General features: G+C 42.3%; 1 protein-coding gene across 1 annotated transcript; it reads left to right on the top strand.

Annotated features, from left to right (window-relative positions):
- Positions 1–42,871: 42,871 nt before the first annotated feature.
- On the top strand, positions 42,872–53,008 carry LOC126195304 (uncharacterized). The gene is made up of 2 exons (XM_049933864.1): positions 42,872–42,975; positions 52,488–53,008. The coding sequence occupies exons 1-2, from the start codon at positions 42,879–42,881 to the stop codon at positions 52,691–52,693; spliced, it is 303 nt and encodes a 100-aa protein (XP_049789821.1). The 5' UTR covers positions 42,872–42,878; the 3' UTR covers positions 52,694–53,008.
- The last annotated feature ends 19,081 nt before the right edge of the window (positions 53,009–72,089 follow it).

The raw sequence follows: 72,089 nt of genomic DNA, 5'->3' as shown, positions 1-72,089 counted from the left end.
GTAAAAGGCGGACAGAGCAATTGCCCTTACACCCTTCTCTCCCTAGTGCCACGATGAAGAAAAGCTGTACTCTCCCTGTAGTCAGGCCAATAGCCCAGTCATAGTCTTAAGCCATGAACCTTACCTTTACCTACAGCAGCGCTCCTAATCAATAAGTAAACTGCCCAAGAGGTGCCGAAAGCACTTTAAGGCTAAGCACAAATTGAGACGTGTATAGCACCTGTGACGTGACACGACACTACAGCGCAATTCGCACGTTCTGTACGTGTCGCGTGGTTCCAACGCATATTGAGACGCGTACACATACTTTGCACGCGTCGGTTGGCGACGCTCTGCGCTTGTGGTGAACAAAAATACGGAAACATCAAAAACACATTACATTACCATGCCTAATTCGCTGTAGGAGAAGCGTTGGCATTCTAAACAGCGTCCAGTCGTTTAGGAGTGGATGAACAAAGGTTCTGTATGCTTCTCAAGAAATCTGATATCATTCTTCCTGCAGGTGCAAGTAACGATGACGGACGTGGGTAGTAATCACGTAGCCTTCTCTACAAAGCAGACCACAGAGGCTGATTAATATTGAGGTCTGGCGTCTGTGGCGGCCTGGTGCTCACAAAAAGTGGTCCTGGACGATGCGAATTGTGTGGAGAGCCACCCTGTCGTCTTCGAGCACAGCATCACCATTGCAAAGCGATTTAGAAAAGATTGCTGTATGGTGTGGCAGGTGGCAGTTGACGCTAAATAACGAAAAGTGTGAGGTGGTCCACATGAGTTCCAAAAGAAATCCGTTGGAATTCGATTACTCGATAAATAGTACAATCCTCAAGGCTGTCAATTCAACTAAATACCTGGGTGTAAAAATTACGAACAACTTCAGTTGGAAAGACCACATAGATAAAATTGTGGGGAAGGCGAGCAAAAGGTTGCGTTTCATTGGCAGGACACTTACAAGATGCAACAAGTCCACTAAAGAGACAGCTTACACTACACTCGTTCGTCCTCTGTTAGAATATTGCTGCGCGGTGTGGGATCCTTACCAGGTGGAATTGACGGAGGACATCGAAAGGGTGCAAAAAAGGGCAGCTCGTTTTGTATTATCACGTAATAGGGGAGAGAGTGTGGCAGATATAATATGCGAGTTGGGATGGAAGTCATTAAAGCAAAGACGTTTTTCGTCGCGGCGAGATCTACTTACGAAATTTCAGTCACCGACTTTCTCTTCTGAATGCGAAAATATTTTGTTGAGCCCAACCTACATAGGTAGGAATGATCATCAAAATAAAATAAGAGAAATCAGAGCTCGAACAGAAAGGTTTAGGTGTTCGTTTTTCCCGCGCGCTGTTCGGGAGTGGAATGGTAGGGAGATAGTATGATTGTGGTTCGATGAACCATCTGCCAAGCACCTAAATGTGAATTGCAGAGTAATCATGTAGATGTAGATGTAGACGTGGAGTTAGCACTGTATCATGTGATGGTCATTTAGTACTTGGCTGTAATGTGACATTGCAGAGTAACTACGGGTCCCATGGAATGCCACGGCATGGCTGCCTATATCATCGCCGAATCCTCGCCATGTTTCGCTCTTGGTTCGTAAACTCGGCCTGAAGTTGAAAACAGCGTGAAACAATGCTCATCCAACCAAATGACTTTCTTCCATTGCTCCATGCTGTAGGCTTTACGACTTTGGCACCACGTTTAATACTCACGGGCTTTTTTATCACTGATGAATGGTTTTGGAATTCCCTGTTTACGGAGCTCTGTTCGTGTTGTTTCGTTGCTGACAGGATTCGTGAGTCCTCAGCGACTTTTGAGACTGACGTCTTCTTTTTTTTCGTCACAATCGTTCCCAATGACCATCTGTCACGATAACTCAACACACGTATTTTTCCACGTTGTGACTTAGGGGAAGATGTTTTTGCGTTCCATCCTCCCCCCCCCTCCCCCCGTATACGGCTTCAATATACGATACGGTGCCTCTTGAAACTCCAAGCGATTCGCCTACCTTGGTTACGGAAGCACACATCAAATGAACACCAACCATTTGCGAAGTTCGAGTTCCGTTTTCTCCGGCATGATGCACTCACAACTGCAAAGAACGCTATTATGACCACGATTGACAGTTGGAACGTTTGCAGAACACTGCTCATGTGCTTTTCGCGATCAAGTACAACAGCGCAATCTGCAGAGTTGGCTATCATCTGCATTTGCGTTCAACCGTACATTCTCGCTGTGTAATGTTTGTTCAACCTCTGTATCTGCAGGTTTTTGCGCAACGTCGCTCAAAAATTTAATACTGCTTGTTACTTGGCGTCCCGCATTTATGCCGCTCGGCTTTGTCAGTAGGAAGAAGATGAGGGAGAGAGCTCACACAGAGAAAGAGGATTGGCAGTTTGTGATTACTTTGTTACTTGTCATCTTCTTTCTGGATTTTTCAGGTTCCAATTTTCGCATAAATAGAAAACAAAACAAAACGAAACCCATACAAATTCCTAATCCCAAATGTCCGCACGCACTTTTAACTCCTGCTCCCTTTACGATCTACTTACAGCTTCCCTTTCCACAGTCACATCCCCAAATACGAGGGTGACTCAATAAATAAGTCGCAAACGCCACAATACGGCATACCAATTATATGAACGCGTAAAATCTGTTCTTTCGGACGTGCCCAAAAGAACAGGCACCACGGATTCATATAACTGGTTTTCCTAGTTGAGCAATGGCTCTACAAGTACATCCGATATCCTGTGAAAATCTCAGAGTAGCGAGTATCGAGGAAACGGCCAGGGCCTGCGGACAGGTGGCGCTCGGTGGGAGTGTGGGTCGGAAGTGGGGTGTCCCGAAATTGTCCTCTATGGTGTGATAACACTGTCTCGCGGATGGCGCAGTGGTTAACGCACCTTCCTAGCAAGCAGCAGATCCCAAGTTCGACTCCCATGCCTACTCCGTATCTCAACTTGTTCGGTCGGACGGTTAGCTGTCCTGTATTAAAAAGAAAAAAACTGAGTGAGTGGATCAACGTTGAACTTGAAGGGTGATTTGGGACGTCCGCCCCGAACAAATGCAACGAACAGTAACGAACGAAATGAGATTAAAGAAATCCTGGTCCGGTACACATTTTCACTCGTCTTCGCTGATTCTGCGTAATGTCCAGATGTAGCTGACATCAATAATCCCTTCCCTTTCCTTTCCTTTCTCCCCCCATCCACCTTCAATTTACATGTGTAGCATATCGTTTTGAATTACGAGTCTTTACGTATCTGGAAGGTGGCAGCACATGTCCCGTGGAAGGTAGCCGAAACACAGTATTCCCCCACCGCAAACGATCAACGATCTGCAGTCAGACCAACATGGCAGATGTGCTTTGAGTGTGTACCGGGCTAGAATAACGGGGTTTTTGTGAGCCGAGGCACTGTTCGCAAAGCACCTCCATAGTGAAATTCGCCCATGTATGATTAGAACTGTATTTCATGGAAATTGTTGTTCAAATGCACACGCGGATACAACAAAGGTCAAAAAGATCACAAACGAGGGACGACCTGACCACCCTGGTCATCCAGTGATGGTACATTGTCTCCCCATTTGATGGTATTTCGCCACCACCAGGACACATTGGTCCTGTGCGATGCAGCAACTTAAGTAACTTAGTAAACGTGTTATATTTCGAGGGATCACTCTTTAGATGCGAACGCTGCCACAAGAATTCTATGCTGCAGCCCTTTAACGCTTTTCGAGCGATGGGATAAAGAAAAGTAAGTTAAAAGGAAACTAAATTTCTGGCTGGTACATGCGGCTCTAATGTCACTATCCCAGTTTGGTACTTACTGTTAGCTCAGCGTCATATGTTGTTCCGATCTCTCGACTGGCAGGAGGTAGGAATTATGAAGGACGCTTACAATCTGACATTTTTTATAATAACCATAAAAGTAGCATTGCCTAATATTGCGCAGAGAACGAAAGGAACGTGGCAGATAACGAGCAACAGTTCTCGTCTCTCACATTATGGTTGCAGTGCAGCTGAAGTCGTTCGTGTACAACCTCACTGCCTTAGACAATACTATCAAAAGTTTCCTGACCTCCTACAGCTAATACCATGCGCTCTAGGGTTCCCACAGCGTGCACAGTTTACAGTGAACTCGCAAGCGTTCACACGACTAGATACCTGTCACCGTCCTTGGCTAGGCCGGCAGTGTTTTGTGGTGGACCATGTGGACTTTCACACGGTCTGCCAACATAATCAGATGGGTCTGTGGCTGGTAAAGGTAAAGCAGGTTCATCAGTGTCCCAGAATTACGACCCGTATCCCATCTTGCAGCTAAAGAACCATCTAGAGCTCAGAATTGTCGTTCCGGAATTGTTTGAGACAGAACTACTGCCTCAAGTCATGATGGTCTCCAATGTAGTTCCTCTGGCAGTGAGGTTTATACACCACCAGAGTAACACAAAACATTTGACATCTCATTAGCGGTCGCAGCACCACCTCACGATGAGCTGGTCATCTGGATTTCAACACATCTCCTCTCATTACTGACAGTCCCTCCATAGACCAGGATGTTGTGATTAAATAGTCTATATGATCTTTCACCACAGAGGGCCATCTCGGGGACCAGGGAAGTATCTTTACGCCAGCGGAGGGTTTACTGCCGAGGGCTCAGACATTTAAGGTCGAAAATTTGCTTCTGTGAACATGCGTCTCCAGTTGATGTTTGTGGACAAACAAATGTGTACACTTAGTACGCCAGCGTTACCGTGTATTACTTCCATTTGTGAGGAACGTTAACAGGCTTGGATGTGTCTCGTTCCATCTTTCAATCTCAACTAAAAGTTCCCGAAGATGCCCTAGTTGTCGAAACGGTCCTATTCTGCCATCGAATCACTACTGTACCGCTGACGATCAGTAGCGGCAATCTTTTTCCATGCTTCGAGCACAGCAGTTGTCCAGGTATGCATTGGTGAATTATCTGCTGCACTAAGGAGCCTGTCAACCGCATATTGTTTAGTATGTTGATTTCACCCGATCACACTACATAGGTGAATCCTGAAAGTCAGTGTGTGTGTAAAAAATTGCGGCTGGTTTTGATAAGCTCCCCATGAATAAAATTCGCTCAAATTTTGTGCTATGTTCTTTTTGTGTCGGGTGATTAACAGGAAATTCGATGATGTCACTGATAAGTGACACACAACACCGTGGAAATAGACAAATTTGTAGAAGAACTATGCAATATCACAATTACCAATAGCTCATTCGTATATTCAAGACGTCGTAGGTAACGTGAAAGCCCTCAGAATTTCCTAGTTGACAGGGTGGACAAAAATACATCAGAAGTTACCGCCCGTTGACTCATGGGTTTCTCTTACATCGCGAGGAGCCACCTGTGTGTTAACGCTGTGGAACACAGGAGCCGATACAACATAATATTGTAATTCAGTGTGTTTTATGTGACGACCTGAGAGCAGATCTCCGCCCTCTGTTTTAAGTGGTAATGAGGTGAGTGTGCTTCATGTTTCATGGTTCTGTGTGATGTCAGGACTCCATCCCAAAATATAGAGAGTGAGATTTTAATATGTCGCAGAGTGCCTTGGTAACCCCTTATTTGTAAGTAGTCACCCACAGCAATAATATGGGCCATTTTCAATGTATCTGTACTGTTATCTTATCGTTGATCTTATTTAATTATTGCACTGTGTTTTATCAATAATTTTATGTTTGGTATTTTACGGATCTCAGTATTTTAGTCTTGTATTTAGAATTCTTTTCATGGCTTTAAAACTTTTAATAGATTTTCACTACCCCGTGTCTATTTATTTCACGCAAGGCGATTGACCTCGCCGTTTAGCGCCCAAAACCCTGATCATTATCATCATCATCTGAAATTACCTTAGATCTGACATATTTCTCGGCAGGTAATGAGAAAAGTATCACTGCCCACTGCCGTTAAGAAACTAGATCGTTCTATATAAAAACCATGCTTGCCTCAATATATCGGCAGGTAAAAATATTACGAATACTAACAATGAAAACACATTGTCTTTTGCATCCTACACACTGATTATGACCATCGACCCTCCTATTATCGATATACACCCGTCCAGACGATAGCAGCATGACCTGGTGACGAATGACTGCTGGTCACACACACGCGCTGTGCAGGTAGGAGCAGTGAGCGCGCTGTCCCATTTTTAGAATGGGGAAGGTGCGCGATGTATCTGAGTTTGACCAAAGGCAGATTATGATGGCCTGGAGACACGGCACGAGCATTTAGGGACGGCACGACTTGTCGGATGTTCAAGGAGTTCTGTGATAAGCGTCTTCAACGCGTTGCGAAACCGAAGTGAAATCACGTCCAGACGTCATGGTGTAGAGCGGGCACCCTCACTGCAGATGCCGGACGTCGTAGGCTGGGCAGACTGGTAAAACAGGACAGGCGACGAACTGTGGCAGAAATATCATCGTACTTCAATGCTTGGCAAAGTACAAGTAAGTCTCAACTCACAGTGCACCGAACATTCCTAACGACGAGCCTCTACAGCCCACGACCCATGCATGTGTTAGTGTTAATACCCCGACGTTGGTGAGCCGTGTGCAGCTAGCGTTCTTGCTGTTCATAACTTGAGGTCTTGTAATAGCGGTAGTGGTGTCAAAAAAAATGGTTCAAATGGCTCTGAGCACTATGGGACTTAACATCTATGGTCATAAGTCCCCTAGAATTTAGAACTACTTAAACCTAACTAACCTAAGGACAGCACACAACACCCAGTCATCACGAGGCAGAGAAAATCCCTGACCCCGCCGGGAATCGAACCCGGGAACCCGGGCGTGGGAAGCGAGAACGCTACCGCACGACCACGAGCTGCGGACGTAGTGGTGTCTTGTTTCCTTCTTATGTTAGTGGCACCTCTGACTTTGCTAGTATTGTTGGTCCGCGAGTGGCAGCAGCAGCGGTTATAGATAGTCAGTACTGTGGTACTATCTTTGGTGCCACGACTAGTATTTCCGGGTCGTTGTGTGTGTCAGGCAGCTCGGCTTCTGACAGAGCAACGAGGAGGTCCGCAGCGAGGGGGCAGGCCGTGACTGCTGGCGGCTTGCAGGCACTGCCGCACCGAGGAGCTGTAGCCGACGACCGAACCCACGATGTTTGAAGTTGATTGAACCTTATCCAGTAGTAAACCCTTCACTATAGTGAGATCTCGCCCTTTGTTGGTGTGTTGCTGCTCGCAGCGAATGGAGTGTTGTTTTTCCTGCTTGATTTGTCGCTGGGTTGGTGTTGTTCTATGATGCTACTCCCAGCGCTGCCGAGAGTAAGTGCAACGAGTGGTGCGTTGTTTGACTATTTGATTTGTCGGTCAGTTGGTGTTGTTCTATGTTGGTCGTAGTGTTTCCTTGTTGCTTCTGGTCGTTCTAAATTCCGTTGTAAGAGTGTTGGTTGGTGTTTAAGCTGTCCCTAGTTGAGTTGCCAACCTGTTATGTGAGCATGCTGCCTGTCTCACAGCTTACACAGCTGTAGTCATCTTCCTCAGGTCGAACCAGGGAGCACTGTCTCTGGATCGCTCCGTCTTATTTGGACAAGTTGTCATAATTGTTTAAAATTTACCATAATGTTTTAACATGTTATTGCCTTCCCCACTTGTAATTCCAGCCTTCAGCCGTTAATTGTTTGTAACACTGCTTGTGGCCTTCAGCCGACAAATTATTTTGAATTTTCTCTTAATAAGGCCTGCAGCCGTCACTATAGCCTGTTATAGTTCGTTAAGATTGTTTTAGAAAGGTTTTAGTATTTTAACATGCAACTGCCTTCCTTACTTGTAATTCAGGCCTTCAGCCGTTGAGTATTCTGAAAATTGCTTGTGATCTTAAGCCCGCAAATAATTTTCAGCCTTCTTAATCAGGCCTTCAGCCGTTGATTGTGTTTAACATTGTTTGTGGCCTTCAGCTGTTCACTAATTTGCATTTTTTTCTTAATAAGGCCTCCAGCTGTTATTATAGCTTGTTACTGTTTTAATTGTTAAGAAGAAAATATCTTAGTATTTGTATTCCTTACTTGTAATTCAGGCCTTCAGCCGTTGTGTATTCTGAAATTGCTGCTGGCCTTCAGCCGTTAATTGTTTGTAACATTGGCTGTAGCATTCAGCCGACAAATAGTTTCAGTTCTATCTTGATAAGGCCTCCAGCCGTCACTATAACTTGTTACAGTTATTAAGATTGTTAAAAGGGTTTTTGGTAGTTTTAACGTCTAATTGTCCACCATTTCCAGGCCTTCATACGTTGTGTATTTCGAAATTGCTTCTGACCTTCAGCCGACGAATAATTTCGAAACTTTTTAATCAGGCCTTCAGCCATTGATTGTGTGTAACATTGCTTGTGGCGTTCAGCCGACAATAACTTGCAATTCTTCTAATAAGGCTGTCAGCCGCCAGTGTAGCAAAATATTTTAATAATGATTGTTGAGAGTTTTGTTTTTTAAAAATAAAGTGTACGTGTTTTCTGTGCAACCAACGGTAACTGATTAGGCCCAATCCACACCTTTTCTGTTTTCCCTAAGGCCGGCGTCTCAATCGGCAACTACGACTGAAATGGGCAGAGCACCATCGGCATTGGACGTTGGCGCAGTGGGAGAACGTTGCATGGCCTGATGAGTCCCAATACTCTTTTCATCATACCGATGGGGGGGGGGGGGGGAGTGGGGGGGTGCGAATCCGTGATCTTCAAGGGGCACAGTTCCTTGACACCTGTACTGCGAGACGGATCCAAGCTGGCGGCGGCTCCACTATGCTCTGTAGAGTATTCATTGCTGTATCCATGGGTCCATAGGAGCTCGTTCAAGGCACCATGGCGGCCGAGGAATATCGTTCACTGCTTGCTGACCACGTATACCCCTTCATGACGATCATGTTTCCCGACGGAGTGACTTTTTTGAACAAGATAGTGCGCCATGTCACAAGGCCAGGAGTGTGATGGAGAAGTTCGAGGAACACAGTGGTGAGTTCCAGTTGATGTGCTGGCCCACCAACTCGCCAGTCAGAACCGTACAGACCTGGGACGTGACTGAACGTGGCGTCAGAGCTCTTCGTCCCCTCTCCGGAATTTACGGGAATCAGGTGACCTGTGTGGGCAGATGAGGTGCCAGCTCCCTCCAGCGACCTGCCAAGGCCCCATTGCTCCCATGCCACGACGAGTCGCCTCTGTTATGTGTGCCAAAGGTGGACATAACGGCTGTTAGGTACGTGGTCATAATGTTATGGCCGTTATGGCTGTCTAGATATCTCGAGCCGTTATTGAGTGATTAGAGCTGTTCAACCTCATGATCTATTTATTTTAGTAGTTTCTCTGTCTGCCCATAACAGCTTAAACTCTTTCCAATAACAGGGCGTTTGAGATTTTTTAACGACAGGTGGTGCGTCGCATAAGAATAACTAAAGTTTTAGTTTGACAATGAAAGAAGAAGAAAATATCCGTTAAATATTTGACAATAGCTGGAGATTAAAGTTTCGTCAACTTCGCTAGGACTTACTGCTTCTGTTGCAGTTAGATTCTGGTGGAATTCGTCATGCACAGATATTAGTGGCAAAAGCTTTTTGTGTATTATGTAGGAGTATTTTATTGTTTTCAGCTGTTTTAGAAGTTTTCATGATACATGGTAAAATTAAATTAAGCACATTTACGCTTACTAGTGATTAAATACGTTTATTCGAATGAAGTAACATTTGACATGAGACAAGAGTGCGCTCCTCTGTGAAATGATTTGTACTTTATCACTGGCAAAGGCATCTTTTATTTAAAATGTTTTACTTGTGAGACATTGCGTGTTTGAAGCCGGGTTCTACGCAAGATCGTGACACACTGCAGGACACGCAGATTGCATGACATGCAAATTCAACTTCAAGGAAATGTCATATTTTAAGGAGAAAAAAAGGACACAAGCGACATGTCAGCCCCAGCAATCGGAAAAATTTGGGCCATTCGCAGTTCTGACCTCAATGTACATACAGCTTTTTGAACGTTCCCGCGCACCAGTTGTCACTGCCCCCTCCTCCCCGTCACCATCACCATCACCACGACCACTACAGCCGCCTAATGCCCGAGCGCGAAGTACAGTACAGCGGAATCAGCAAGAGCTTCGTGATGGTAAAGTAGTTGCACGAATAAGCGATAGTGCTTTGCTCATTCTGTCAAAGTGTGCGGTTTCTTACCGTAGCTTGTGCCAAAGATCTCTTTCTTTTAATCACTTTTATGCTGCGGTTCACAAATGTAGTGTATGTCAATGAAATGAGTGAGTGTGTTGTTAAAAAATAGCGTAGCACTATTTAATTATCAACATCGTAGTTGTGCGTTATTTTCTTTGGATTGGAAAGCTGATACTTTAAAAGTGAAGTACACTTGCAATAGTTGTGCTATTCTTGAACGTGATTGTCGTGATTAAACTGTAAAATCATATACTTGATTTCATAGTAATTCTTCGCTTGCTGAAGTTTATTTATACTGAGTTTGAGGGCTGTATAATGAGTGTCTCAAATCTCTTGATCACATTGAGGCAGGGAACCAGTTATCGGAAATGCATACTTATTGTGTTATTGAGATACGAAGCTTGCACCACATAACAACAACATAGGTCATATTGTCCACGGACGAGGCCTCATTCACCCGTGATGGTGCTTTCAACAGCAGCAACAGCTGTGTCTGGAGTGAGGACAATGACGACGCCACCCACGTCAGTGGCCACCAGCAACGCTTCTCTGTCAACGTATGGGCGGGCGTTGTCCAAGATACCTAACACGACATTATTAACTACCTCCCTGTTTGACTGGTCCACGTTACCATGTTCCTGTGAGATGTGCTGTCACAGTTCTTTATGCCCCTAGTTGTCCGCCAAAGGATGCGGTTTCAACATGACAATGCACCAGCCCACTTCGATGTTAATGCCCGCGAACAGCTGAACAACACGTACACTCATCGTTGGATTCGAAGGGGAGGTCCGGCCCCAAGGCCAGCGCGATCGCTGGATCTGACACCTCTGGGGTTATGTCAAGACGTTGGCGTACGAAACCCCGTAGAAGCGGATTAAGAGCTGCTTGCTAAGGCCCAAGCTGTCTGTCTCCAGGTACGGCAGATGCCAGGGATCTTTGAGAGAGAGCGGCAGAACTTCATTCGCCGTTGCTATGCATGCGTTGAGACTGATGGTCGTGACTTTGAACAATTAATATGAGCTGTCTTGTTGCTATGCAGGGTACGCTGCGTATGTGCATAACACAATAAATATGCATTTCCTGCCATTGTTTTCCTAGATGTAGTCGGTTGTGGGCGCACTATCACCTGTTTCAATTTGAGCTAAAAGATTTGAGACACCTTGTATATAATACTGAACATTCATGCACGTACTCCTTTCGTGTAAAGCAACGTGTTCTCGAACAAACAAAACATGTTCGGCAGATTTGATCCGTGCCCCCTCCTCTTGCCACGCTAGTGACGAATAACAGGTGCGCGCTAAGTTTAAAAGCTGTACATTCAGAAGGTCATTACTATCAGAATTATGGCCCAAATGGCGCAGAATGCATTGCTGGAGCGTTTTTCTCTCTAAAATATGATGTTTCATTGTTAGAAGGATTTCCATTGTTTTAAGTGAAGTAAACTCAGATATTGCAGAAGGGACTAGTTATGAAGTAAATCGACTCAGAAAGAGACAGTGTGATACATTATTTGATGTATGTGACGAAGTTCAGTACAGTAGTGGGATTAGAGAACTGGTGACACATATATGTGGAGACGAGACGTGACCAGCATGTGCTGTGTTGCGTGCGCTGCTCTCCCTCTTCAGCCGCTGCAGGGCGTGGCCAGCACGGTGTCAGGTGTTGCCTGCCTCGGCGTCAGCCATAGCAGATGCAGCTGCGGCCCTGGCAGCGGAAGAAGCCCGGCACCGGCCCCTGGCCGCCAGAGGCGCACACCAGCGCGCAGCCGGGGTCGTAGGCCCACGAGTAGCGCTCCGTGTGCGGACTGCACACCTCCACGGCCGGCGGGTCGCAGCAGCTGCCATCGCGACCTGTCAACAGGCACAACAACCGGCTCTAGCATCGGTGGACATGGCAAAACAGTTCGGTCAGACTGGGGCTGTTCCGTGCAGTACCCTACTAATTTTGTCTGACCAACACTGCAGAAACTACGGTTCCCAACAGAGTATAATCCTTTCTGTCCGACTTCATCATTCAGTCACCCTCTCTTTCCAGAGATACGCACACCCAGTGCTCATTTTTATCACGATAATGGCACACTCTTACAAGGGGTTTCCGCTAAAGGTCTCTTATACAGTCGAAACTTGGCATGGTAGAAGAAGGGTGAAAGTAAAGGGATACAAATTTCGACTTAGGTGCCAAAACTCAATAGTTTTCGAGAAAATCATGGTAAAACTTTAGACGTGTCCACTCGCGCACCGTATAACGGAGTGAGTTGGTGGCGTAGTGGTATAAAGCGCAAGTTCGAAATTTCGCTCCCGGTATTCAAATCCAATCTTATGTTTTGTTTTTCTTCTGTTGTCGGGAAATATGTCACACCAAAATTTTTACGACTTGGTGAAATACAAGGGAATCTGGCAAAACAATAAAGATTTCAAAGCTCATTAAAACTGATTGTATCATCACAAATCTTATAACATCTTGTGTAATTTCCAGAATGAAATTTTCACTCTGCAGCTGAGTGTGCGCTGGTATGAAACTCCCTGGATGATTAAAACTGCCGGACCGAGATTCGAATTCGGGACCTTTGTCTTTCGCGGGCAATACTCTAATCTGGAAGGTAAGAGACGATGCACTGGCGGAAGTAAGGCTGTGAGGACGGGGAGGGAGTCGTACTTAGGTAGCTCAGTCACTCCAGACGAAGAACGCGCCGGGGCGGTAGCTCAGCGTCTCGGTCAGAGGGTTAGCAGCCCTTTGTAATAAAAAAACTAAGTTAATGGGTAAACAACGAACTGAAACGGATGTCTTGCGACATCCGCCCCGAGCAGATGCGACGAACTATAACGAACAAAATGAGATATGAGATTATTAAAAAAAAGCGTGTTCGGTCAGAGGATTACTTACCCTCTGTAATGAAAAAACTGTGTGAACATATCAGCGATGAACCCGAACGCGTGTTATCAGGCATCCGTCACGAACGCATTCAACGAACAATATAGAACAAAATGAGATAAAAGAAAAGTCGGTAGAGCACTTGTCCGCGAAAGGCAAAGGTCCCGAGTTCGAGTCTCGGTCCAGCACACAGTTTTAATCTGACAGAAAGTTTCATCTTGTGTAATTAACAGTGATTCATAATCACAAAATTAAAAATCATACTACTTCAATTTTTGCTTTGTATTTTACTTTTATGTTTCAACAGAACCAGTGTGCTCATAAAAAAAAAACATTCGAGGCTTAAAAATTCGGAGCACCGCTTGTAACGTTCGTAAGGACATGCATCACAGTCACATTTTTTTTGTTGCAATATCGTTAGGAAATCAACTATGCGATCTGGCGATAATTTCGAGGTAAACCACGACTATCGAAGCATTTTATCGAAAACTGGAGCTTGAAATTGATTATGGGTCAAGATGGTATTTTAATTACAGCGCTTCTACTTGTGATTTACCTTTCGTCTACGACGAGAGTAGGGCACTTCTGTAGACGGCAAATGTTATTCTTCACCTTTCAATGAAAGTATATATCACAGGGTTTACATAAGGCATAAACGTTGTCGAAACTATTTTCAGTGAGCATGTCGATACTTCGATTTCATCGACAAAGAGCCCATCGTATAAGGAGGGATCTTTTTGCCTACCTCATGCACCAATAGTGTATAGAAACACAAGGCCCCAGAAATTTGTCCAGAAACTGATGACAGATTTTGTGGCTTTTGAGTGACTTTCTGATGTCGTTTCATTAACTGGTTTACGTTTTGATGGACTCGAGGGTTTTGTCATTATCGTCTTGGAGACAAACGAAAACTGTTGGTAGTAGTTTCCTCGAAGGTGTTAATTCGTGCCAGATGGGAGGACAAAATCTGTTTTTAATAAGATTTGAAATCTGTATTTATTCTGTGATTAATTCCATTCCGTTTCGAAACCATAAAAAATAATGTTACTTAATTTTCATTCTACTATCACCCTGCCAAGTTCCGACTATATCACAGAGTGAAATATGGTCGGTTCCCTTTCTTACATGTAACGAAAGCTGCGTTACTGATATGCGCTTCTCAAGCGTTTTCTAGGAACAGATGTGCAAATTTTACGATACTCCTGACCACACGAGAGTGCTGCTTGTCGTATAACAGATCAAAACTATCTGGACACCACTATGTAATCCAGAATTGACCACTGTACTTCATGAGAGGCGGACCTGGCAGTATAAAATGTAGCGGCAACAATTGTATTGCCAGTAGAAAAGCAGTAACAGCAGAGCGAGTCAGTCAATAGAGTTCAGTGACTTCCAACGTGAAGTAGTAATTGGATATCACCTGAGGAACACATCAGAGACATTCCATCCCTTCTGAAGCTGCCCTAATCCACTGTTCGTGATTGCGGTTGTGCCACGTAAATGCGAAGAACAACTGCATCAAACCAAGAGCAGGCACACCTCATGTATTGAAGGACAGGGACCAGCAAACTTTCCAGAGGGTGGTTGAAAAACGCGCATCAAATCGGAAGAAGGAATCACTCGTGAGTTCCAAAGAGCTACCAGCAGACCAGCTAGCACAGTGACTGAACGCAAGGAGATAAAGAGAATGAGCTAAAATGGTGGAGCAGCTCCTCGTATACATAACGTAAACAACTGCAACATGCATAACGGTAGACAAAAATGTTCTTCGCTTTTTCCGACTTAACTGATTTGCACACATATTCCGACAACTGGTTAATGCGCTTAGTACGGGTTATGACCACCTCTGGCAACACTAAAGGCCTGACAAAAGACAGGGCGTGCTGTGAACGATGTCATCAATCTCATGTCAAAGCAGTAACCCCCATTCCTCCTGCAACGCTGCTCACAGGTCTTGGAGAGTGGTTGGTGGATGTTGACGTGATGCAACCCGTGTCGCTTGTGCATCCCAGATGTGCTCTTTGCGATTCAAAACGTGAGAGCGACCAGACCACGTCCTGGGTGCAATATCTACCGTTTCCAAGAAAATATCAACGACAGGGCTGTATGAGGTCGACCATTATCGTCCAGCAGTACCAAGTCTGGACCCACAGCAGCTCGTAACAAACGCTCATAGCGTCCGAAGGTCTTGTCACGATACCTGTCAGCAGTACAATCTTTCAGATTCTATCGTACAGTTTGATAAAGAGGTGTGCGTGTGGTCAACATAATGCCTGCCCATACCACTGCGGATCATCCTCGCCATGTTTCTTTCCACAACGGTTGGGCGTCAAATTCGTGTTCCACGTTCCCTCCAGTTTCGAATCCGTTGAGAATCACTGTCCAGACTAAATCGGGACTCAGCTGTGACAAGAACATTGGCCTACTGTTCGACCGTCTAGGCGGCATGTTGACGGCTCCACTTTAGACGTTCCCTTCTGTGAAGAAGCGTCAGAGGTACACTTACAGCAGGTTTCCGACAATAGACGCCACTCTGCCGCAGCCTTCTATACACCGTTTGTCTCGCTACAACACGTCCAATGGAATGCTGCGAGGTCAAATACCAGTTACCGTGCAGTGCTAAGGTGGCGAAGTCGTGCCCTTACAGCCAAATAACGGTTCTCTGTTTCTGATGTTACACATAGTCTTGGCGATACAGTTTCGATCTCCATAAACTGTCGCCACATCCGAAAAACAGCAAAACGATTCACATTAAGCAATCAGGCCACATCAGTTTGCGACCGTCCTGCTTCAATTCTTCTCATAGCCCTCCACCGCAGAGAACATGGTAGAGTGAATGTGTACACAGCGAATGTGGCTGTGGGACTACCCGGCAAACACTATCCCGTGTGATGGGTGCCCTAGCGTCACCGTTGGCGTGGCTGTCCGTTGACCAAAATGTCATCTTCTGTGCAGACACGACCAGGCGGACATCTGTTGACAGTCTGTACGATTATGTCGTGAATTAGATACAGGACGGGTAAATAGTGGTTTGCTGCTTTAATTTTGGACACCAGCGTATGTAATCAATGCTGAGCGACGGATGAGGTGGTGTTAAGTTTGACGCCACAGATCAGTGGATGGGCCGAAACGAGTGACGTGGACTGAAGAATCACCCTCTACCCCGTGCCAACACGATGCAAGGGTTTGGGATTGGCGAATTCCTGGAGAACGTTACCTATCATCACTTGTAGTGTTAACAGTGAAGTGCAGAGAAGGTGTTGCTTCGATGCAGGAGAATTTTTCGTCGTTAGGTTTGTCTCCTCTTATTGCGCTTAAGGCAACGATAAGTGCGGAAGAGGATATAAACACATTTTATTGAATTGTACACTACCTACAGTACAGGAACAGTTAAGAGACAATGATTACATCAGCATGATACTGCAAGCTATCATGAAGCAGCATCTGTGAAGCAATGGTTTGTGGACAATAACACTCTTAAAATGGACTGACCTGCCCACAGTCCTGATCTGAACTCAATGGAACACCTTTCAGATGATTTATAATTTCGACCTATCTCCACATATAACGCTATAGCTTTCCCTGTTTCCGGCTCTTGACGAAGAAACGGCTTCATTCGCCCGCAGACATTAAAATACCTCATTTAAATCATCCCGAGCAGGCTGCCCCATTAATGTCTAGCAATAGGTGACCGGATACCATTGATCTGGTAATATATTTATGCCTCTTGATTCTTTAAGCACACATAAGAAAAAAACAAACAAAACAGTATTTTAACAAACAAGTTGTGTGTCTTACGAAAGGATAATCTTTTATTTGCTAAACTTCAGTATAAGTACAAGTACGGGCATACTTAAGAGAAATTTGGGAGAATACGTTATACTGTAAGAACTATCCTAACGTATCGCTTCAATGATTTCTGCAGAGGAAGAGAAAAAATAACTCCAGGCAGTGTGACCACGAAGATCTGTTCAACTTCAGTGTTTCAACAGCTGAGGTAAAGAAAACTATATTTTTATACATCTGTTTATTTTCCGCTATCGATGAAACATCGTTAGGTACTTCTTTGATTAGCATGAAGAGTAATATATGCTATTCACCACTATTATGTGTTCACGTTCCAGTTGATTTTTAAACGCTGATCGTGAAGCTCTTCGTGAAGAGTAACCTTGGTTTCGGAAAAGTTTTGGGAAACTTTCAACCAAACTTTAGCATTCTGCTATACAAGAACCATCACAACTAGTTTCGTGATGCCCGATTATTCGCTGCTTGTGATTTGTCTTAAAAAACAAACCCCAAATTATTCTTTCATGAGAGAAAATTACAAATGATGAAATTGAAGCAGAAGATTCAATTTATGTAATAAGTTATAGTTCTCTTGGAGTATCCCACCCCAAGAAGAAGCCTTTATGGCACCTAAATTGCTCAGGGGTTTATTCTCGAAGCACTACAATCACATAGAAAAAGACAATAAGACATTTTCCTTATTTTATTTCAGAAATCAAATTGTCATAGAGACCAGGTTCTGGAACCAATTCAAAACCTAATATGGCATTGATTGTTTTTGTACCACTCTCCCTCCCCCCTCCCACCTACCCCAAGAACTGTGAACTTTGCCAAGATGGGGTGGCTTGAGTGCGTCAGTTATATAGACAGCCAACACACAGGGGCAGTTTCAATGGAGGAGTATCGTGGAGAGGCCAGAGTGATTCGTTCATGATACAAAATCAAACTCTGGAATCGGTCTAATAATGAATAAGAGAATAGTAGTGTGGGTAAGCTTCTTTACGGACAGCGTACTGGACGCACCATTGTAGCCAAGATAGACACTAAGCCAACGCCTATCAAAATAGTACAAGTTTATATGTCAACTAGGTACGCAGATGATGAACACATTGAAAGAATGTGTGATGAAATAAAGGAAATTATTCAGATAGTTAAGGGAGACGAAAATCTAATTGTTAAGTGGGGCTGGAGTTCGATAGAGGGAAAAGGAAGAGGAGGAAAAAAAAGTAGGAGAACATGGGCTGGGGAAAGGAATGAAGGAGGGAGCCGCCTGATGGAATTTTGCACAAAATATAATTTAATCATCCATAAGACTTGGTTTAAAAACCATGGGATAAATTTGTGTATGTGGAAGAGACGTCGACACTCACATAGATTAGTCGATAAGACAGAAATTCCGAAACCAGATTTCAAACTGCAAAATATTTCCAGTGACAAATGTAGACTCTGATCATAATTTGTTGGTGAACTGCAAATTTTAAATGAATAAATTCCACGTTGATGAGAAACTGATAAGATGGTACCTGCATATATGAAAGAACTAGAGGTTACTGAGAGTTGAAAAAGGAGCATTAGGCAACGATTGACTGAAACAGTTGGAAGGAATACAACAGAAGACAAAGGGGAAGCGTTGAAAGATAAAGAAGTGAAGGCAGCAGAGGATTAAATAGACAGGAAGAAAAGCCAAGTATAAATCCTTGTATTACGCACGAGGTATTGAATCTAACTGAAGAGAGAAAAAAATGACAAATTTCAGCAAATGAAGAGGGCAACAGGGTATACGGGTGTCTAAAAATTGGTATTGACAGAAAATGCAAAATACCAAAGCATGAATGACTAGAGGACAAATTCAAGGTGTATAAGCATGTATAATTAAGGGAAAGATAGATGACGCCTAAACGAAGATTAAAGAGACCATTGGAGAAAGGAGAAGCAGATGTTTGAGTATCAAGAGTTCAGATGGCAAGCCAGTACTAACAAATAAAGGAAAAACTGAAAGCTGAAAGAAATATACAGAAGTGTTATACGAGGGAAATTAACTGCAGTGTAATATTAGTGAAAAGAAAGAGGAAGTAGATGAAGATGAGATTGGAGACATGATACTGCGAGAAGAATTTGTCAGAGCACAGAAATTTCCAACTCGAAACAAGGCTGTGGAGCAGACGACGTCCCTCAGATTTATTGAGATCCTTGGGATAGCCATTCACGACAAAGCTAGCTACTTCACCTGGTATGCAGTGTATATGAGACAGACGAAATACCCTCAGTTTAAATTAATGGCTCTGAGCACTATGCGACTTAACTTCTGAGGTCATGAGTCACCTAGAACTGAGAACTAATTAAACCTAACTAACCTAAGGACATCACACACATCCATGCTCGAGGCAGGATTCGAACCTGCGACCGTAGCAGTCGCTCGGCTCCAGACTGTAGCGCCCAGAACCGCACGGCCACTCCGGCCGGCTCAGTTTAAATTAAGAATGTCATAGTTCCAATTTCAAAGAGGGCAAGTGGTGACAGGTGTGAATGCTACCGCACTATCAGTTTACTAGCAACAATTATTTACCAAGGATTGGAACATTTAGTAGAAGGGAGGAGGAAGATCGGTTTTCGTTCCAGAGATATGAAGGAACACGCGAGGCAATAAAGATGTTCAAATGTGTGTGAGTTTCTAATGGACCAAACTGCTTAGGTCATCGATCGATAGACTGACACCGTACTTAAACTAACTGAAACTAAACTATGCTAAGAACAACAGACACACACTCATGCCCGAGGGAGGACTCAAACCTCTGGCGGGAGGGGCCGCGCAGTCCATGACATGACGGTGAGGCAATACTGACCACAGGACTTCTCTTAGAAGATAGGTTAAGTAAAGGCAAATACGTTCATAGTGCTTGCAGATTTCGAAAAAGCCTTTGTCAGTGTTGACTAGAACACACTCTTTGAAATTATGAAGGTATCAGGAATAAGATACAGGAAGCAAAAGGATAAGCTCAACGGAAAAAAAAAAATTAGTCACCCCAGTGGCCACGAACAGGTGAATCGTTTAGCCTTTACAGATGGGGCAGCGATCGAGCCACGTGCTCAACCGAATACGCACTGCCTCTACGTGAGCGTAAGACAGTAGCAATCAGTGAGACATTCATCTTTCAAGCGGACATAGAACTTAAGCAGGGGTAGATGTAAAGAAGTGACAGAGCGGTAAAAAGGGGGAATCGTGTTTAGCTGCACCTACAGCCATATGGTCAGTGTGAAGTTGCTGTATTTGTTGGTGTTTCGCGGTGGACTGTTTAGCCTGTCTGCAAATGGATCAAATGGCTCTGAGCACTATGGGACTTAACTTCTGAGGTCATCAAACCCCTAGAACTTAGAATTACTTAAACCTAACTAACCTAAGGACATCACACACATCCATGCCCGAGGCAGGATTCGAACCTGCGACCGTAGCGGTCGGGCGGTTCCAGACTGTAGCGCCTAGAACCACTCGGACACCCAGGCTGGCGCCTGTCTACAAGCAGTGATGTAACACACGTGGCCCAAAACACGACGTCAGAATTGTGGTCGGAAAAAGATAATGACTGAGAGGGACTGAAGACACGTTTCACGGGTTATGAATCAAAATCGCTTCAAAACCCGACAGGAATTGCTGCAAGCAGTGATTGAAACTCCATTCCAACCTGTTAGCGAGAGAAAGTTGTGACTGGAACTGAATGCAATGAACATTTGGAGTCTATCACCTCGCAAGAGGCCATATCGTATACAGGCACATAAAGACGACAACAGCAAAGTTCATCGGGTTGGAAAAATATATTACTGGTTTTCCGAACACTCCCCCACCCTAATATATTTCGACTGGCCTGAAAAATCACCTGACTTGAACTTCATAGAAAGTTTGTGGAACATGTTGTAACAAGAGGTAAAATCAGCATCCCTGCAAATTTGCGGATTTGCACGCTCAAATCTTCAGCGAATGGCTTAACCTGGTTGCGACGTACCTGCACTGCCTTGTGGAATACAGATAATTATGATGCGGGATGAACGGTATTAAGCGGTGCTTGTAATGATTTATCTAGGTATGACTAATTTTTTCTCCGGCGAGCTTATTTACAACTTGTACAATAACCGAACTTCAGTTGCAAGAGTCGAAGAACTTGAAACGGTAGCAGTGGTTACGATGGAGGGAGACAGTGTTGTAGCTTATCCCAAATGTTATTCAGTGTCTGGAATGAGCAAGCAGTAAAGGAAATCAAGGAGAAATTTGGGAAGTGAATCAAATAAAAAGTGAGGCTCGCTGATGACATTACATTTCTGTCGGAGACGGCAAAGGACTTGCAAGAGCAGTAGACTGAAAGGATAGGTATTTTTAAAAAGTTACATGGCGAATACCAACAAAAGCAAAACAAGGGTAATGGAATGTATCCGAATCTTATCAGATGACTAGTTGGTTTGGTAACAGAGGGAAGACCAGGAAGGGATGACTGCCTTAAGCAGATGCAAATGGATGTAGGCTGAAATAGTTACTGGGAGACGAAGAGGCTTGCATAGGGTAGAGTAGCATGGAGAAATGCATCAAAAAAATAACCAATCTTCAGGTTGAAGTCCACAGCAACAACTAAACAACAAGAACAACAACATCGTATTATAGGTACAAGCGAAACATCTTTCTCAGTGACCTTATTTTAAGACAACGCTTTTAACTGCACAATGACTCAAAACAGATTCACAAGGAATAGGTACTCACCACTCTCTGGGTACGGGTTGTTGATCCATTGGGCGCCGTTGGACTCGAACACCTCACCAGCCGTTGCCGCTCCAATTAGGACTGCGGCAACAAGGGACAGAAGAACAGCGATTGCCTTCGTCATAGTTGACTGACCCTGTGCTTAACTGCTTGTTGTATGAGCCAATGAACTGCTTTTATACCTTGCAAGTAGCCAACTTGTCGGCACTTCTAGATTAGATTAGAGCGGCCCGGAAATGTTAACGAAGTCCGAGGTAGGGGTGCAGACTGAGTGGGCGGGATAAATCGGTCAGAGTAAAAAATAGCGACAAGACTTTCACTACCTCCGCTTATACAAGCCATTTCTAAGCTGGTTTAGTTCACTTGGCACGCGATGTACTAATGTCTGGCTGTAGATGTAGAGGATGAACATAGTGTCAGAGATGTATTGTCTCGATAACATCCTTTTCTTGTAACAGAATAAGCATATAAGATCTTCAGGCGGTAGTAATTTCTTGGCAGATTAAAAAAAATGTTCGTGGGACTAGAACTTGAATTTAATCTCCGTGGGCAGTGTTGTTTCGACTGAGTCGTTCAAACATGCTTCAGAGGTCTATTCACAGTTTTCAGTCCGTTAACAATCCCTAAGTTAAGGATATTCCAGCACTTTCTCAATATCCTCTGTCCCAGCAGCGTTAGCTCTGTGGGGAAGTAGTCTGAGAGCTGCTGTGGACTTCGTTGTCGAAAGAGAAAGGCACTGGCAGGTTGGGGTAGGTCCGTGAGCTGGGAACGGGTGTGCAATGCAGTCAACGCCGCCCGACACCGTTCCCACATACAATTCTAGTCTGTTGGGAATATTTATTACGGCGACTGGTTCATCTGGATTTCAGAGTAAAAACTATTCTGACGGATTTTTCCACCTCTCCATGTTAGGACGACTTCATATTTAAATGGTGAAAATCATGAAATAGCGACTGCTCTATTCTTAAATAATGAAAGAAGTGGGCATGTTTCGAAAAATAAAGAAGCCTCAACTATATTCATAGGTATTGAGAAATAAGCGATTATATTTTTAAGATATGCACGAAGAAATATGTAATGACCAGGAGAATAAAGCCAGCAACGCGACCTTAGTCGAAATGGTGCATAAAATAATCACAAAACTCACATTTTCATAAATTCACCGTAACAGAAAGCCTGCGCAGTAAGACATTGCATGTAATAGGTAATGTAAATGTCGTGTGACGAGGGCCTCCCGTCGGGTAGACCGTTCGCCAGGTGCAACTGTTTCGATTTGACGCCACTTCGGCGACTTACGCGTCGATGGGGATAAAACGATGATGGTTAGGACAACACAACACCCAGTCTCTGAGCGGAGAAAATCTCCGACCCAGCGGAGACTCAAACACGGGCCCTTAGGATTGACATTATGTCGCGCTGACCACTTTTCTTTCTTTTTTAAATATCGTTTTGTTAGTTTTCGCTCGTTATGTCTGCTCGGGGCGGACGTTGCAAGACACTCGTTTCAGTTCGTCGTCGGCGATTCATTAACTCAGTTTTTTTATTACATAGGGCAGCTAACCCTCTGACCGAACACGCTGAATTACCATGCCGGCTAATCACTCAGCTATCGGGGGTGGACATGTAATAGGTGAATGAATTACTAAGTATATGATACTGAGTACCTTGAACAAGTGTTAGGCTTCGGCTTGTAGTGTTCAGCTGTGGAACACGGCCGTCTCCCCAGTTTTGTAGATATAAGTACGAAGTGCATAAACTTGATAATTAGCAGAATGATCATTTCACAAAACCCTAACTTCTTGTAGTGCAATTTCTTTATTTAATCTGATCTAATCAATGCCATCAGCCCCTCTCTTACATGAGACAAGGGGTTTACACATACTGTACCTTTCTTATGTCATAGTTGCCCGAGAGATAACTAAAACCACAAATAGTATGAAAACTGTCTGAGTGCCGGTAGTGGCAATGTGAGTAAACAATACTGACTAAGAACTTATTGTAATAGGTCAGTGAAACTAATGAGAGCGAGATCTCATAGACTATATTAAAATAGGTATCGCATTCACAGAAAAACATGAAATACATTGAAAGGACATGAAAGTGCTGAGAAAGAGTCACCTTTCAGTACCTTATAACGAACTATAAAGATGCTAGTACGCAAGTGAAGTGAGAAATGAAAACTAAGGAAGTTAAAAATACGAAGAATGTTTGATCATGATACTAAACAGTGAACTGCGTAGTGAGAATTTTTATTAGCTAGCGTTACGTGCCAAATTACTCAGCGATTAAGCTGCGCCTACTAATTACTGACTACTGATTTACTTACTGTGATGTAACGCAAAGTATATAGAAAATGTAGATGGTAAGAGAGGACGGCAAGGGGGAAGAGTTGCAGAGACCCAGCTGGGTACCATACAGAAACAAAATTTCAGTTCAGAACCGTGGAAGAAATTCTGCATGGATAACAGAAATTATAGCTTGCAGAACGCACAAAAATAACATTACCATATAAATATGCCTACGTAACAGTGTAGAATGATAAGTTGCCAAGGTGAACTGAAAAAAACATATATAAAAAATGCTTGAAAATAAAGTATAGTTGGATTGAACACAACATTGCAATCCAAGGAGCGGATGTTACAGTAGTGAACTCGTATGCGTATTAACAGGGAATAAACAGATAAAAATAACAATGCTAACAGTATGTACGGGTAAAAATTATAGCATATAGACTGCACTAAGTAGATTGTACGTTCACCAAGGTACTTTGAATGAAATATATGAAAACCATATTAAACTAAACAGAATGCACGTAACCCACTTACAGTGAACGAGTCCACTCACCGTGTTAATACACGGACAGTAGATTGCAGAACATACACCCATGTGCCCTGCGTCAAGCACAAACTTCTAATTAGCTTAAATTTTATCACCAGATAGTTATGAGTAACATATATGTTACACAAATATACGGTCAAGCGGTATGTTGCATTATAAGGAAAACGTGCATCATAGTATGAAGATTACATTTTCACTTCGTTGATTATTCCGAATGAAGAGGAGTAACGTAAGTTATCAGTTAGCTGCTCTTCACTGCTTTTGAGACACATTCTGCCTACCGTCTATCTTTTTCTGTATATGGAAGGCTACTTTCATATTTTCATTGCATCTGACCTGCTGGTAATTAGTGCAGACACCGGAAGATGGCTGATTAAATTATTGTCCATTGGGATTTAAATTTTCGATCGGTACTTGCAGAAGAATTAGAAGAGGTTTCTTAAAAGATGATTGTAGGAGTAGATCCATGAATGTTTTGTGTGTGACTTGACATTTCTTGATGTGAATGGCACACGCGTTTGAGAAACATGTTGCTTGAACTTCATTGGCTGCTTTCCATAGGCTCTGATAGCCCACACTGAGTCTGCGTAAGACACAATTGTAGAGTCGTGTCTCCAATTGAACAGTACTATAAATATTATCGAGGTCGTGTGAAACACATTTGACATCATTCATTGTATCGTTTGAGGCAGAGAAAGCTGATGATGATGCGCTGTAGCTGAGTTTCATTTCACTGATAATGAACAAGTGGTAGAAGTCTAATCTGTATGGAACTTTTCAGTAACAGTTGCAATTTTTACGCGGAGGCCTTTGTGTGTGTCTTAATACAGAGTGACCCAAAAGTCTGTTATCATTTGAAAATTTAATACTTCACGGGATAAAATAGCTAGAAAGCTAAAAATTGAAACACATGCTTGAAAAGGTATGGGGACAAAAAGAAAAACTCAGAAAACGACCAACAGTTAGAGCTTCACAAGATACAAGTTCAGTAATTAGCATAACAACTGATTTATAGCAAAGACGATGTTCTTCAAAATACATGCTCAACATGTTGGCGGCCATTAATCAACAATACCTGTAGTCGAGAGACAATGTTGTGAACAGGACTGTACAGCATATCAGTAGGTACAGTGAGAAATTGCTGTCGGGTGTTGTCGCTTAGCATCACTGAGGTTCAACGGTCGTGGTACACATGCGACTTCAGCTAAATCCGAAAACCAGTAATCTCACGGACTGGGACCTGGGAGGCCAACCATGACGGATGTGGCTGCTCAGCCCGCTATCTTTATCAAAAGATGTGCGGAAGAGATCTTTCACACGTGTAGCAATATGAGGTGCAGCGCCATCCAGCATAAAAGTCGTACCTTCCAGCAGGTGTTTATCAGCCAGGTTAGGGAATGATCTGACTCCCTGTCTCATTACAGCTCATTTTATACACGATTTTCATGCCTAATCACTGATGTGTTGCTGTCCAGCACCGTCTGTTGGCCAGTTTTTGCATTCGGTTTTGATTTCAGGCATCTGGTCAATTTTTACCTCTATTATTCCGTGAGTTAGTACTATCTCAGATATTAACGGACTTTCGGGTCGCTCTGCAGAACAGACTCAGGAGTCACACTATTAGGCCTGAGTGCTAAAATGAGGCTTGCAAACGAATAAATCACTGAATATTATAATAAGTTGGCAGCGATAGATGTCACGTTTTCCGTCTTATAACTGGTGACGCAGCCGAAATGAACAGAAATATCAGACAAGGAGTAAGAAAATAGAATGATGCAATGTCTGATAACACCTAATACCTAGTAATTAAAATAGAAGTCACTTCCAGTAGTCCGATTTGCTTTCGGCAGGTTTCTTTCTTTCGAAATATTTAATTACTGATTAATGTGTGAAAAACCTCTTACGCTTCAGCATGTCATGTCACTCATAATGTTTGATATAAAGTATATGTTAAAGGTGTATCGAAAGGCTACGTTCTCTGAAGGAAGAGTCAGTTACATTATGAACCCGTAATTGCACTGTAGACAATATATCGTTCTTTCTTTACGTTAGAAGAGCAGTTGACAAATTATAGATGATTTAAAGTAATATTATTGAAAACTGAACATTACTGAAAATTATTTACGTTTTGAATGGACGATTGAAAGTCAGAAACTCTACTGCTAATTGCTGCTATGAAATTAGATGCGCTGCCGACATTTACTTTAAATTGGGAACAGTTTAAAGTCAATTGAGAACAATTTAACTAGAGGCACATCCCTAGTAGCGCTCAGCTTATCTATTAAACTTTTGTACAACCGTGACGCAGAAGGCTGGAAGAACATTTGATTAAATCGAAGAATTATTTGAGTGTGATTCGCAACGCGTTTTTTGCGCATATGCCCTTTTGTATCGTGATATGCAGTTGTCAGTAATTAGACTTGACCGAAGACATAACGCTATTATTCGGTGGACAAAAAATATATGTGCTTGTTCGGGAGTCATCCTGTCCAAGCAGCAGTGAAGAATGTCAGATTTAACAGTTGTCTGATTAAATCTGGTGATTACAGTCAACACAAAAGGACGTCTTCTGCTCTGTCGGCCAAATATTAGTTTTTACGTCTATGTTGTCGCAGCTGCTATATTTTAACGATAACTAGGTTTTCCTTTAATCAAATTTTTATGCGTTGCCTTTTAAACTTTTCACGCTAATGAAGGCCATAGCAGCATGACTTTTTCCCAATGTAGTTCTGATCAAAAAGCGATCCTGGTAGCTGGAGTCTGATACTTTTATGAATCATGCCTTTTGTTTTCTTGATATTTCCATAGTAGCTTTCATCCTCTAACATATATTTCTTTATAATTAACCTGCAAGTGAAATACCAATTTTCATAGATTTAGGTTCAAAAATTCTCGCATTACGAAGTATTTTCATAAAGACTTTTATCCATTATTTCACTCCCATAGGGGTTGAATTTCAAAAAACAGTGTGTTGTGAATTGGCAGGAGCCAATTCACGGGGTTTGGAGGAAGCCGAAATGCACGCGTTTAAGCTCACGCAGACTGGCGTGAGGTCTGGAACAAGGTAAAGTAATTATAGTAGCCAAAAATAGTACATAGCTTCTGGAACACTTAACTTTAATCCATAATTGGAGAACATCGCTCTTGATGATACATAATTACAATCTCAATATGAACTGGTAATGGCGCCTTGCTAGGTCGTAGCAAATGACGTAGCTGAAGGCTATGCTAACTATCGTCTCGGCAAATGAGAGCGTATTTGTCATCGCTAGCAAAGTCTGCTGTACAACTGGGCGAGTGCTAGGACGTCTCTCTAGACCTACCGTGTGGCGGCGCTCGGTCTGCAATCACTGACAGTGGCGACACGCGGGTCCGACGTATACTAATGGACCGCGGCCGATTTAAAGGCTACCACCTAGCAAGTGTGGTGTCTGGCGGTGACACCACACAGTGAACCACGCATTTTTCAATTTCTAACACAGAAGCTAAAGTCTCATTTTCATCCCCCTCCTCATGTCCTCACCATCTTAGTCTCTTAATTTTCACACTCTCTACGACGTCAGGCAGTGAGTATAATTCTCTGAATTCTCTGTTTTTCCTTATTCTCCACTCTTCATTTTCTTACAATGGTCCATATATTTTTCTCAGTACTTTATTTTCAATAGTGATGAGTTTTTTCTGTTTTCTTTGTCGGGATCCATGTCTCAGTTGCATAGCACACTGTTGGCTTGATGATGGTCTGATTGATATATTCTTATTTTTGCCTGCCTACATAGTAACTTCGATCTTATCATGTTGTGCATAGCTCCTGGACATCTTCCCCTAGCCTGAATTCTTGATACTGTCTATTGTTCTATAAGGTTTTTTTTGTTGATATTGACTCCGAGGTACGTGAATGTGTCTGTTTCCTGTGTTTTTAGATTTCCGATTCTTAGATGATTTGGGCCTAAATGAGGTCTTCTTCCTACTATCATGAACTTTGTTATACTTTCATTTATACTTAGACCTACTTTCTTAGCTTCTTCCATTAGCACAGTCCCCATTTTCTCAAGGTCTTCCACGTTCTTTCCCATCAGCACAATGTCACCCGCAAAAGCCAGGACATTTATCTTTTTTCCTATTATGACTCCTCAGGGTGTTGTTGAGGGCCAAATTGAACAAGGTTGGTGATATAATATATCCCTATCTCACTTCTCTTTTTACTTCAAATGCTTCTGAGAACTCCCCCTATACTTTCCTCGCAGATACTGAACTTAAAAGTTATGCAGGACCAATAATACCAGGACTGAAGGTCATAAAGATAAACTGTTCTCTCTGCAAGCACGTTAATTGTAATTTGTGACGACATATGGATCTTTTTCGTAGTATTCGTTGACAACACCACAGGTGTTCCAAATTACTCGAATTAGTTGGTACTCAACTGATAATTATCTCCAGACTGCGACTTAAGGACCACAGCCACAGTAGCATATTTAAATAGCAACTTCGAAACTGATAAATAGGTAGAGCGCTGTAGGAACGGAAACATTTGGGACACACAAAGGGTAATGATAATGAATGTTACTGCATAACAGTGTGACATATTTTGTTAGCATGACCGTCATACTTCGAGACGTTCTACTTGTGCGAAGATCGTTGTTTGGGTTGCCAAACCACATCGCAGGCAATAGCTGGCCAAGAAGAAAAGTGTCAGGATCGAGATTCAGAATCAAATCACTAAAAAATGCTGGCACCCTTATATAGGAATATTCGGAGAATAACTGTCACGAAATCAGAAGGATCATTAAAATTATCAGTACACTGAAATCAAGATATGTTTTCTGGAGGCTCCATCGAAAAGGCTGAGTAGATGGCCCAGTTTCAGATGACGTACAATTGTACACCAAGGAGTTTCATTGCGACTAGTGTCGAGGAATTTGAAGATCGCAGCTGGCGTCATATCAAAGGAAACTTTGGGCATAACAAAGTAAAACATGTATATACTTGTAGAACGAAAATGATAATATATTTAAATTTATAAATTATTTATGCAAAAGCAACTTTTAATTGTGAAAGAGATACGTGCCACTTAGCAGGAATGTCGGGAACTAACAGTGTAAGCAGAGAATAAATCTTAAGGATATACTGCATTCAGTGCTGTGTAAAACATTTCTGTAAGTCATTTACCCTTTTCACAATTAAAGGTTACTTTTGTATAATAATTAATAAACATCCAGTATGCTCAATTGTGGTAAAGCGAGAGGCAGGGAGAGGGAGGGGTTCGTTGGAATCTGCACAAAACAAATGGTGCACAAGCGATGTGAATCATTTTGGACTAATGGGAAAAATGACTGCGTCAACAGTTGGCGACATTGGTGATTATAAATTTCACTCAGGGAGAAGTGACACAGAAAAAAAAATTAATAATAAATCGGACGAAAAATTCTACTAACAGAATTCCAGATATAGGTATTAGAAGTGCCGATTATCTAAAAATATGAGAACTAGTGATGACAACTTCAGCCGTGCGTTTGAACCTCTTTATTCAGATATTTCCGGTTTCGGTGACACACTGCAACTTTATCTAGTTCCTCTATTGGAAAAAGCTGAACCTATAACCAACTTTTCACACTGCCGTAACTGGGGAAATAAATCAAACTCCGCGGCCGCAGAACTGCTGATGCATGAAACGCCAGTTACACACGTCAACAAGTTCATTATTCGTAATTCCCGAAGTGGCAGTGAAGGTATTAGTGCCTACTCACTTCGAATTCAAGTGTGGTGATGCTTTTCATGGACGTCTATCGGACATACTGGAATACTAAATTACTAAGGATATTGAATTACTAAATAACTAAAAATGCACGATAACGGCATACCCAGAGAGTAGTAGTGGGAAAAAAAATCATCTTCTCACATTTAATTCGCATCCTCTCTTCTATCAAACAGACGTAAGTATTATTTCAAATTGGCTTCAAGCACGCTAGAACGTCCCATCGACATTAACTGGCTATACCCAAAACCAGCTGGTCATCAGATCTAAATGCTGTTTAGTTATTCATCGCGAAACCACCACGAATTTCCCAAAGACTGCGTCTGAGCCCAACATTATGCTCAATATAACTGGGAAATGGTAACATTTTATAAAAATTTCCTTTGCATCTCTGCATATGTATCACATATTCGCTGGCAGACGTTAATTTTGCTTTTCATACCTTTGTACTCTTCATATCATATGTCGCAGCGGAGGTCTGGAAATGTGAAACTTTTAACATCGATGCAGAATTTTTATTTCACTGGTTTCTTCCCTCGGGAAGCCTGAATCTTAATTTCAGTTGCTGAAATACTTAAATTGTGTACAGAGTTTATGGCATGTATGTATGTTATATACTGTTTTTGCAGTTTGTTGAATAATTACTTGATCGTCTTTATAGAGCAAGGTGTTCATATGTTGTTTTATTTATTTAACGTGATTTGATTAGGCCGTTAGCCTGTCTCTTACAACGTACCAGGTTTCACAAATGCAATACTTTTTTTACATCATAGCTCCCTATGAAATAATTTCAGTATGACAGGTAGTTTTAAAATTATTTTAGTGTCTATATTGACAATCTGAGTAAATAACTATGAACTGATTGAGAGTCGGGTTCCTGCCACTGAGAGGGACTTCAAGAAAGTGACTAAACATATCTTTGGATTCTTAATTAGATTTCCAAAGAAGCAGTGTTCTCTCTCCACGTTATAAACAGTTCATCTATGTTCAGTGTATGTTAAACAGCGACGGGAACTTACTACATTCGCGGTTACCACCTGGTTTATTTATCACTGGCGATAACTGCGTTTCAGTGTCTGCGACGTTAACTGTTATTGCATGATGACTCTTAATCACTTAGATCCAGTGTCTCAGATAGCCTCTTTTCTATATTGTCTTCTAAGGATTCTTTCTGTCGACAAAGTATTTCAGATTCCATGAAAGTTAGGTGTGTACCCAAGCTGAATCCACACTTGTTTTATCTATTTTACCATCGAAACCTTGTCACTGCGGGAGCACCGTTATCAGAAAATTATATCTTCTTCAATCAAAATAGGAATATAGGGAAATGATAAATATACTGTATTTTGTACTTAAATATTTGCGTTCAGTTACTTTTTTTATGTTAGTGGATCCTTCTGCCACTCTTTTTTGAGACAACTTCATATTAAAAATCGCGAAGGAAGCAAATTGTGTTTTGTTCCATTTATACTTATTTTATTACGGATCAGAATATTATGTCAATATCGATAACAATTGACTAGTGTCGACAAAAGACACCCTGGTGTACAAGAAACTAAACTTTGAAAACGAAAGATACTACCAATGTACAGAATTCCTGCATTATGCACGAAGTTATATTTACACCGCATAACATGTCCGTAAGTGTGGTTGAGTTTCGTCACTGTGAAAAATAGCTTAGAATTATGGGAGCCACAGAGATTATTGTCTCTATCCTACCAACCACTTATTCATCGTCTCTTAGAAACGTTCTGTGATGAGAAGGCAAAACGTCACATCCGAGAGTGAGTATTTTCTGAAGTCAGTTTGGCAATGCTTGTGATTAAAAATGCATTCGATTGCATAATAGCACTTTCATAACCTCTTATATTAGAGTGCAAAGATATTCCAAATTGCCCTGGCCCACTGCACTGTTAAAAACAGGACGCACATACGTGAAATCTCATAAATAATGTTCCATGTCAGATAAATGTACTGAGTAAATCGCCGAAAAGCTTACAGGAAACAGGGCTCCGCAAAATTTGCATAGAAAGTTCTGTACAAATCTTATCCGTGCTTCGCAGCAATATAGTATGTTGCGAGGTTGTGACTTGTTATCTGCTAGGGGCATGCGCTATGCCGAAGTGTCCTGGATCTCGCAGGCAGCAAATAACCGAAGGAGAAAGTGCAAATAACAGTAGGTATGACTTCACTCAAGGAAATGTCTTAGGAAGGTTCCTCTGGAATGACGCATAGCAATAAATGTTTACAAATGTCACTGCGAAAGGCTAGCGGTCAAAGATACTGTATAATTATGGAAAAACATGTAATTGGGAGTAATCCCTTTTCATTGTATGTCATATTCTGTAAATCTTAAAACACGTCGTAAGTTTGAGCGATGCTCCAGTTTCATTTTCTGTAGTCACAACATTTACTGGACTAGAGAGTTGCGCACTATTAGCATACAGTCGTTCCTGAATCTTTCTTTGATGGGTAGAACTTATTGTCACTGACTCTTCTGTTATTTCCGCATCAATTAAATTCAAGTTCTGCGTGGGTGCCATGTAGCTATTATATTACAAAAATGTTGAGTATGTGTTCTTGCATTTATTTCCGTCGCTGGTGAGATGGTATTTCATTGGAAATGGAACGTAGAATCTAACAGAAAACTTTGGTTGTTTCAATCTTTTTCGGTGTTTCGATGGATACTCCTTAAGAGTCTGCATTTAAGTTGCTGCACTATATGCTACATTTTGTTTAGCGATTCAGTATTTTTTTTTTTTTTTTTTTTTTTTAGGAACGTCACGAATGCACCGATTTATTCAGTGGCATATCACAACGAACTATCGTCTACGTAGGTCTAATCACTGAAAAAGGTCTAATCACTTCTCTTGCCCCTTTACCCCTTACTTCATTTCACCTAAGTGGTTTTGTTATTGACTAACCAAATTACTTTCTACCTGATGAGCACTATTTACTTCTAATCAGGTTCACGGCTTATATTAAATACGTGCTACATCTTCGCTGACATGTCACAAAGCAAGTATCATGACACATTTAGAATACAAAATTCTTGAATAAGTATCTTATCTGGAAATTAATCAGTACCATCAAAACCTAATACGTTTTCCCACCCTGCGTTAAATAAGGCGAACTGTGTTGACGGTTAAGTTCTTCCGATTCAACGACTATGATAGGGTATTACATTCATGATTCTTATCTGAAAAACTAGACCTATGATGTACAGAACTATGTAATATTATGTTCGGCATACTATACACCATTTATCTTGCACAGTCACTATTGTATTGTTGTAAGTTTCACTGGGCTAGTAGTTTTGTGCCCAGTCTTGGATATCAAAGTAGCCTGCCTTTTTTTATACTTTCGAACGTGTGTTATACAGCAGTGATTTTTATTATCTTACTTCCTTTCATTCTCGCTTACCTTCGTAACAGAACAAACTCTACACCAGAAAACGTCTAAACATGCACTCCACAAGCCACGTTATCGTTATTGGCTGAGGGTACTTCGTGCAACACTATTATTCGTCGCAACCGTGACAACCGTGGTTCGTTAATGCTTACAGTAGCAGCACTTGTCTTCTTTGATATTCAGGTTATTACTTCTTTCGTGTCTCATGTATCCTGTATTTCAGGTGGAACAGGCTTATAGGGTTTGGGATCCTCCTGTCGTGAAAACAACTGTTCAATGTCCAAACATGTTTCGTAACCTTTGTGCCATCATAAGTTGGTACACTGATTCAGTTCTCTAAAATGCAAACACATTGGAAGTAATAATTATTGTGATGAAATTAAGCCTCAAAAATTTTTTATGTTTGTTATGATTATTACTTTATTTTGTAAAATGTGAGGTTCTGTAAGACCTTAATTACATTACGGTGTATCTTGCCATGTACAACGAAATGACTTTATTGTGAGTTTGGTAAGTTAACAAATCACCTTATCTATAAACGTAATTTTGTTGCGCGAAAATATTGAACCACTATCTTTAGCGACTACTCAATCATTTTCGTAACATCTGTCCTCATCTCCCCGCTCATCTATTCTTGAATATACACACAATCAGGACAACATATTTTTGAAGAACTACACTGGCAAGTTACACTTTTATGAACTTCACAAACCACGCTGTTTATGATCCTGTTGTGTATTTGATCAATGTCGACGTTTTCCTGTTTTCGTTTGTTTCCTCAATGACCGTAATAACTCTGAGGAAATGTCGCTTACTTCAGTTCTTTGTCTGACTTAGGTCATTCAGTGCTATGTCAAATTCCTCTCGCAGTGTCGCCCTCCTATCTCATACTCATCCACCTCCTCCTCCGAACTTCTCATTTTTATATAGTCCTTCTGTACGTTCCATCCACTTTTCTCCCGTCCGTTCTTTGCCTAGAACTGGCTTAATACTTTATATTTTTATGTTCATAGAGGTACTTTTCCAAAGGTTTCCGGGATTTTCATATAACTGACATCTATCTTTCTTATTGTAGTGCCTGTTTCTATAGTTTTGCATATCTTGTACAAACAATATCTCAAGTGTTCTGCAAAGATTGCTATTGGGCCTTCTTGCTTAGTTTTTTCCCTCTGCTGTCTTCAGAGTTTCATCTCACATATGTTCATCTTCTGTAATATTCATTTCCCTTCTCGCAATTAGTCGTTGCCTAATGTCTAGTCTGACTTTCGTCTGGTCGCTTCGATTTATCCAGATCTCATCTTTCTTTCGTATTTCTTCACACAAAATCGATCTTTCCTTTGTATCCAAGTCTCTTCCACGTATACAATCTTCTTTCTTTATTCTTAAGCCAATTATGTGCAACGATTAAATTGTGATCTGTGCAAAATTATAATATGCAGAATCCCACTCATTTATTTCACTCAATTCATGCTGTCCCACTATTAGTCCTTGTCTTTCTTTTTCTTCGAATTCACGTCCCCCATCACAAATACATATCTGATTTATCTAATCATACACTTTTCAAATCTCTTTATGATCTACAAAACATCTGGGAATGTATACCTATATTACGTGGGTCTATCTTGGGTCTGGTAACTCCCCCGCTGTTCTGTTCATAATGATTCACCCGCGTTTCAATTGTCTTGTTTATCATTAAACTTACTCTTGCATTATCCCAGTTTGATTCTGCGTTGATAGCCCTGTACTCACCTGACCAGAAATCAGTTTCTTCCTGCCACCTCTACTGATTTCCGCAGTGAGTAACATCACCCTACCTATTTCTCTTTCCATCATCACTCAACCACGAAAAAGAGCTGCATGCACTCTAGGAAAATAAAATCTGCGGTTATTCGTTGCTTTCAACGGTTCCGCAGTACTCACATAGAAATACCACGTTGGCTAGTGTTTTACAGCTCTGGATCAGTTAATTCAATTCCTGCAATTATTGTAAAGGCAGTTTTCATAGCCCAAAGCTATAAGAGCAAATTTTGCTGTACCTTTATTAGCTTCATTTCAGATGATAGACATGCGTCAGCGTAATGTATATGTTTCAGCCGGTGCTGGAATACGTTAATAATTTGCATCAATATAATTTCGATACTCGGTTGGTTGTTAATGTGGATTAGTTCCCAGAATTATCGTATTGGCTGGCGATGTGCCCCCGTTTTATAGGGTGGTGTGCAACGCACAGGGTAGGATTTATTGTCAAGTTTGTCATGGTCGTCACTCTTGATGTTTTGAGTAACGCTTTAAAGAAACGATATGTATTCAACATGGCGGCCTATTTAGGATCTATAGACTCGAGGATGACCCTTTGGGGCAGGTTCTGTGAGGAGAAATTTTATTACAACCAATCAGCGCAAATAGCATTTTTAGCATTAAAAGTATATATAACCATTTAACGTTTATATTTAATAGTATAAAATTTTACTATGCAGTTTATGCTTTAATGAATTGAAGAAGAGATTAAAACAACTTTCAAGAATGGAAATCATTAAGACAATCAACACGATTTATTAACATCAGTGTGAACAATTGTGTTTTTTTTAAAAAAAAGAACAAAAACTTGACATTCATATCCACGCGAAAATCGGTGTTTCAAATTCAAAAATAACATTATAGCTATAAGAAGAAACGTTTATTACCCATATTCAAGACAACAAAAGGAATGTATCGACCAAAACAGAAGAATGTAGAAAGAAATGGAAAGAATATATTTGTACAATGGAGGATGACGGTCATCTAGCTTGAATGCCGAACTACTGATTGTTTTAATTTCAAGTTTGACGTCGGAAAACAAATGACAAAAGAAAAAATTTTTTCGTGTGACATAATTACAAATTAACAACTTTAGGACCTTTTCCTCTATTTGTCCTATGAAAGGGTACTTCTTGATAAATTTCATCGTCATAGATCAACGGGAAGTATGCTATAGGTTCTGACGAATGAGTTTGCGACCATCAAAATAAGTGATATAAATGGTATTACCTTTCGGCTGTATTGACTAAGAAGCCAAGGGACCATAGTGACATGAACTGCAACTCCATACACCTATCCATTTCTGCCGGCCGGAGTGGCCGAGCGGTTCTAGGTGCTTCAGTCTGGAACCGCACGACCGCTACGGTCGCAGGTTCGAATCCTGCCTCTAGCATGGATGTGTGTGATGTCCTTGGTTAGGTTTAAGTAATTCTAAGTTCTAGGGAACTGATGACCTCAGAAGTTAAGTCCCATAGTGCTCAGAGCTATTTTTTTAATCCGTTTCTGAGAAAAATTGCTTTTAACAGTCGGACAGTCAGACAGAAAGACAAATGAACAACAAAGCGATCCTGTAAGGGTTTACCAGCTGAGGCACGGAATCCTAAAAATGACATTCCTCTACTGCTGCGACAGTTTCATTATTAGAGCGCTCTTGATATTAGAAAAACGCTTTTGACGTTGTGTGGCTCCTCGTTTGGATGAAAAGAGTTGGCGGAAAAATCGGTATTTCACAAAATCTAGCTCATTTCTAACTGCTCCAATTACCTTATCCATTTTTTAAAAAAGTGTCAACGGCTTGGCCAACAGAAGGGACACACCTTTGGCCAATTACCTCCGGGAATTTAACGCAAGTGAGCGCGAGGTTTCAGAGGTGGATGCAGTCGTTATTCATATCAGCCGTCCACTGAAAAATAGAGCCGAATAATAACATACAAAATACACTGCATTCCAAAACGTGAAACATCCAGAAGGGCAAAAAGAAACGAAATAAAACTTCTCAGGTTGATATTTCAGTGATTACAAATTTAATCCAGAATGAGATTTTCACTCTGCAGCGGAGTGTGCGCTGATATGAAACTTCCTGGCAGATTAAAACTGTGTGCCCGACCGAGACTCGAACTCGGGACCTTTGCCTTTCGCGGGCAAGTGATCTACCAACTGAGCTACCGAAGCACGACTCACGTCCGGTACTCACAGCTTTACTTCTGCCAGTACCTCGTCTCCTACCTTCCAAACTTTACAGAAGCTCTCCTGCGAACCTTGCAGAACTAGCACTCCTGAAAGAAAGGATATTGCGAAGACTTGGCTTAGCCACAGCCTGGGGGATGTTTCCAGAATGAGATTTTCACTCTGCAGCGGAGTGTGCGCTGATATGAAACTTCCTGGCAGATTAAAACTGTGTGCCCGATTGAGACTCGAACTCGGGACCTTTGCCTTTTGCGGGCAAGTGCTCTACCAACTGAGCTACCGAAGCACGACTCACGCCCGGTACTCACAGCTTTACTTCTGCCAGTACCTCGTCTCCTACCTTCCAAACTTTACAGAAGCTCTCCTGCGAACCTTGCAGAACTAGCACTCCTGAAAGAAAGGATATATGCGGAGACATGGCTTAGCCACAGCCTGGGGGAAGTTTCATATCAGCGCACACTCCGCTGCAGAGTGAAAATCTCATTCTGGAAACATCCCCCAGGCTGTGGCTAAGCCATGTCTCCGCAATATCCTTTCTTTCAGGAGTGCTAGTTCTGCAAGGTTCGCAGGAGAGCTTCTGTAAAGTTTGGAAGGTAGGAGACGAGGTACTGGCAGAAGTAAAGCTGTGAGTACCGGGCGTGAGTCGTGCTTCGGTAGCTCAGTTGGTAGAGCACTTGCCCGCGAAAGGCAAAGGTCCCGAGTTCGAGTCTCGGTCGGGCACACAGTTTTAATCTGCCAGGAAGTTTCAAATTTAATCCAGTTTACAAAGAAATTGACAGTATGAGTCCACGTATCAGTATGACGTCATATCCCCTCTGGCCTGGATGCAAACTCTGATTCAGTTGAGAAGTGTGTCCTAAAGCCGTTTTATCCTCTCCTGATTCAAGCTAGTCGACAACTGTTGTAACTGGTCCTTGATATCCTCAATAGTCGGACTAGTATGGAGTTAACATCCGAGCTGGTACTACACATGTTCCATCGGTGACAGATTTGTGGATCTTACTGGTTACGGAAATACTTCGGCATCATAGAGACACGTGCCATGCGTGGACGAGCATTATCCTGTTGAAAAATGTCACCACGATACTGTCGCATGAGAGTTAACATATGAGAAGGCAGGATGTCCGTGACGTGCCGTAAGAGTTCTCTCATCTGCAGTCATACCCAACGGCTCCCCACATCATGACACCAGGATCTGCTGATCTCCAATACATTGGAAGAATGGAACCGCTCCTCAAGACACCGCGACGACGGTGATTGGCAATAGTGCAGAACTGCGATTCATCGCTTAACACGGCACGACACAGTTCGTCAGCAGTCCATGCTTCCCCAGTCACAGCACGACTGCAAACACAGCCGTTTGTGTTTTGTTAAAGGCAGCAGACGTGTGACGGAAATTCTCTAATCCATCTGCTGCTAGTCTCGGACCAACGATGTGGAATGACTCACAATGATGCAGGTAGTCCATTACTTCTTCTCTGGTGGCAGGGGTAATTTGATGGGCTTGCGATGAGCTTGGTGTAAAATATAGCGGTCTTCCTCTGTGAGGGGGTGGCCGCGCGGTCTACGGCGCATTGTCACGGCCCGTGCGGCTCGCCCCGTCGGAGGTTCGAGTCCTCCCTCGAGCATGAGTGTGAGTGTTGTCCATAGCGTAAGTTAGTTTAAGTTAGATTAAGTAGTATGTAGGCTTAGGGACCGATGACTTCATCAGTTTGGTCCCATAAGACCTTACCACAAATTTACAATTTTTCCGGAACCTTGACGACTAGTTCGTCTGCTCTCGCGTTCCCGTGCAGTCCAACATCGGCCTCTGTGGTGTCTGGAAGCTCCACAAATCTGGACAGTGTATTCGACTAGTCGGCCAAATGGAGACCCACAAACTCTGTCAGGCACTGATAACGCAGTCTCATACGCTACGTGGCATCTCTGTGTCGTTCACATTGGTCACTCAACATCTGACACTGTTCACGTCCCTTATATACCCTACCAGGCCAAGTAAGAATGCTAAACACAACAACGCCAATGTACCCTGTGGCCTTTCTACCTGCCACAGACAATTGAAACTCTAATCACGTACAACCCGCCGTGTACTAAATTGCGCTGACATCGTACCTAGTCTTCTGGGTGCTTCACTTTTTTGGTCAGGCAGTGGTATTACGTTTACTTCTTTTGTGACTACAAGGGGTCGTGCACCAAAGTGTCGAAGCAAATACCATTTTAAATTTTAAATTTTTGTGGTGCGAGGCCCTTTATGGTCCAGGCCCTTTAGTTTGCAGCGTTGGTAACCTGAACCTAAATAAGGCTCTGTTCAACATGATTGCTGAGAACGGTTAGAGGTTAGGTTTGAAAGTTTTTCACCAATTCTGTATTTTTCGGAATATGTTGCTTGTTACTGTTCCTTTTAAGTACTACAGAAGGCGATGAGTGCTTGAATAATTTTACATGCGGTCAATCAAGATCAGCCTATCACAATCCAATGAACACGAACATTGAGATTGGTATAAAATTTGCATAAAAAAATACGGGCATTCAGCCAACATTCTAGAATCATCTCCAGACGTTTGTTAATTATTATATGTAGATTGCGGTCTTCATTGATGGTATTTGCCTTAATTTATTTTTAGACTGTTAATGAACTGGGCCTGAGGGGAATCCATTACTGCTCCCTGTTGTTATTACTGTGTCCATTGCTTAGAGAGGACTTTGTTTCGAGAAGTATGACACGTGACACGTGATCTCTCAGTACTGCGCATAATTCGATTGATTGAAACAACTGTCGTCCTTGACTTCAGGAAGCTATTTGACAGGACCGTACAGTTGTTCACCGAAAGAAATACAAGCTTATCCGATTTACGTCTGGATTCAAGACTTCCTTGCAGATAGAACTCAAACAATAGCTCTTAACGGAACAAAATCGGCAAATGTAGGGTAACATCAGGAGTACCCCAAGGAAGTATGATTGGAGCGTGACTGTTTAAAATGTATATAAATGACCTAGTAGATAACGTCTGAAGCCCCATAAGGCTCTTCGCAGATGATGTGGTTGTGTATAAGAATGTAGCAGAAAACTATGGAGACGTGCAAAAGGACCTGCAGAGGATTGATGAATAGTGCAGGGTTTAGCAGATGGACCTGAACTAAATAAATGTAACAGACTGTGCATACATAGGAATAGAAATCTACAACTGTGCAGTTGCTCTGTTGATGAGAAACTGCTGGAAGCATTAACTAGCATTAAATATCTAGGAGCGGCTTAAAGTGGAATGGTGATGTAAAACAAAAACAGTAGGAAAAGCAGATGCAACGTTGGGTTTCATGGAAGAATCCTAAGGAAATGTAATTCACTACGAAATAAGTGACTTACAAGGCGCTTGTTCGGCCGATTCCTGAGTATTCCTCGTCATTCTGACACCCTTACCACCCAGGACTGATGGAAGAGATAGCCAAGATCCAATGAAGAGCGGTGCGTTTCGCCAAGGGATCCCTTAGTCAGCACGAGAGCGTTACGGAAATGGTGAACAATCTCCGATGGCAGACATTACGAGAGAGGAGTTCTGCATCGCAGAGAGTTTTAATATCGAAATTCCGAGACAGCACGTTTCGGGAAGAAACGGGGAAGATATTATTTCTTCCTAAAAAGTCTCGGGGAATGATCAGAACGATAAAATTCTACTATTCACTTGCCATTCGCAAATGGAACAAGGAAGGGAGATCAATTAATGATACGACAAGTACCCTCCGCCGCCCACTGTCAGATGGGTTGCGGAGTACAGATGTACATACATGTTGATTACAACGAAGCTGTTGACGCGATAGTTACGTGACGGAACATCAGCGATGGCGGAAACATCGCCGCAGGCAACTTTTTAACCCTAGGACGGCCAAGCCTTTTTTTCTAACTTGGATGCCTAAGGGGGGGTTCGGCGAGCCCACAGGTATTAAATAAGTTTACTGATGAAAAATTACAACTTTAAAAATGGTTTATGTATTTTAACTAAGGCATTGGTTTAATAATGTTGTTAATTGTTATAAATATTGGATTGAGTGAATAAAAAATTGACATATTACAATACAAAATACAGATGTGATCATATACAATAGACTACTCTGAGTCCTCAAGGTAAGAGACACACTTCACAATTTTTCCTGAATGTGTGTTACGCACATGTTTATGACACTGTCCACAATGCTGTTTTAGTTTACTTATATTGTTGTACTTCTGCTTCTTTGTTTTAGCTTTTCTTACACAAATATGGCACCGACCTTTCCCTGCAGGAGACTGACATGCTTCTGTTGTCACTTCTTTGATTTTCTTTTGTAGAATAGTCTCAACTGATTGAACAATTTTGTTAGGTAACCCTCTTGCATTGGCACTTCTTTCTTCTACCTGCAATTTCACTAGTTCCATCCCAGCTTGCAGAAGATAAAGTTTCCGTTTGTTGTGTTTCTTCTCATTCCATCTTGGATGTTGCTGGATGAATATGGTGGTTGCACTGATAGTACAAATGTCAATGAGAGAGTAAAATACAGATAGAGGCCATCTCTTTGTTCCCCTCTTGCAGGTGTACATACGCGCCATTTGATCAATGGTATCAATTCCACCTTTAGTGGAATTATAATATGCATTTATTACGGTTTTATTCTTCTCTCCTCCAACAGTGCCTTTATCTTGGTGCATTGTTGACAACATCAGTAAGTTTTTACTTGGTTTCGTTTTTGCTGTGTAGACACCAAAGTTACTGGAGGCCTACATGTTGGGAATTGCACTAACTCACTGACAGTTTACAAGATAAATAACAGCTGACTGACATCAAGAATCACTTCCTCGGAAAGTAAACCGATTGTTGTGAATATCAAGAATACCAACCAACAAGAAACTAACTTGCATTGTTGTAGAGATGAGAAATAGGAAATCCTATTAAGGGAAATTTTCTATAGCATGGAAGCCTAAGGCGGGGGGGGGGGGGGGGGGGGTTGGTGGACCCATAATAAGTTTATTTATTTTTTTCTTTCAAAGCAGGAATTTTCTATAAAATATATTGACACTAACGTTTCATAAAATAGCCCACAAACAATAAGGCGTCCTAGGGTTAAATGACGGCATGAGGGAAAGTATGTTAATGATCTAGAAATGAGTGGCTTTACTAGTGATAGGTGTTATCCGGAAGCAGTTGGGTGGGAGGGGGGGGGGGGGTCATAGTCGGCGGGGCGGCAGATAGGCAGCCGCGCTGGCGGCGGCGTCCCTTCCTCACGCCGTATATAAGCCGTGGCGGCGCCGTCAGCCGGCAATCAGTGGTCACGAAGCGCCCAGACATGCAGCCCCACCGAGCCCTCCTACTGGTCGCCGGCCTCGTCCTGCTGACGCCTCCAGCGCAGGTCTCCGCTGACTACAGGCCAAATCCCAGACCAGGTGAGCCAAACATCGCACTACTCACTATCTCTTTTTAATTATTTTTAAGTCTTCTGACTGTTTTGTCAAATTCTTGATCTTCATAAGTTGAAGAAGCATGAAGTTCCGATTTTGCCTCGGATTCTCCTGAATATAACTACAAGATAATTGGAATTACAGCAGAAAAGTTTATCCATAATTATTTTAATTAGGGATGTCTCATGTGCCCACTCCGATCCCACGACTCCAAGAATTGCCGTCTCTCTAGGAATCACTTAACAACTAAACAGCTATCCAATCGTGTGCGTGTGTGTGTGTGTGTGTGTGTGTGTGTGTGTGAGAGAGAGAGAGAGAGAGAGAGATAGAGAGAGAGAGAGAGAGAGAGAGAGGGAGAGGGAGAGAGAAGAACAGAACTGGTAAAAGGAAGGAGGACATTATAAACGATAAGCACCTGTCAGTAACACGCACCCGTCCTTGATACAGCAAGTTGGAGTGTCACTAAAAATAAAATGCATCACTCTTCTTTCCTTTCGTTCTTAGTGATAAATGCAATGAGCGATATACCTAGCCTTAAGTGTAAACATTTGGTAACTTTTAATGTCGGGAGTATTGTCCGATCCTTTATTTTAATTGGTTAATTACACATTCTAACAGTAAAAACTTTAAAAAGTCCTTTTTTAAAATAAATGCCCGCGTTTTGAGCATTTAAAAAACATTGTGGACGGTCCTTTCAAAGTAATACGTACTGCCGCCAAAAGTCACAGTGAGATGAGTCTCATTTGAAGAAGTGCCGTCTATGACGTACGAATGTTGCGTAAGGCACGATTGCAGTCACGATATCTGAACGATATGTTATAAGCGGTTCACACTGAAGCGATGTGATGTGCGACACTATACGCCATGTGACTCGCAGTACGACGCAGAAGCTACTTGCATTGATCGAGCGCGTACATAGGCAATTGAAGCGACTTAACTGGTTTGCAGTGCACGACGGCGGTACGACATCGACACTATCTGTGTCCTATCTCCGCCGCAATACGGAGTGCTTGTCGCTCCACGCAACGTGCGATACTTATGGAGCGAAATTTAAATTCACCCGTTGTAACTAAAAGTATGTTTTACGTAGATGAAGCAAAACTACATCCGTCTGTGTCGTTAGTTTCTCAGTAAAATATTTACTTTCCAAGTAAAACACTAAAAGCCACTGTTTTATGTTTCTCCGGTATGCAGTCTTTCTCATTCTGTAAAAAAAATCGCATCTTATAGTCTCACATCACAACTTTTTGTTATTGTGATTCTTCGCAAATAAATAAACCACCGGGTATATTTTGAAAAGTTTGCGATGGAGAGTGTAGTCGCTGGGCAGTTTACATTTGGTGAACTGTACGTTATAGATTTCTCGTAGGAAATGTAGCTAACCTATCGAAATTGTTTTTCATCGCTCGAAGGAGAGCAATACCTCTCTCCATTCTCGAGAAAATACATGAGATATGTTGAAGGTCGTCCGTGACGAGGCTGCAGCTGCCCGCCACTGGCGACGCTTTGCCACCTTCTATGGCCAGCTACGAGAAGTGCAAAGGTGTCTTGTGGTTATCTTTTTTGGTGTGCTGCCGATACAAGTTGAAGCTGGAAACAAGAAACTTACTCAAATGAAAAAAAAAATGCACCATCAGCTATTTGGATTTTTTTTAGCCTATTCACCCCAGTTTCAGTGAAACGTTATGACAGGCTAAAAGAGATCTGAAAGCAAAATTCCTGTTAATTCCAAATGAGCAGCTGGACGAATCCGAAAAAGACACATTAAGATGTTTTTAACATTATAGGCTTCTTCCTTTCCTTCAAATACCCTCTCAACCCCTACGCAGAATTGACAACCCACTGCCACACTATCGATGGTGACTGACGTCAGTTCAAATCCAGTAACATATCTTCTGAGTGCTTCTCAAGATGAATCATACACCACTTTGCGAAGCTGACTTGTAGAACTACTAGCCTAGGGTTATAAATGTGTAGCGTTTATTCATATATGTACCACATTGAATAATGTAGCGTACTAGGTGGTCTTACAAAGAATTAACTTTTAAGGTGGAATTTCTGACGTCATTCACGCACTTTGACTAACTTATCTTATTGTAATAAGTACCTCTTCAGCAGGAGAAAGAGCAAGTTCAAAATTTGTGACCTGATTTGTCAGAGTAGCTGATACTAGGTGTTCCTAATAGTGGAAACTGTCCGGACTCATTCTGTAGAATTTGTGGAAGACAGAGGTCTCACGAATAGCCATGGCCGATCTACGTTTGATATTTTTTACGAGTGCAATCAGTAGAGTACGTCTTTTCGTTTTTCAGTTTTTTGAGCTTTAAGTAACGATAGGCCACAATAGTATTCTTCAGAAGACCTCATTATTGCAACAGACTGAAACTGAAAGGTGATTTGGCTGTTTCGTTGCTAGTCGTTCGGCAAGTGGTATCGTGTATCATATCGTATATCGTTTCGTCCCAGTGGGATCCCAAGTATCAGCTCGATAAGTGTAGCAACGTGCGACCGTTACTGTGAAGTGTCGTGTCTTACTGACAGGTGTGAACTTGGAGGCACGCTGCCTTTGGAACGTGGGATGACATCAGAGAGCGATCATCGTGTAATGACCTGAAGAAACTGCAGTATTCTGGTAACTACTGTGGATTATTTGGTTGCTCTGGGAGGTGGCTGATCGGAACCACAACATGTGAAACATTATTTCACTTTTTTAAAAGCATGATCAAAATACTTAACTTTATATAATTGAGTGCCACAGGAATAAGCCGAATATTTACAACTCTTTGAACAGTAATGCATCACTTGATGCACAAAATTACAAACTCTTCTCTTGAAGTATAATTAAACATTTACAAAAGTATGGTTCCATCTGAGACTTGAAGATCACTGGTGTCCTAACTATATGATGTTGACTGCATCATTTGAAGTCACGAACTGGGCAGAGCGAGTCTATACTCAGCTCTATATCCATGACGCTGCGGTGCTGTGAGAGAGGGTGTGTCTTCAGGAGCCACCCCCATTCATTGTTGCAGATTGCAGCGAGACGTCGCTAATGTCTATGGAATTGATGCATGTTGCCGACTTTGGTGTGGCACCGCATCTTTGGCCCATGCCACACACAGAATATCGGAGAGTATACAAGAAGCTGGGTACCTAAGTTCAGTAGTTTCTAGGGTCAATCTTTAGTGTCGCAGAGACACTGCTTCCACGCGCAAAAACGGCCGTGTAGACTGACCAGAAGTGTTTGACAAATGGACGTTAAGCCGCCTCTGCAGAGCCATGTGGGGCGATACGCGGCCCACTGTTCGTCAGATCGTAGCCGATTTAAAAGTGAGGCGTGAGGAACCCGTTCCTGCCAGAGCTATGGAGACAACTGTACTGCACACGTTTCAGCAACTGATCGCTGACGAGACATCGAAAGTTTCCATCTGACTCATTCAGTGTAAAAACCGTTTGAAAGTCATTAAATAGCATAGTAAAGTTCGAGTTTCAGAAATATTACCAAATAAAAATTACAGTATGCTGTTTAGTAAAAAAAGCTGTGCTGCTGTTCTCAGTAATGAAGGAAGACACAAGAAAGCCACTCAAGCTGTTTATTGTCCACTCGCTGTCAACATAAATGGGGCTGCCTGCGTAGAAGTGGAATGAAAATCCTGAGAAAACCGTAAAGAGATGAGAACTAGCAACATTTGTGTCACGTCTCAGGAAGATATTAAGTATTAAATAAACCAAACTCCTTCCGAACAGTCCCTGAAAGGTCCACGGTACTGACCATCCGCCGTGTCATCCTCAGCCTATTGACGTCACTGGTTGCGTATATGGAGGGGTATGTGTTCAGCACACCGCTCTGCCTGACGTCTGTTTCCAGGACCGGAGTCACTACTTGTTAATCAAGTAGCTGCTCAGTTTGCCTCACAAGGGCTGAGTGCACCCCGCTTGACAACAGCACTCGTCAGACCGGTCGCTCACCCATCGAAGTGCTAGCCAAGCCCAACAGCGCTTAACTTAGGTGATCCGACGGGAACCGCTGTTACCACTGCAGATAGGCCGTCGGCTTAAATATGAAACAGAAAATTAAATTAAATATAGAATTAAATAGAGGAGAGCAAATGAGAGTGATTTACGAGTAACCTTTTCGAGTAAGAGTAACATGTTAGTGGCAGTAGCCAATTATCCATTGTCAGCAGTAACAAAAAGAAAATTACAAAAATTAACTGCACAAGGGGGGAAGCTTTTGTTGAAGTACTGCTCAATAAAGGTATTATACTTAAGAGCATATGAAGGGGCAAAGAGATCGGAAAAGGCTACAAAACACTGGAGTATTGTGCCAGAACAGTCGAAAAAATATATGATGAAGTTTTGGCAGTAAGACATTCCAGCCTTCAAAGCATGAATCATCAGCAAACGTAGGTACATCTTATTTTGTAGATACGAATATAAAAAGATCGGCCATAGTTATACACGTTGGGTGGCAGCTTCTATTGCAACTCATACTGAGAGGCCATTTTTACCTTGTATGAAAGAGTTTAACGATCTTTCATAATGCATTGCAGATGCGTAGATATTAGTTAAACATATAACTTTTTCTTTCATTGTCGTTTGTGCCAGTTTCTTTTTTATTTTGTTCAGTACCATGTTTGCGGTAGAGGAAGAGAAGCCATAGTCTGCTACAGTCTGTTTCACAGTGTTAATTTCATGTTGCCTATTATCTTTCCTGTTTGATGTGGTGTATTAGCGTGTAGCTACTGTGCCACTTGAGGTACATCTTTACGCAGTATGGTACCCATTAAAATCTTTCCCCTTAGTGGCAGAGAAGGACTCAATTTGCTACAGAAGTATTCCTGCGCTCGGGCTGGAAATGTAGTGTGATTTTCATCGAATTATGGCACTGTGTTATCAGTTATGATATAAAATTGAAGAAATAATTGAATAAAACATGTTTTTCTCGTTTTAAAATTTTAATTTATTAAGCTTCAAAATAAACGATGTGTTCCATCAGAGTGCTAGGGTTCTCAAAGTGTTCCGCCAGAGGAATAGTTTGGGGAGCCTGGTCTAAATAGTCATTGCTTTTGTGATCATGTTAGACTTGAATAACGTTTTGTACGTAGACTGTTGAAGAATGTATGATATACGTTATTTTCTTGGTATATCCTTCCGTTAGAACTGTAGAGTTCGGGAGTGGATGAAGAGTATAGTGGCCAGTGGAACTGGGTTGGCAGCGGTCAAGAAGCCTGTAGTGTCGGCAGACTTGCCAACACTACGCACACTAATTGAAAGAGGCGGCCAAGATGCACGCGCTAACTCAGGAAGGATGGAGTGAGGTCTGAAACAGGAGACTTAATGAATGCTATAAAGAAAAGTACGTAGCTCCTTTGGTACTTATCTTTTAATCCATCCTTTGTATACATCGTTCTTGATGAGACATCTGGAGATTGTGGCGATACAAGTGAGACTCTTTAGATACAAGCTATCTTAGGCCAATGGCGCCTTGCTAGGTCGTAGACATGAACTTAGCTGAAGGCTATTCTAACTGTCTCTCGGCAAATGAGAGCAAAGGCTTCGTCAGTATAGTCGCTAGCAACGTCGTCGTACAACTGGGGCGAGTTCTCGTACGTCTCTCGAGACCTGCCGTGTGGTGGCGCTCGGTCTGCGATCACACAGTGGCGACACGCGGGTCCGACATGTACTAATGGACCGCGGCCGATTTAAAGCTACCACCTAGCAAGTGTGGTGTCTGGCAGTGACACCACAAAGCCAATGGATGACCAACCTCGACGGGACAGCAGTGAAGTAGTGGATAGACGTCTGGTTGTTGGCTGACGAGTCACCATGAAAACATTTTACTGCCCAGCTAAATACAACAGTCGCGCCAGTGCTTGGAATAGCCAAAGCACCATAGCAATAGGTTGCACTCTGCTGGTGAGGTGGCGCTGATGTAGTCAGGTGTCCCACTGTCACAGACAGTGCGCAGTGTCGCTCGGCAGCGTGCGGCGGCCTGTGAAGCGAAGAGGTGTGGCTACAACGGCGATGTTTCAACTAGAAGACAACCTGTGTTGGCTACCACAAAATAGACCCCGTTACGAAGCTCAGAGAGGGGCGCGCCGGGGCGCACTGAATTACACTGGGGAGCCAGCGTGGGTGGAAACGTTTCACAGCAGTGTCCGCCCATGCAAGCCGAGGCTGACAGCAACAGAGTTTGCCCGCACGGGCGAAAATACTAAGCAGCTGCACGGCTCCGGGATATAGCAGCCCCCCTGCTGAAGTGTGCTAAGTCAGCAACATCATACTTTGCGGTGATGGAAGACCCGTGACTAGCGGATGGTGGTAGCTAGTTTACTTATGTCGACTCAAAGAGACCTTTTCTCGAAAGTGGTGCCACGCGGGATTAGCCGAGCGGTCTACGCGCTGCAGTCATGGACTGTGCGGCTGGTCTCGGCGGAGGTTCGAGTCCTCCCTCGGGCATGGGTGTGTGTGTTTGTCCATAGGATAATTTAGGTTAAGTAGTGTGTAAGCTTAGGGAATGATGACCTTAGCATTTAAGTCCCATAATATTTCTCACACATTTGAACATTTCGAAGGTGGTAGCTGTCTGTATATATCTGTCTAGAAATGAGTATCATTTATACAAGATTAACTCGTCTATGTCAAAGCGACAATTTCAATCACGTAAACCACAACAGAGCCAAGGCTTGGACGCGTACCAGCCAGGTCATCAGTGCCACAGTAGCTCTTCCTTTCCACTGTGTCTGTGGTATGACGACTCTGGTTTCTCTGCTGGGCCGGGATACGTGATGACTGCCCCGACGCTGTAGACACAGTACTCGTTGGATAAGCAGGTCGCACCTAGTGTAACAGCACCTGGTCGGCCGCTGTCTGATCCACTTTCATGAGCCACTTGCGTTAACGGTGGCATCGTCGTTATTTTATTCAGTCTCGCGAAATGAAGCAGCTGTGGCCCGACAAAAGCTCCATACAATCTATGATACACAATATTGTTGAGTAAATGTTTTTGGTTGTCTAATGATTTCTGTCACAAATGAGCTATATAGATATAATTCCTTTAATAAATATACAGCATACCATAAGGAACTAGCAGGAGTCATTACGTAATTTGAGTAATGCCTATGTATACGATACAGCTCGTTTCAAGTTGCTTCATTTTCATAGAATGGCTTTTTGTGGCTGTGATTTTGAGTAAGAGGTAATTACATTAAGTGATAGAAAGTGAACACTTGGTTACTTTATCAATCATTCTCATGTTTTCAACAGTATTTTACCAACTGTATCCCCTCTCATGCACAGGTTTGTATGCGCCCTTAGAGACAGTGCTTTCGAGACCATACAGTTCATGTTATTTTTGTTTGGTTTAACTGGAAACGTATATTCTCTAATTAATTAGTTGAAGTCGTTTTTCCTTTCTTTGGCTAGATTAATTAGATAAACGTCTATACATATTACACACTAACAGTGGCCTTCTTCAAGTGATGAATGTGTGCTGATAACACTGAGATACACTAAAAAAAAGAAAAAAAGGGACGAGGCAGCACGAATGAATCATCCGAATGCGACGGAAATCGCTAGATGTGATGTACATGTACATGTGAAGGCAATTTCACAAAAATTTGGTGATTTATTCAGGAGAAAGAGCTTCACAAATTGAGCAAGTCAATAAAGCATTCGTCCTCCTCTGGCCCTTGTGCAAGCAGTTACTCTTGTTGTTGGCATTGATTCATAGAGGTTCTTGGGTGTCCTTCTGAGGGACATCGTGCCAAATTATGTCCAGTTGGTGAGTTACATTGTCAAAATCCCGACCTAGAGATCCCTGCCCCTAACGCTCCTAACCTTCTCAAGTGGGGGGTGATCGGCGACCTTGCTGGCCAAGGTGAGATTTGGCAGGTACGAAGACAAGCATTAGAAACTCTCGCGGTGTTCGGGTCGACTTCCTCTAGCTGAAATATAAGAGCAGGATAGCTTGCCGTGAAGAATAACAACGCGGGAGCGTGGAAAATTGTCGACTTACCGCTGTGATGTAAGGGTGCCGGAAATGACAACCTAAGGGGTCTTTCTATGAAATGAAATGGTGCCTCTGGTTGTCGGGCAGTATGGCGGGCGACAGCCAGGTTGGTATCCCGGTGCAGTCCGGTGCATCTCCAGAAACGACTACGACCTGCAATCTCATTGACTGTAATAGACTGGGATTCAGTGATGAGCCCCACTTCGAACTGAGCCCCGAAGATGTATCTGGAGACGGCTGTGGGACACCAACCTGTCTGTCGCCCACCATACGGCCCGACAACAAGGAGGGATGATCTTGGGTGCCATTTCTTTTCATAGCAGGATTCCTTTGGTTGATATCCACGACACCCTTACAGCACAGCGATAGTTCGACGGTAGTCTACGCCTCATTCTGTCGCCCTTCATTGCAAGCCATCCTCACCTTACATTTTAGCAAGATAATGCCTGCCCACACACGGCGAGAGTTTTTACTGCTTGTCTCGGCGCTTCTCAAACCCTACCTTGGCAAGCGCGGTCGCTCGATCTCTTCCAATCGGGTATTTTTAGAGCATTATAAGCAGGGCCCTCCAACCAGCTGTGGGTTGTGACGATCTAACGTGTCGGTTTACAGAATTTTACACGATATCCCTCAAAAGTACATCGAACAACTCCATCAACGATTGGCAAGAAGAATAAATGGTTGCTTAAAGGCCAGTGGTAGACCAACGTATAACTGACTTACTCAATTTGTGAAGCTTGTTCTCTTGAGTAAATCTCTTGTAATCATTTGTTTGTCTGCACGTGTACAGCGATTTTCATGCCATTCAGATGATTTCTTCGTGATACTTCGTTTTCTTGTCTCGGAATGTATGTGCATAATGTCAAAATAGCATCTTCATAAACATTTACATCTTAACAAACGTTTGTGGTGTCGGGTATATATCTTGAAACTGACTTAGCGGTAATAAACGTACTGATATCGTCAGCTGGTTACAGATGGCATCATTCAAACATTCGAATAATGATTAGAAGTTTTGAATAAATGCGGGAAACACATACATTCGTGCGCAGAAGCAGATGTAATTAGTATGGGGTATGGAACCTATTCCGCTGGCCGTTGTGGCCGAGAGGTTCTAGGCGCTTCAGTCCGGAACCGCGCTGCTGCTACGGTCGCAGTTTCGAATCCTGCCTCGGGCATGCATGTGTGTGATGTTTTTACGTTAGTTAGGTTCAAGTAGTTGTAAATCTAGCGAACTGATGACCTCAGATGTTAAGTCCCATAGCACTTCGAGCCATTTGAACCATTTGGAACCTATTTCGAAGAAAGTGATTTTTAACTGTTTTCATATTTGTTTTGAATTCCTTTTTCTAGGATTATCTTTGTATGCTTGACAGTAAATATTAAATGTGTTTCGTCAGTGAATTTGAAAAGGAGTGCACACTGACAACCTCACAATAGCCAACATGACGTGGAGAAGGACTGAGTTGTGTTTTTGTGGCAGACCCGCTGACGGACTGCTGCGTGCAGGGCGTGCCCGTATGCGCGCGCCTCAGCCGCGAGCTGGGAATCCCCGACTTTGGCTGCGAGGTGCTGTGCAGGTCGCAGGGGTTCCCCGGCTCGCTGGGCTGCGAGTACTCTGGACCCACGCCCGCCTGCGGCTGCGCCAACCAGCCCGTGGTCGAGGCTCCAGACCCACAGACCATCTGAAGAAAGAGCTGGAGCAAGAGACCAGCCGTCCGCGATGCGCCACTGCCCCTCGTCACCAACGTGCGTGTTAGTAATGGTGCTTCCTGAGACAGTTCACACAACTCCGTCTGTGTTTGGCTACGACGAAACACACTGCACTCGTATTATTAAGCCAATAGTTCCACTTATCCTCAGTTAAAGGTATCCAAATGCTTAGAGCCCGCTCACCCTTCCTCCCATAGACAAAAATGTACTTCAAATTCCAAAGATCGGCCATAATGATTTATCACTGTCATACTGCATATCAGTAAATTAAATTAATATTAAAAATAGTAATGACAATGTTTTTGCTTATGCTGTTAATTTCTAATAATTACACTACTGGTCATGAACATTGCACTACAATGAATGTGGCATGCAATAAATGTCAAATTTGCATGGCTGGATATGCAAATAATGTTGGTGTTAGTGTGACAGCGCAAAGTAGGTTGGTGTAACATTATCCATATGCGCTATATAGAGAAAGATTTTCTGATTCAGAAGACATATTATAGACACATAAAAAAAAGTTTTGCATCATCTCGGTTCCGAGAGTTCCGGAACCTGTACAAAAAATTGGAATAGAGATCAACTTAAACATCATTTCCCTCCTTCTTATTGCTCATGAAAACCACATATTGTGTGTTGTACCACCATACAGCGATACCTTTAGAGAGGTGGTGGTCCAGACTGCTGAACACGCCGGTATCTCTAATACCCAGTAGCTCGTCCTCTTGCATTGATGCATGCCTGTAACCGTCGTAGCATACTATCCACAAGTTCATCAAGGCACTGATGATCCAGATTGTCCCACTCCTCAACGCTGATTCGGAGCAGACCCCTCAGAGTGGTTGGTGGGTAACGTGGGCAAACAGCCCTTTTCAATCTATCCCAGGTATGTTCGATAGGGTTAATGTCTGCAAAACATGCTGGCGACTCTAGTTGAGCGATGTCGTTATCCTCAAGGAAGTCATTCACAAGATGTGCACGATGGGGGCGCGAATTATCGTCCATGTGGAGGAATTCCTCGCCAATATGCTTCCGATATGGTTGCACTATCGGTCGGAGGATGGCATTCACGTATCATACAGCCGTTACGGTACCTGCCATGACCACCAGCGTCGTACGTCGGCCCCACATAATGCCACTCCAAAACAGCCGGGAACCTCCACCTTGCTGCACTCGCTGGACGGTGTGTCTAAGGTGTTCAGTCTGACCGGGTTACCTCCAATCACTTCTCTGACGATTGTCTGGTTGAAGGCATATGCGACAATCATCGGTGAACAGAACGAGATGCCAATCCTGAGCGGTCCATTCGACATGTTGTTGGGCCCATCTGTACCGCGCTGCATGGTGTCTTGGTTGCAAAGATGGACCTCACCATGGAAATCGGGAGTGAAGTTGCACATCATGCGGTCTACTGCGCACAGTTTGAGTCGTAACACTAAGTCCTGTGGCTGCACGAAAAGCATTATTCAACATGGTGACGTTGCTGACAGGATTCCTCCGAGCCAGAACCCGTAGGTAGCGGTCATCCAATGCAGTAGTAGCCCTTGGGCGGCCTGAGAGAGGCATGTCATCGACAGTTCCTGTCTCTCTGTATCTCCTCCATGTCTGAACAACAACGCTTTGGTTCACTGCGAGAGGCCTTCCTGGCACAAAGTAACAAAGCGGACGCTATCGAACCGCGGTATTGACCGTCTAGGCGTGATTGAACTACAGACAACAAGACCCGTGTACCTCCTTCCTGGTGGAATGACTGGAACTGATCGGCTGTCTGACCCTCTCCGTCGAATAGGCGCTGCTCACGCATAGTTGTTTACATCTTTGGGCGGGTTTAGTGATATCTCTGTACAATCAAAGAGACTGTGTCTATGACACAATATCCACAATGAATGTCTATGTTCATTTCTGGGATGCAATTTTTTAAATGTATGTATGTTGGTTGTTGTGTTGAGCCTCATGTATGAAGCAGTAACATCTGCCAGCAAGAGTGGGAAGGAATCCTACAGCAGCAAGCCCGTGGCCTTGCAAGCTTTCTGATTGTCATTCTGCAACATTGATGTTCATATCCCACGATTTTCATTCGAATATAGAATTCATAGGTTCAGGAGAGAATTATTCAACACTACACATAATCTCAGAGACCACATACAACTTTCGCTCAAGAGGCCAGACGTACTGCTCGCTCTTCCATGTAGGACCATACACCCACATCACGTAGTCTGCGTCAGGAAATGGGCTCATTTTCAGCAAGGCAACTAAGTACACATACAATATGATGACATCTGGATCATCGTGGACTGTCAGTATTGCGGTCATCGGTGTGCCTTACCTTGACACATTAGCTGGGAGATAAACTGGCAGTGACACGCCAAGCGACGACACTGAATACAGGAATGGCAACACACTGATTTTTCACACGAATTCCAGGTCTGCGTGCAGCACCACAATGGACGTATTCATGTGTGAAGGCTCCAAAGGTCAATGACCGTATTCACCATCGTCATAAGGACACAGCAACTGGTGTTACGTTGTGGGGTACAATTGGGTGCACCATATGATCATCCCTGGTTCACGTAGTCGTAAGTATAGTAAGCATCTGTTACATTTTAAACAGAGCCACATGTTGCCCATGCTCTTCTGACGTACCTTGTTGCAGAGGGTTTCTGTATCGTACACTGGTCAGTATTACTTCCATATTTATTGGCATGACAGTCCCACGTTCTGTAATGCCAGTAGTATATGCACTAACTATTCAGCACACTCTATTTACATTGGGCATGCTTGCCAGCTTTGTTTACGTTTGTGACAAAGGCACGCCTCATCTATTTAACTTTACAAACACCATTTATCTAACTTTATTTACACTTGTGGCAAAGACACAACCCATTTATCTGTGATGACATCATCATCATCATCATCATGTGACAAGCTGCACACTTCTCCTCTTCCTGCCTTCTGCCTCTCCCCTCCCATTATCCTCCCTTCTCTGATCAATCACAATGTAGTAATTAAATGAGGCACTCAATCACAGCTTAGTATTTTAGTGGTCATTAAACTGAAAAAGCCAAGTACAATGTAGCCATCTTAGCCATGCACAAAAGTATCAAAATAAACTGAAGTTGCTGCATTGTCTTCAGAAAATGGTGTAACTTGCACCTGAATAGCATAAATTGGCATCATCTCTCTCTCTCTCTCTCTCTCTCTCTCTCTCTCTCTCACACACACACACACAAGATGATTTTGTTTTTGTTTAGAAGTATACATTTATACTACAGTTTCTTCCACAAGTTTCTTCGCCTCAGCCTAGCGCCATGTTCAAAAGAAGCATTTGATTGTTTAACAAAACATTTTAAAGTGCACCCAATCATTCACAAATATATACACATGTTGATGTCAAATACTATAAGCTCATTAGCAAATTTCGTTGTTTTTATGCTTTACTTCTTTTCGTACTTATTGTTTATGTCGGACACTACACTGCCATCTCTCTCTGTTTTCACCCTCTACTAATGTTTAAGCCAAATTCTGTTCTGCGTTATCATCAGTATAGTTCACATCTCTCTCTCTCTCTGTTTATGTCAAATACTGTGCTGCCTAATCATCAGGAAACTTCAGCTCTATCTTTGTAAAGTCTTACAGAGGGAACAGCAAAGAAAAAAACCAAACAAAAAATACTATGGACATAAAATTTATTATAGAACTGATTATATTCAAAGGAAAGTTACATGCACACTTGTTTAACTGTGCACATTTACATACACTCTAGCTACGACAACGAATAGTCAGAGTTTAAATTGTACATTGTTTTTATATTCAATGTTTTACATTTTTCACACCTCCAATGTTTTTTTACATTTTTCATACCATAAAAATGCTCTAGTGTTCTTAATGTAACAATCAATCAATTTCTTGTACTGAAACAGAATCGCCTTTTATGCTATCATACACAGCGCAAACATATGATTTTAGTATCTATTCTACTTCAACACTTTTTGGAATAGGTTTATCATCTTCTGTAGGCCTAAACAGTAGGTGGTTACGATTTGAGTAAATATTTAACATATCTCCACCAGATAACCAATTTTGACAGCATTATCTGCATTTTGTTACAAAATGTACGTAATATCAATAACATATCCATAAAGTAACAATCAATCAGTTCGTTATATTGAAACACAATCGCTTCAGTGTAACAAGTACATTTATACTTATAATACACTTCAATAGTAACATAGCGTTCAGAACCTGTAAAGCCACCTTCATGGCCGATTGTATTATTCGCATATTTCACGTTGGTATTTATGGTGGCTGTGACGCTACACAGATGCCAAATGAAGACATTCAGTTTAATAAGAAATGTCTGCAGAACAATTTGCTTGATAATGATGCAATTGTCGAAATCGGATGGTAGCACAGCTAATGAAAAATCAAAATACAGCTTACTACAGAGCACGCTTTCCTTGTTACTAAGGATTCTTGTACCTTACGGTAACTAATACATAAAAGCGTTGTCTAGATTCTAGTACGTCAACTGTGCGGTGGAATTCGAGCAGTGAACAAAGAGAAGAGGAAGAAGAAGAAAGTGGATCCCTACTAATCATGTTATTAACAATTCACCCATAAAACGTCATATGCTCTGCTACTCATACTTCTGCCAGGAATGAAGTAGATAGAATGATTAAACAGTAGTGATGTTGGAGCTAATCCATTAGATTCAGCGTGGAAGAAACATGATATCGCTTATGCAATGCACCCAGACAGTTTGTCAAGCAGACACTAAGCAGTTCAGATTCTGGGTGAAAAAGTGTGGTATAGAGTGTAGGCAGAAGAGGCTAACTCAGTGAAAAATTACCCTCCTATGAAGTGACTTGTGTAATTAAAGCTGAAGTTGAAATGGAAATGATGAGGAAGAGGAATGAGAACAACAACAAGAAGAATCAAGAGAATGTAATGAAGAGAGTAATAAATAAACCTAGCCTGAAGTGTATGAAACTAGGTATTAATCTCATAGTAGCTGTGAAAGCCACTCGTAAAACTGCTTCAAAAGTTCTTCTAAAAGAAAAATCGCTTGGCAGAAAGGCTTAATACCCATCATCAAAACAACTGATGTAAGACTGGGATGAGTCGAAATTTTAATAAGTTGCAATCTGACCATTCCTGCTATGCTTGACTGTCTTCAGACGTCGGACAAAAATTATTTAACTGATCCAAACTGATTAATGTTCTTAAATAAGCTATTCAGGGTCAGTAAGATAAATACTGATCCTCGATAAATGAGAATGGTAGGATGCTATCCAGCTATTTATGACAAAAAATCAAGGAAACTGCGAAACAGAATCTGTACAATTACAACATTCAGTTCGTTCTAGATGTCAGACTAAGTTTAAGATTGGCATATGACCTATCATCTACGGAGAAATCGCGCCCTCAGTTTGCGCGCCAGGAACTGTTAAATGGTCGATACTGTCTAGCTTTTTTGTTTGTAAAAACATCCACCCTGACTGGCGCTGTTAACAGAGACGTCAGAGCACAACCTAGTGGAACTGAACACATGTATCGTTATGGTTCTCTATTTCTCAATTCGTGACACGTATACCGTAAACAGTCGAGTGAAGAGTACGTCTGCCACGTCGCTCTGTGGAAATCTGCAGTCGTCATGGAGATGAAGCATGATGTGAATTCACTACACAGACGTGTGGTCGCGTCCACATACTCCTACATATGAATTTATTCCAGTACAGAGTCCATTCACGAGTCAACACAATCCGCTTGCACACTTGCTAGGAACAGACACTTGACTCAAGTGTGCGGTCATAAATGAGCACTACGGAGTGCCTAAACTCCATGGAGAAGCACGTACTTTGATCACCGGATGCTTTGCCTCAAATGTCTCAAACAAATTATATCCTCTCGAGCATGTGTGTCAGCTGGGCACCCACCAGAGAGTCTCTCGACACATTCTGTCGTGACATTAGCAAACCTCGGTTCACTAATGTGAACTTTCGACTCAGTCAACGATGGCTTTCATTACGACCTGAGTTTTTCCCACTCTTTCTAGACATGAAACCACTGGACATCCCTGAGCAGTTCATATAAAATGATCTAGAAGCTTCTCGAACAGTTTAAAGCAACGTCCACCCAAAGGCTTTAGCCAGGCACAGGCGCTCCTGGCAACAGTGGCAGGAAAGTTCTAGGCGTTCTGCACGGGAAGAATTCTTTGACAATTGCTGGGCCACTCCACAGGACGCAGTGCGCTACAAAAGTCTGCCCTTTGGCCAGTGAGAAAAAACTCTGAGCTAATCCCTACCTGCAAGAAGTCCATCGCTTCCTCAGCCTCTCTCGCTGCCCTAGACAACGCAAAAATTACCTTTGCAAAGCATGCGGTATTAAAATTGTTAGAGTGAAGCCGTCCAGCACCCGCCAGGTTAGGCGAGGGTGCCAACACGCTGCTTCCTGGATTCAGGTAGGCGCACTGGCCCCAGATCGAATCCGCCCGGCGGATTAACGAGAAGGGCCGGTGTGCCAGCCAGCCTGGATGTAGTTTTTAGGCGGTTTTCCACATCCTGTTAGGTGAATACTAGGGTAATCCCCAAGTCCCGCCTCAGTGACACGACTCGCAGACATTTGAAAACGTTCACACTGTTTCATGCCTTACACTAGATGTAGACAGCTGGGGTACACTAATTCCATCTCAGGGGGGCAAAGGGGCGTCAGGGAGGGCATCCGGCCGCCCTCTGACACTAACATTCCCAAATCCATAGTAACAAGGCCGACCCTGCGATGTGGGACAAAGGCCCAAGCAAATGATGATGATGATTATGACGAGTGTGAAGCTGTCAGTATCAACCAGTTCAACTAATGAACTGATAACGCCACCTAACTTCCCATTACAAATGATGTTAATATGTTAATCTAATCGATGTTAATCGATCATGTGAGAAGGCAAAATAGCGCCGCCTTACAGTGGAATGTTACCTCTCATTCTGGCACTTGCTGCATTATTTGTACTTCGACCATTAGCAGGAGGTGCATCAGCGGTTGTTAAGGCTACTAATGAGTAAAAGCAGCTCGTAAACAACTACGTGAGGTACAAAATCATAATCATACAATGGAAGCAGTAGCACTTCATGAAAGCAGTGTGTTGTATGTAGGACTAGATAGGGAAAAAGAGTCTGATCTGATTTTAATGAAAAAATTCTTCTTAAGCAATCTTCCAACAAGATTACTCACAAGTATTGACATAGAATATTACGCTAAAGCCGCCCGCGGTGGCCGAGCGGTTCTAGGCGCTTCAGTTCGGAACCGCACAACTGCTACGGTCGCAGTTTCGAATCATGCGTCGGGCATGGATGTGTGTGATGTCCTTAGGTTAGTTAAGTTTAAGTAGTTGTAAGTTCTAGGGGACTGATGATCTCAGATGTTAAGTCCCATAGTGCTCAGAGCCATTTCACCCATTTTTTATTACGCTAAAGCTGGAAATACCATTTTTTCGAGGAGTATTTATGGAACATATTTTAGCCAATAATATGAGAGTGTGATTGTTAACCTCCAGAAGAAAAGTGAACTGTATTCACATTGAATATTTTAGAAGAAGAGGGATAACATTGTGTGTCATTACTTACCATCTTCTTAGCAAATACTGAGGTATTTCATTACCTACACAATAAAGTACTACAGTAGACTTCACTTACCAAAAGCCAGATGTGTCCGAACTTTTGTCTAAAGTTTCTGAAAATTTTTAGTACATACTGACAGTATCGCAGTGGTTGTCATCGAGTATGTTGTAACATATACCCTATCTGGTGAAAAGCCGATTAGAGCTGCAGTTTTTAATCCCACACTAAATCGTCATATGAAATATACGAAACTTCCTTACTCAATTTACTTACCTATAATGGAATTATAGGTATATTATCTATAATTCCATAAAGAACATTCCTTTGAGAAACAATGAATTCTACCTTTATAATCAGACAAGCGCTGTAGAAACTGTGGATCGAGTTGCTTTAAAACATGCAATTTACGAACTCCATGCCATTATTTCCGACTTTTTGAGGGAGATACAGTGTGTGGATAAAAATGTGGACAACATTCTGCTATGCATAATGCACTGGCATTCAAAACAGCTTCCAGTTGTATCGTACGATTTTCAAGTTAATGTTATACCATTCTTTCCATACAATAGTGACAATTTCAGGTAATGATGATGAAGCGATCACGCGTCCTTCTGTCCGAAGTAGACCTCAAAGGCTCAATAATATTGAGTTCTGGTGACTTTAGTGGCTTACGGAAGGTGTGGCAATTTATCCTCGCACTAAAAAAACCGGTCCTGAACGATGCGAGCTGTGTGCACTGGAGCCCTGTTGTCTTGGAATACAGCCTTATCATTGGGGAACAAACACTGTACCACGCGATGGACTTGGGCAGCTAAAATGATCATATAGGGTTGGCAGCAATGCGACCTTGCACAGTAACTACCCCATGGAATACCACGGTGTGGCTGCACAAATCATTACCGGACCTCCATCTTGGGACGTGAACTCGGCCAGGAGTTGGAAAGAGTAAAACAAGACTGAACCGACCAAATGTACTCCTTCCATTGCTCCAGAGTCCACATTTTGTGGGGTTCGGCATCCCGTTTTCCTATTAAGAGCATTTCCTTCACCGATTATGGTTTTCGAATTCTAGCTCTCTCTGTAGTTCCCTGGTTTGGAGCCTCTTTCGGGTTGGTTTGGTGCTGATAGGACCCGCGAAAGCGACGTTCAGTCCTGCGGTGATGTTAGCAGCTACAGTCCTCTTATTTTCCGTCATAATCCTCTTCAGTGATGTTCTGTCATGATCACTTAATACACACTTTCGTCAGCAACGTGACTTAACGCTTTCCCTGTATGCGGTATAAATCTCCGATACGGTGGCTTTTGGAACACCAGACACTTCGGGTACGTTGTTACGAAAGCACTCGCCATACGAATACCAACAATTTTCCCTCGCTCGGATTCACTTAGCTCCGACATAATACATTCACAGCTACACAGAACGCTGTTCTGGCCACGACTGACGCCTGCAACGTGTTGAGGACATCGCGCAGGTGCCGTTCGTAACCAAAGACAGCACACCAACGCAGCTTGGCTGCATTCGCATTTATGCCCAAACATTCTAACATTCTGCGTGGTGTCTGTTTGTTCTAAGTCGTGTCTCCCTACCACTTTCGCGCAACGACGCTCTGAGCGTGTTTTTAGGGAATTGACTAGTTTGAACCTGGGACCTGTTGCTGGTAAGGAGACGCCAGACCACACATGACGTGTAGAATTCAGAAGAGTTCAGTGAGAGTAGCGATGATATAACCAAATACTTAATGATTTCAGCGTCAGCTCCACTGCACTCCCTGTAAAAGAATCTTAATACTAACTAAATTTAGTGGAAGGGGTTTAAGGCTTTCCTATTTTTAGTTAGCTGGTAAAATAACGTTGAAAAAGCAGTTAAGTTTAGCATTGGAAATTTTATTCTACTCACAAAACATTGTTTATAAATCGCACTGTTGATAAAAGGAAATGTTTTAATACAGGATGGTAAAAACCAACTGCGTTCAACAAAAATGTGAACGAATATTCCCTGAATGGGTTTCCAAGTTCTACAATGGATCGAAGGATGACCTATGCCATATCACATCTATAATCTAGGTTTAAATTAAGTTTCACAAAAGAGAAAACTATCAAAATGGTCTACAGTGACCCTCAATTATCTTTAATTACTTAAATAACTTGTCGTAAATTACAGTGGCTGATGTGGCTTCTCAATAACTATACAACAGAAAAATCATCGCGTTTCAGATTTTTACTTCAAGTGGCAAATGTGAACACCATGAGCTTTAATTGACGATCGACACTAGTATTTTGCAAAAAAGGGATGTAACAGATGAGACTTCTGCAGTTCTGAGTGAAGCCTTATGCGCTCAAAAATGCGGCATCGCGTGCATTCATTACCTTGTCGGTGTTCGTCAGGGGGCGGCGGCCTGCGCAGCTCTGCTCACCTCGCCGCCTCGGAAGTAACTCTGTCCTAACTTCTCCTTACTACAATTTACCGAAGTTGGTTTAAAAAAAAACTATCTGGATGTGTTTTCATCTGACCAATCAGGGTCTCAATGTTAACCTTAAGCTCCGCCTACAAAAATTCTGTCTATCCAATGAGAAACGTTATAATTTTCGTGGTGGGGCAATGTTTTTAAAGTTTGCAACGTAACAGAGACGCGAAAAAGTCTCACGCTAAAACTTGCGGGTGGTGTAGCCCTTTTTGTGTTATCGTAAGATCTATACTGTTCTTCTGGAGGGCTCTAGCTTTTAACATTGGCTGGGGGGGTGGTATTGACGTAACAGAGACGCGAAAAAGTCTCAAGCTAAAACTTGCGGGTGGTGTGGTCCTAGCGGTTAGCTGGCGACGTGGGTGTCCGTCCGTCCCTTATCGTAGGGCCTTCCAACTTAACACGGTTCTGCTCTCGGCTTCTGTTCTCGTTTCTCCACTCGGAACTGCGTCTGTCCCACGGTGGGAAGGTATGACATGCATTTAGGCATTCTTGTGTTAGTCTGTGGTATTCCATTTGCTCACTTGTTACTCGTATTACTTTATTTAATTTAATGTCACGATTTATTCGGAGCTATGTGACATACTACTGGATTTGTTTATCATGTCAGGGTTTTCATGGAAGGTGTTGGATTTGCCTGACACCTTACAACATGTATTTCTCGCGGTATTTCCTTATTTTTGTTCAATCCCTGTACAGCCTCACAACATCAAGACTGTCTGGGAAGTGATCCAAAGAAAAGAAAAAAAAATCAATGTACAACTGAAAAACTCATACGATCGAGACGAAGAGAATGAGTAAGTTGATTTTGAGTGGGATAATAATATAGTGTCAGTTTTAGATTTTGAGGGAATTGTAATTGAAAAGAAACCTTAAGGAAAGCAGAATATCGAGTAAATAATCAGAATGTTACGTCCATTTCTGGAGTTTCATTCCACAATGCTGTGTGCTACACACCCCTTGCATTAGTCCTGACATGTGGCATCACCTGGATATAAAACAGTGGAATCACCAAATCTACCCATTTACAGGGAAGTCATCGTAAGATACGTTATAGTGCTAAGTACAATTAGAGGTCAACAGAGATCATGCGGATTTTAATGCTGAAGAAATAACTGTTCGACTACACTCAGGGAAACGTAATGGGAATCTTATTCAAGCAGCATATTATGTCTGAAGGGGGAGAAACGAATACAAAGAAGGTGAAGATGTAAAAGGAGAAGAAGATAACAGAACAATTAAATGAAAAGTGTGTTGACTTCCCACAATCGACAAATATAATAATAACCAGGATAGACAGTGCTATTAATGTTAACAGCATTCGCTGCGAACTCTCATTCGACACTGTATTGAGTGCAGGAGGAGGAGGAGAAGAAGGAGAAGAAGAAGAGTCACATACAGAACGTGAGAGAAAAAATCTTTAACGAATACCATAAGTAATAATTATTTGTGTTGTATTAAACTGGGGATCTAGAAACGACGGAGAGGCTTCGCCCCGCCGTAACCCTCATTGGTTCACAACCCCACAACAGGCCACAGCAGTCCACTCACCCCACCGCCGCCCCACACCAAACCCAGGGTTACTGTGCGCTTCGGCCACCAGTTGACCCCCCGCCCCGGGAACGTCTTATACCAGACGAGAGTAAAAATGTTTGTGTGGTAGAGTAATTATGGTGTACGCGTACGTGGAGACAGTGCATGCCCGGCAACCGCCAACATAGTGTAACTGAGGCGGAATAAGAGGAACCAGCCCGCATTCGCCGAGGTAGTCGGAAACTGCCTTAAAAACCATCCACAGGCTGACCGGCACCCCGGACCTCGACACTAATCCTCCATGCGGATATGTGCGGGGACCGGCACGCCTTCCCGCTCGGGAAACAGCGCGTTAGACCGCGCAGCTAGCCGGGCAGACTAACAATTATTTGGTCAACCAGTTTTCACCCACAGCTTCTCTGTATCGACTGTAATACAAAATTGCAACATTCACACACTGGCATGTGAGACTCGTTTGTATATTGAGAAAGACTTCTCAATGAAAAAGGTGTGTAGAAAGCTACTGACATAAAAATTGCCCATTTCAATTATTTCTGAGAATTAAGTATCGTTTGAATGACCAAATTATTGGTTATGTGCACAATCTGGAAACTGTCACACTAACGAAACGATGTGTGTGTTTCACGGAAAATGACGTAATTCCTTGGCAGAACGGCAGTTGGGAAGCGAGAAGTGGATGTTCCAGATTCTGGTTCAAATGGCTCTGAGCACTATGGGACTTAACTTCTAAGGTCATCAGTCCCCTAGAACTTAGAACTACTTAAACCTAACTAACCTAAGGACATTACACACACCAATGCCCGAGGCAGGATTCGAAACTGCGACCGTAGCGGTCACGCAGTTCCAGACTATAGTGCCTAGAACAGCTTGGCCATCCCAGCCGGCTCCAGATTCTGTATCTCCCTCAGTGGTGTACCTGGCTTCACAGATGATTGTAGAAAGGCTATTTCATCCTTTGCTATGAGGTACTGATTCGCACTCAGACATGCCACTAATGGTATTATCTCGGATAATACAGTGACCAAGTCGAAAATTGTGCTCAGAAAAATGTATTCGGAAATGCCAGAAATATGACTGCCTGAGAATGAGCAAATATCGTTATGGAACATCTTAAGAAATGAGCTAAGCCTGACTGTTATTTCTCATTAGGATGTAATTGAATGTATTAGATCAGAAATTAATACATGGACTTGGCAAGTTAAATTCAGTTCAGCGTTCGAATCAAGATACGTAATTCTAGTTTTCCAGTCAAACTATAACTCGATTTCAGACAATTTCACATAGGTAAAAACGAGGGCTGAGATGCTTTCAACTACCTAGTTTTCCAATTCACCCATCTATGACATGACATGCATGCAGATATAAGGGTGGATTAGGGGCGGGATGGGGACTACAAGTATGTAGCGTCAAAAGATAAGTGATCTTGAAAAGAAGCTGAAAGTATGTAGTTGAAGGCATCGCAACCCTCGTTTAGAACCTATATAAATAACCATGGTTGCAATTTGAGTTTATGTAAATGTGCACAATCAATGTGTATCTAATATTCTGTTAGATACACATTGACTGAAACATATCAGAAACTGATACGTTGTTTCATGCTGCTTCAACGTAGCCATCTGTACTGTGCTCAAAAGTATCCAAAAGCTCTGAATTCTTTGTGCCATGTACAAAAATTGCACAAGTTTCACAGACACAAACACACACACACACACACACACACACACACACACACACACAAACACACACATATACGCACACACAAGTTTATCTCACATGTTTCAGCCTCATCAATAAATTGTTTGCATTTTCCCTTTTTCCATTTTTATTAAGTCTGTAATATATTCCAAACATAGAGGCCAAAGTTATTGATGTTTAGGCGGTAGGGAGTGTCTGACGTAAGGAGGTATCTGACATAAACAGAAGGAGGGAGAGAAAGAGAGAGAGAGAGAGAGAGAGAGAGATTAAATTTACTGATGATGAGGTAGTACAGCATTTGACATAAACATTAATATAGTATGAAAACAGAGAGACACATGAAATTTACTGCCAAAACCACTCTGGTATTAAACATAAAAAGCATACAAACAATGAAATTTACTAATGAAGCTGAAGTATTTGACATAAGCTTCTGTGTTTGTGTGTGTGTGTGTGTGAGAGAGAGAGAGAGAGAGAGAGAGAGAGAGAGTGGCGCCATTTTACTCAATTCAGGTGAATCTTAGACGATTTTTGCACATGGCACAAAAAATCAGAGCTTTCGTATACTTTTGAGCACTGTACAGGTGGCTACGTCGCATACAGTTGAAGCAGCATGAAACTAAATATCAGTTTCTGACAACCAAGTTCATTTAGAATCGATACCCAGCCGGGCTAGAGCCATTGGCCAATATTGCTACCAGAGGTATCAGCTCTGTGTACTACGTTATACTAGCACATCAACCACAATTTCAGTGATCCGCTTTCCCTACTGTACGGTACAACCTGGCATAATTTGTGTGACCAACGCACTGTTCTCTGTCACAGAAACAATTCAGTGACTCTTTGTCTAACTTTACTGTATGAGTGGCGCTGATCATGGTGACAACTGCGCAGCAGATATGAGGGAAACGTCAGCACCACGGCCGTGTGGTTACGGCCACCGAATGAAACATATGTGGTGGCTTGATCAGTGCATATGAGTAACGATCCGGTGACCGTTTCTTGGCTGCTGCCGGCGGCGACGAAATGTCTGGCCAATTTACCAATGCTGCATCGTCGAGTCATTACCGGAGTCTCGTCACATGTTGATGCAATGTGTGGTGTGGTTTACAGGTCGCTAAGTCGTCAGCTGCGACCTTCGAGATGGTAACTTTATCTTTGTGTCCTGAAATTCCTTTGGGTTACGGTGCGCAAACCCAACCGAAAAAAAAAAAAAAAAATCAATCACTACTCACTTAGCAGGCTAAAGGAAACTATCATTAAGAGGTTTGTGACTGAATAAATGTATCTCAGGTATACGAGTCCTAAGCCTGGAGCCTCATCATGGAACAGATCAGGTAGATGGACGGGCAGGCAGGAGTAACTATCTCGTTAAAAGGTTCTCCTGGCCTGGGTGACAGAATCGTATGGGGGCCCTTGTTAGGGTGACAGCAAAGACAAACAGTAACGAAGAAGGAGAGAACGTATCTTAACCACAATTATTTTTACAAACTCAATCCTGTAATTGCAGGTACAGCAACGGAGCGTTTTAGTAAACAAAACCCCAGGAGCTAACAAAACCCCCACTGTCAGTTGCGAAAAAAGTCTGTCAGATTCTGGGTAGACTGTGGTGAGACAAAAAACAAAAGAAAATGTCTTTGACAGAATCAACATTAATCCACTCCTAGGTGCAGGGAAGCCCTACAGTATAGGAGGAATACTTGAAGAACAAAAACATAAAAATTTACCCCTGCAAGAAACAAACATCTCACTTAAGAAGATGATGGATTTTGGAGTTAACGTAATTCTTAAAAATACGCTTCATCCTAGTGTTGTAATCGCAGTTTCGCAAGGCATTCCTAGTTTCATAATGGAGATAAAGCCTGTGAATAGCAAATTAATGGAAATTTCCTGCAACAATATGGTCAACCAATACAATACGACAAATCCAGAAAAATTAAAAATATCATGGAAAGTAGTATAAAATATCGTCTCCGAAATTTCCGAAGTTCATATGAAAAGTCTGATGGACGATGTTAATGCACAGTTGGGAAAAGAGAGAAAATTTAAGATAACGAGTGATGAATTGCCTAAGCATAAATGGTGCGATAAAAAAACAGTCGCCTAACAAAAATGTAGATGCGTTTCAATTGACCACATCGCAGTCTCGTATGTACATATCCGGGAGATTTTAAATGTTCAAGGATGAAAAACAGCAAATGCAGACACAGACTGCTACTTAATCCAAGTGGAAATCGAAAGGCAAAAAGTTCAGGAAAATTATGTCAGGAATCCCTAAATTATATACTAGTAAAAGTATTATTATCAGAAATTACTATTAGCAAATTAAGTCGAAAAAAAGCAAGCAACAATCTAAACATATGTTTATCAAAACTTTAAATACCACATTTTCTTACAAAAGAGGAAATAAATAACCTTGGTGGAATGAAGATTGTGAACATTCAGTTAAATCAAGATACAAGCCATTCAAAATATGGAGTAACAACAAATAAAAGAATACACGATATAATACTGGTAAATAGGAAAGAAGCCTCAAAATTAACTGGACAAACTAGAACATATATGAGAACAGTTAACTTCACAAACTTGAAGAATAGTTCAAAGAAAACACTAGAACACTTTACAAAACAGTTAAAAGGGAGGTAAATGGGCACCAACCCCAAAATATCTCTGTTTTAAGAAATAGAATGGACGGTTTACACTTAACAACCAAGAAAATTGCTTAGAAGTTAGCAAATATTTCCATAAAATTCAAAATTACTCTGAACCGAGAGGAAGGTGTTCACCAGAAATTCCCCTAAAAACCAATATGGATTCACAAGTACCAAACGAAAAGGAAACTGCTAGAAAATGAAAAGGCCAAAAAATAACAAAACATTCATGATGAGGAATAATTCTTGGAAGAACTCGTGAATACAGCTAGCCTAAAAGCCTTAAAAGAAACTAAATTGATCGCGTAAAATATTTGACGAATTGGGAACACCCGTTTCATAAGAAGACTGTCGGAACTGATGTTAACAGTTACAGAGGATCTTCCCTTCTTCCTGTCAGATACAAAATTCTATGCTAATGTTCTGTGGACCGATCTCGACAAAGTACGCCGTGAAAAGTTGATATTAAGAAAGTAGTTTGTATCTTTGTAGATTTTGAAACAACTTGTGACTCAGTGAGCTGTAAGTCTTTCAGATTCTGAACGGATAAGGTTTGCTCCTTAGAAGTACCGCAGTTATTAGTGAATCATTAAATGGTACAAAATCTAAGAGTAAGTTCAAGGGAAAAATTTCTGGACATTTTGAAATGAAAATAAGTGTAAAACAAGGCGATGGACTCACTCAATTACTTTTCATCTGTGTAATCAAAGAGCAGCAAGAATGGAATCGGAGTTTAAAATTTATGAATATTAGTTAAGACAGCCTCCTTAGCTTTTGCAGACGCCCTGGCTATTCTGTGTCAGAACGTTTAATCATCAAAATAACTTATAGAAATTCTTAAAGGATCAGCAGAAAGAAAAAGCAAAATACAAGAGTAACAACAATCTGATACTTAAAATTGTAAACACTAAATATGGGAAGCTCAACAGTGTTTCCCAGTTCAGTTATTTAGGTGAAATCATTCATGGTAAGGCCATGAAAAATCTTGGTTATGAAACTCATCGCCATAAAATGCCAACAGCCTTCAGATGTACAAAAGATATTTACAACAAAAAATGCAACTAAAAATACATGTAACTGAGACTCTACAACAAATCGATCAAACCAAAGTGCTTAATCTTGCTGAAAAGATAATATTAAAAGGAAGTGAGTAACAGAAGGAATCAGAAAGAGAGAACACAATGTGATCAAGGAGAGTGAAGAAGGAATATAAAGGCAAAGAGAAAATAAGGAAAATGAATAGTGTACCAATATTTGTTCGGAAATGGAAAAACGCAGACCAAAATTCTATGGGCATATAGAGTGAGTCGGGGGAAGACGGTAACCACGGTATGATGCTACTTTACTGTCCTCTTGTCATTCAGGCTTTTCTTTGTTGTTGTCAGTATAGCTCAGTATCGGTTAGACTGCCAGTGAGTACGTGGCATTCCTGCTGCGAGTAAGGCATGTACAGCGTTCGTTTGTTACATATTCCTAAGAGCTTCAAACTGGAGCGACTTATTTCTCAATTTTCTGTGTAGTTACTAGTTTATTTTTGTAACTTCTTACGTATTTGAGTACTTACTAGGCACAGCCTTTCATTTGAATAACAGTGTAGCGTGAAATACCGCCTTTGCTATCGACGCTTGTATCGACTCTCGTATCGTACAAGCCTCTGTTCGTTTTGGTTAGAACAGCTCAGTGTCATTTAGACGATCAGTGAGACTGCTCCTCGCTTTCCTGTTGCTAATAAGGCAGGTATACCGTTCGTTTGTTACCTATTGTTATGAGCTAGAAACAGCAGCATTTATTTTTACTTATCTGTGTAGTTACTAGTTTATTTCGAAATTTCTTGCATGTTTGAGCGCTCTGTAGTTTAAATTCTTTAATTTCGTGCGTGTTTATTTAGCATACACTGTTCCTCGTTTGTTAGCTGTGTGGGATATATCTTTCGCCGTCCTTAGTATGTCCCCTGTGTGTGATTACTGTGTATAGATGTGAGCTGAGTTGGCGACCCTTCGTTCACAGCTCCAGGCTGTGCTAGCTTCTTTCACACAGCTTGAAGCTGTTGCCAATGGGAATTACTGTGGGTGGTCAGATGTGAGGATCTGAGGGATGTCGAGTACGTCCTACGTTCTCCAATCCGGTACACTGCTGCGGCCGCCCCAGTTACTGCCTGCACCAAGGCTGACCCCTCACCTGTAGTCGAGTGGGAGGTCGTTCCAGTTCTGGCAGGCAGTGAAAGACTTCTCATGGGGCAGGTTTCAGGCGCTATCTGTGGCCGATAATTTCCCTGAGCCAACAACGTTAGGTGCATAATGGGGCCTCTTAGGGACGTGGCTGCAATGGAGAAGAAGAGATCTAGTGTGCACTCGGTGTGCATGCCGGGTGAAGTCACTCCAGATGTGGAAAGAGTCCTTCTGGATGCCATGAAGAGCACAGGGTGCAGCCAGCTGTGGGTGGTGGCTCATATCGGTGCCAAAAATGTGTGTTGCTTTGGATCAGAAGAAATTCTCTCTGGTTTCTACTGACTAGCTTAAGTGGTAAGGACTGCCAATCTTGCTTGCGAGATGAAGTCAGAACTCACCAGCTGCAGCTTCGTCAATAGAACCGTCTGTGGTCCTTTGGTACAGAGCCGAGTGGGGAGTCAGCGACATTGTGGACCTGCTTCATTGGATGGTGGGTGGTGGGTTTCCGGGTTCCGCTTAATAGATCAGGAGTCCACTATAGACAGGAAGCGGCTACACAGATAGCAGGGGCTGTATGGAAGGGGCTGGCCGGTGTTTTTAAGTTATAGGGTCTCGGGAAACTACAGAAAAGGTGTCAGTCTATAAGGGAGCAGGGCTAACACACGAAGGTATTGTAGTTGTAAATTGCCGTAGATGTTTTGCGAAGGAACAGGAGCTCCAAGCCCTAATAGAAAGCACTTAAGCTCAAATAGTTATAGGCACAAAAAGCTGGATAAAACCGGAAATATGTTCAGCCGAAATGTTTTCAAAGGACCTAATCGTGTTCAGAATGGACAGATTAAATAGGGTCGGTGGTGGAGTGTTTATTGCTGTCAGAAGTAGTTTCCCTTGTAGTGGATAGTTCATGTGAGTTATATGGGTAGACGTTATACTCGACAACCGGAATAAATTAATAAATAACTGGTTCGTTTTGTCGACCCCTTGACTCAAGTGATGCAGTTGCTGAACAGTTCAAAGAAAACTTGAGTCTCATTTCAAATAGGTATCCCAATCATACAGTTTTAGCTCATGGTTACTCCAATCTGACCTCGATACGTGGGGAACAATAAATGTTTAAAAGCCGGCGGTAGGCGTATAACTTCGCGTGAAATTGTACCGAATGCGTTCTCAGGAAATTAGTTCCAAATGTTAGTTCAGGACAACACTTTAAGTGTAAATCGTTGCGA

The sequence above is a fragment of the Schistocerca nitens genome, chromosome 7 (assembly GCF_023898315.1).
Source record: "Schistocerca nitens isolate TAMUIC-IGC-003100 chromosome 7, iqSchNite1.1, whole genome shotgun sequence".
Classification (NCBI taxonomy): Eukaryota; Metazoa; Arthropoda; class Insecta; order Orthoptera; family Acrididae; genus Schistocerca; species Schistocerca nitens.
Note: the sequence above shows the minus strand (reverse complement) of the source record. Positions and strands in the feature narration are given on the sequence as shown.

Coding starts and splice junctions, on each gene's coding strand:
- LOC126195304 (XM_049933864.1), top strand. CDS start 42,879: ATGCAGCCCCACCGAGCCCTCCTACTGGTCGCCGGCCTCGTCCTGCTG. Junction 42,976..52,487: donor CAGGCCAAATCCCAGACCAG/GTGAGCCAAACA, acceptor TTTTTGTGGCAG/ACCCGCTGACGGACTGCTGC.